Below are 72,089 nucleotides of genomic sequence, written 5' to 3'. Positions count from 1 at the left end.
TTGTGGTTTGGAGAGTCCATTGGAATTCATAACATTCTGAATAAAGAAGAATAACAAGGTGATAGTCCCTCCTAACACCATGCAACTATATCCTGTGATTGTGATTTGGGGGGTTTTAGTCGTTCAGGATTTTAGACCTTAGGGATTTTGATCTCTTGGGATTGTCTGTAGGGGTTATGATTCAAGCCTGGGCACATGCTCCACCTGTCCATTCCATCAGGGTGGTTTTACACGAATTTACAGGAGATGGTGAGGACCACGCCACTCCTGTCCCTCCCTGTGAGGCCTGCAGAGGAGCGTCACCCATCGGTGTGGGTGGGGTTCTGCAGGAGAAGGCACGGAAGCCCATGTGCTCAGGGTCACTTTGCCCTCTCCCCTGCATCATTGAAGAAATGCCCCCAGGCAGCATTAGGTGTTAGGTGCAGTGACACAGCCGTGAGGGCCTGAGTTCCTGCGAGGTGTTCCTAATACAGTTTGCTAAGGAAAATCACAGGGAAGGAGACAGCACAGAGCTTATCAAGTAAGGTGGTAATAGGGGCAGTGTTGGTGGCTAAACACCAGAATATGAGCCAGCCTGGAGGGTCTGGGGAGAAATTCCTAAAGGACTAGAGAAAGAGGGGCAGAGAGAAGGAGAGAGAGGGAGGGACTAAGAGAGAAGGAGTCAGAGAGAGAAGGAGAGAGAGAGGAAGAGAGAGAGAACAGCAGCAGGACAGGCAGGTCTGCGCTTCTGCTGGGAGGTGTCCTTCAGGAGCCAGAGCCTCTACACAGCTGTGTGTGGATGCCCAGGCAGGGGAGCAGTGAGTGAGGTCAGCAGTGACCTACAGTAGTGGTCCCCGTTTGTCCTCTGAAGTTTTTAGGGGTGACTTCAATTATCATGCATGCAAGCGGAGAAAGTTTGTACCAAGCAAGAAACGATTTCCTAGTCTCAGGGTAAAAGTTTGAGATATAAAAAGAATGATATTTATCCTACATATAAGCAGGAGTTCTTTTCCTCCACTTCCCTCCTGATCAGGCTTTGCTGCACAGATCTCTCTGCCGGCCCTTGAATGCCCTTCTCTCTTACTGGGCTTCCCAGAAGATCTCACGCCTCTGTCCTGCCTGAGCAGATGCACGCCCAGCTTCTGCCCTCTCGCTCCAGCACCCACTGGGTTCCGCTGAGTGCAAGTCCAGTGTTATTTGGCAGCAGCCAAAGCCTTTAGTCTCATCCCTCTTTTTGGCCTCATTAAGGAAATAATTTGCCCCACAAGGCAATGCAGTTTAAGAGTCCTAAGGCTGAAATTGCTCCTCTCTGATGAGGATACAATGTAAAGAACTGCCTGCATGCCTGTGACCAATTGTATATGACTTATTAGTTACCATGAATCCCTCTGTGTTAAAATTCTGGTTTTATCCAGTGGAAGTGTTGGTATTCACTTGAATAATGACATCTTCAGTAAAAGTCAGCCATGCTAATTTTATGAAATATTATCTACTGGTAGCTTATGCTGGTTTCACAGTTTTTCCCCTCTTCTACTCAAGAAAGGGATATGATCAACACCTTGAATGATTTTCTCTTTAACATGGAGTAATCTGTCTGCCCCTGTATAAACTGCATTCCATTTTTTTTGGCATAACGGCTTCCTCTTTTGATGAAATGAGCTTTTTGCATTTATGAAGAATGTGTGTAATGTTGGCTGCTGGCTGAGATAACCTAACAACTTTCTGAATTCAGATATTGGTAGAGTGCATGGATAACAGCAACTAGTAATTAAGGGGGTATTGATTGGTTCAGCCTGGTCTAATAATAGACTGTATAATAAATCATAAGGTGTTTTGCAATTAGGAAAATCCATACTAAATAACAAAGTACTGTTATCTTAGTAGCCTTAATAAGTATGGAGTAATGCATTATGGAATAATTGCTACAACAGAGGGCACCTGTTTCGAATCACTCTCCATTAATCACACGCAACAAACCTCTTGTTTTCATGGAAACTGCTGTTCTGGTTAAAAGGCATTGGTGAAATACTCCGCTAATATCCCCCAAATGCTTGTTTCTCCTCCAGGAATTTTCCGTATCTTCAAATGCTAGGAGAGCCTTCTCCCTCTATCCCCACCCAGGTAGTGATTAAAGGCTCCATTATTTCAGCAGTACCCACTAGTACCGCAACATTTATAGTGCTTTCAGCATTTCCATTACAGACCTCTAATAAATGACCAGCTATAAAGCAAAACTGAACCAGCTGGGAACAAAGTTGGCATAAAGAGATTTCAGCCTGAGAGTAGGTATTCTTTTTTACGAAGATTTTTCCATTTAGTTTTAAAATATATAGAAGACTTTTATTTACATTTGCCATCTATTTCACAGAAAAAAATACAAAAGAGAATTGTATTACTTTTAAAATTCTAGCTTATATTGCTTCTAAAAAAAGACACTGTAAACAACTTTTATCTGGATTCCTGTTTAGTTAATAGAGTCCTTTTTTCTTCCATGACATGCTTCAATTTATAGCTATGAAAAGTTGAAAAGCTATGAACTCTGTTGTTATCATCATTTGACGGAATCGTGTTTTGAAAAGACTACATATCTTAGAGCTGCAAGGGATCATGAGATTATTTAATGCAGTAGTCATTTGTGAGAGGAAGGAGCTGAGGACACATGGAACTTCCCAAGGTCATAGGCCATGTGAATTACAGAGTTGAGGTTCTAACGCAAGGCTCAGGAGGTAAACCCAGGACACACGGAACTTCCCAAGGTCATAGGCCATGTGAATTTCAGAGATGAGGTTCTAACGCAAGGCTCAGGAGGTAAACCCAGGACACACGGAACTTCCCAAGGTCATAGGCCATGTGAATTTCAGAGATGAGGTTCTAACGCAAGGCTCAGGAGCTAAACCCAGGACACACGGAACTTCCCAAGGTCATAGGCCATGTGAATTTCAGAGATGAGGTTCTAACGCAAGGCTCAGGAGCTAAACCCAGGACACACGGAACTTCCCAAGGTCATAGGCCATGTGAATTTCAGAGATGAGGTTCTAACGCAAGGCTCAGGAGCTAAACCCCCACACCCAGATCTGCATCCAAAGGGCAGCTGTCATCAAGTGTTATCCCCTGTCCCAGGCACCAGGGCCCACGGCTGGGCTGAGATCTCCGAATTCGAACCTGTCATGGCCCTTCACTGCTCTGCACTCAGCGGAGCCTTCACGCCCACTCGGTTGTGATGAGACCTAAAGTCAGACACGTTCTATGGGACTTCCAAAGGCACATGGCAGCCCCAATGATGGGTCAACCCTACCATCCCCATCACCCTCATTACTAATACTGATGGAGCAGTGCCACTGCTGAGGACCCCTAGAGACACTGTGTGTGCATCGTTTACCCTCATGCCATCAGGAGGGCACTCTGATTGATGCAAGCCACAGGCCAGAGAAGGAACCTGGGTGACTGTCCAGATGGCAGGTGTTCCTAATACAAGCAGTGGGCCTTGTCTGGGAATCCAGCCTGGGGCTCAACCCCTAGACACACTACACCAACCAAGATGAAAGCAGTTTGCTTTGAAAATTATGCATTTTAAAAATGGTAAAGTGTTTGTTTACATTAAATTATACAGTCCTCTTAGTGACCTATGGGCTCCATTTTTTTTTTTTTTTTTTTGAAAATGTGTTCCTTTTGTGATTCTGATTTGTTACAAATGAAGCCACCTTTGCAAGATGATGACAGTGAGAGATGCCTGGCATGGCCAGCTCCATCTTGATTCTAGCCTCACAGGCTGGCTGCCTTCCCTCACTCCTGGGCATAGGCCAAGCTAACCATGGGAAGAATTTAGTTCATAGTTTAACTGTGAAGCAAGAATGATTGTAAGTTCCTCCATAAACTGGTTCCTTCCTTGTTTGGGGCTGAAACTGACTCTGTAAGACTAACACAAGGGCACAAGATTAGGATTTTGTGACGGGCCTGGATTCTGCTATAATATAAGAATAGTTTCTATAATCTCTCACTGCTCGGGAGCCGAGTGGCCAGAGACCACAAGATTTGTGACTTCCTCAATTGCTCCTATAGGTAACATGACTATTGTGGACCCTAAGATTGGTCTTTTGAGATGTTTTTCAAACTCATCCTTTTTTATGGCTGCATAGTATTCCATGGTGTATATGTGCCACATTTCCTTCATCCAGTCTATCATTGATGGACATTTGGGTTGGTTCCAAACTTTTGCATTCTAGCAACTGACTGAGCCCACTCAGACTTGTGACTGATGACTCAACCAGTCCCCTGGACCCCACCAAGAGGTGGACTCAGAACATGAGGACTGCACTCCACACTCCTGTGATTGCATCCCCAGCCAACCAGCAGCACCCATTCCCTAGCTTCCTGCCCACCAAACTATCCTTAAAAAGCCCCAACCTTCAAGCCTTTGAGGAGACTGATCTGAGTAATAACTGTCTTCCACGTGGCCAGCCCCACATTAGTTAAACTCTTTCTTTACTGCAATCCCACAGTCTTGGTGAACTGGTTTGTCTGTGTAGTGGACAGACAGAAACCATCAGGAGATGACATGTAGACCAAGCCTTTGACACTGAGGCCGATGGAAGAGCAGGAAGCCCCACATTGTTCATTTAGTCACAACACACATGTGTATTTTTCCAACTATAGCACACAATATAGTAATTGATTTAAGCCCATCTGTTAAAAATGCTGTACAACACGGTGAGTGTAGTCAATAATAATGTATCATATACTTCAAAATCACTGAGACTAGATTTTCAGTGTTCTCACCACACACAAAAAAATAAGTATATGAGGTAATGCACGTGTTAATTAGATCAAGCTAGCTGTTTTACAATGTATACATATTTCAGAATACTATGTTGCACGCCATAAATATATAGAATTTTTATTTGCCAATTAAAAATAAATTAAAAGAGTATGGAAAGTGAGAAAATGCTATGCCCAAGAGGAATCTAAGGAAATTAGACAACTGAGTATATCAGGATCTCCTGGATGGTTCCTGAAACAAAAAATGGGCATTGTGTAAACACTAAGGAAATGTGAAGAAAGTATGGACTTTAGTCAACAGCAATGTACAATATTGGCTAATCAATTGTGAGAAATGTACTTCACTAATAGAAGATATTAATAATCAGGGAATTGACTGTAGGTTGTAGAGGAACTCTTAGTATTATCACCCCAACTTTTCTATGAATCTAAAACTAAAGTAAAAAGTTGATTAAAAAACAAAAACATTACACTAAATGAAAAAAGCCAATCACAAAAGACCACATCATATGATTCCATTTCTTTGAAATGTCCATAATGGGGAAATCTAAGAGACACAGAAGAGATTGGTGCTTCCTGAGGACTGACAGTGGGGTGGGGTGGGGGCGGGGGGGGCGGCGGTAGTGGAGGGGAGGGTGGTGACAGGTAACAGACACAGGCTTTCTTAGATAATGAGAATATTCATGTTCTAAAAGTTGATTGGTGATGGTTGCACATATCTGTGAATATATTAAAAACCATTACATTGTACGCTTTCATTGGGCAAATTGTACGGTATGAGAATTATATGTCAATAAAGCCTACTAATTTAAAACATGCTATAAACTAAGAAGTCATAGAGAGCTGTTGAAATTTACAGGTTCAGTAATGAGCCCTTTTCAGACGAGTGTTTCAAAGGGCCAATAAAATAAACACTAAATATCAGTCTTTATTAGATATCGATATTCAAAGACATAAATTTTATTAAAAATACGATCATTCAGGACTCTTGAATTAAAACCTGCGTAAATTTAGAAACCTCACCAAAAGCAAATCTATCTTTCTATATATGTATACAGATATATTTTTAAAGTGTAAATGGCTGAATTAAAACACTTTTATTGTGAGGGTTTACAGAAAAATACACTGCAATTAAAAACATATATTATTTATTAAACTAAAGAATAGACCCTCTGACTGTCAAAAACTTTACTTTTTAATATGGAGGGCTTAGCAATAATTGTATTCACAAAGCACAAAGGTTTAACAGTCAGCAGATTCAATCTGTGAATCATGGCTATTGAGCCAACCACTTCTTTTTATTTTTATTTATTTTATTTTTTTTGAGACAGATTTTTGCTCTCGTCACCCAGGCTGGAGTGCAGTGGTGTGATCTCAGCTCACTGCAACCTCCGCCTCCCGGGTTCAAGTGATTCTCCTGCCTCAGCCTCCCAAGTAGATGTGATTACAGGCGCCCGCCACCAAGCCCGGCTAATTTTTCTGTATTTTTAGTAGAGATGGGCTTTCACCATGTTGGGCAGGCTGGTCTTAAACTGCTGACCTCAGGCGATCCACCTACCTTGGCCTCCCAAAGTGCTGGGATTACAGGTGTGAGACACCGCGCCTGGCCTGAGCCAACCATTTCTAAAGGCAGGAGATGTGAGAAGGGACAGAGGCTCTATAGGTGATTCCCCATGAACAAGCTTCCGACTTTGCACCTCGGCTAATCCCAAAGCTCGTGTTTCGTGTTTCCGTAACATTCCAGAGGTTTTGTTGGTTTGCGTCCTGGCTTTTCCTCTCTCCACTTAGAGAGGCTTCCTCACCTCCCCGGCCTCTCCAGGCACCCTTGTCTTCGTCCCTTCCTTGGCTCTATTCACGTCCTTTTCCAACCTCCCAAATGTCTGCTTCTTTTTCCTCCAGCCACTTCCCTGACCCTGGCAAGGCTGTGAAGCTACAGGGCGTTATTTAGCATATATTGTGTTTATTGGTTAAAATGTGTTCCCCATCCCTGGAGTTTAAAACAGCTGAGTTGAGAGTTTCCTGTTTGTTTCTACAAGACAGTGGTTCTGAATGTGGGGCCAGGATGGGCATCACAGGAGAACTTGTGAGAACTGAAAATTCTCAAGCCCCCCAATCCCCCCAGGCCTATGCCTCTGGAAGCTCTGAGATGGGGCCCAGAAGCTGGGCCTTAACAAGCCCTCCCAGTGGTTCCGATGCATGTTCAGGTTTGGGAACCACAGGTCTAAAAGAAAGAAAACCCATTCAAGGACATTTGGGTTCTATTGTTGCCCTGTCTCTCGCTCCCTACCCTCACTGTCTTCTTTGTGGGCACTAAAGGAAAAATGGCGCTGCACTGCGAAATGCCTCCTGAGGCGGTGGGAAGAAGGAGGCCAGATAATTCCACTACCTCAAACACAGCGTTCAAACTTGATGTTGCATCAGAATCCCCTGGAGAACTTCTTCAAAAACTCCAATTTGGTGGATCTGAAATGGACCCAGGGTCTGCATTTCTACCAGGCTCTCATGGGATGGGCCCAGGATCTGCATTTTTGCCAAGCTCCCATGAAAGCTGATGTGACTAATCCAGGAACCACACTGATGTCAAAGGACACATTGATTTACTCCTTGGTTGATCTGGTTAATTGCTGTAAGGGGAAAGAGTCTCAAATAACACACGGAGGTGCCACCGTGATCATAAATAAGGACTAAGAATAAAGTTCCCAGCAAGCTCATGCTGGATTCATTCCACTGTGCTTATCTCTAATAACCAGAAGGGAGAAGACATCAGGCCTGAGAGATCCTTTTCCTCTCCAGCAAGCTGACCACGGCTGCTGTCCCCGCCACTTCCCCAGGCTTCCCTTGCCTCTTCGGATTTAATGAAAGTGTTGATAAGGCCAACACTCAAATTACCTGTAGTCAATTCCACATCTTTCCCACCTTGCAGCACTTTTAGAACTTTTCGGAAAGTCGCTTCTTATTTGTGTAGCAAGACAGAAAAATAAGCCAGTCCTATCAACTAGGAAGGCTGATTGATCAAGAAGCTTTCCAGATCACATTATTAGCTTGTCACTATTGTGTTAATGAGAATGCAACAATGTAACTCCAAATGACATCTTGCGTGATTCAGTGTTGTTTTCATGGTTGAGTGAGATGATACGTGTAAAGACATTTAATAATGTTCTGGATATGTCTTCCTATATGACTCCTATAACTTACCCTGTATCGCTTCACAATAGTCCTCATTATCTTTGCAGTAGAGATTGATTTGCTTTGTTTCCTGTATTGCTGTGCTGATGTGGCATGTTATTATTTAGTGAACTAATATTTGCAAAATTTGTTTGTTTATGAAAAGAAATCTAGGAAAACTATTTGACGTCACTTCCAACCTCTGGATAAGATTTGCTATGTCAGATTTATTTCCTGTAATACAATCAGCAATATAACAGTAACTGTTTATAAAAATAATGATTTTTCGGCTGGGCGCATTGGCTCACGCCTATAATTCCAGCACTTTGGTAGGCTGAGGCAGGTGGATCACCTGAGGTCGGGGTTTGAGAACAGCCTGGCCAACATAGTGAAACCCATCTCTACTAAAAATACAAAAAATTAGTCGGGTGTGATAGCAGGTGCCTGTAACCCCAGCTACTTGGGAGGCTGAGGCAGGAGAATTGCTTGAACCCGGGAGGTGGCGGTTGCAGTAAGCCGAGATGGCACCACTGCACTCCAGCCTGGGCGACAGGGTGAGACTCTGTCTCAAAATAATAATAATAATAATAATAATAATCTTTACAAAAATATGTGGTCTACATTGAATTTTTGAAAACAGTTTCACTCCTATTATTTCATCTTCAGGATACCTCCTGAGATAAATATGTTCCTCTCAATAATAATAATAACTATTATTATTGGGTACTAGGGAATGAGAGAGGAGATAACAGTAGAACCCAATAATAATAAATATATAATAAATAATATAAATATATAATATGTACATAATATATAATAAATATTATTATTGGGTTTTATTGTCTCCTCCAATAGAACTAATAATAAATTGTGATTTATTTATTAAATAAATTAATAAATTATGTATTATTTATAATTATCTGTAATACATAATTTATAATAATAATAAATTATGATCAAGAGAATTTGAGATAACATAAATGTTTGGTGTGAGAACTAGAACTAAAACCTGCCTTCTTGACTCACTGTTTCTTATTCTTTGGTAAGACCATCATCGTTTCTTTTTCCTCCTGAGACCAGAGACCCACTCAACGCCACCATTCGGAAACTCATATATGCATGACTTGCATTTTTTCTAATTAAGAACTTTAGCAAACTTGGTAGATTCTAATCTTAAATATGTTAAATTTGCTACTCAGAAATGAAAAAGTCAATCTACAAATAGAATTAAACAAAAACCAAGTAATTATTTCCCACTTGGTAGATTCTAACCTTAAATATGTTAAATTTGCTACTCAGAAATGAAATAGTCAATCTACAAATAGAATTAAACAAAAACCAAGTAATTATTTCCCACTTAGTAGATTCTAACCTTAAATATGTTAAATTTGCTACTCAGAAATGAAATAGTCAATCTACAAATAGAATTAAACAAAAACCAAGTAATTATTTTCCCACTGCTCATTTTCGTAAGCATGTATCTTGCTAAATCTTACAATCTGCTTCCTACTACGCTAGACACTGTTGAGGACACAAAAATGACCACAGCAGGGTTTCTAACTGGAGATGCTTGTGATCCGGGTGGATGGGATGAGGACAGGAAAGAGGGGACCAAGCTTACCGTCAGGCCATGAATCTACACGCGTTAATGAACGTATCTACAAGCTGCCTTATTCATTTAATTAAGAATAAAGTTTACTCATTTCTCACAGGTTAAAAAGCTTCAAGTTAAATAATATTGCTGATGTGCTATAGGGAGTTGGTATTACAGTTTTATCTCTCTACTCCGGGGTCCATTATACCCTCACACAGTACACATGGCTCCATTTAATGGTAATGGAAGTCACACTTGGGTATTGGAAAGATAATTTTCCCCTCTAGAATTTGCACAAGACAATCCTTGAGGGAATAATATTTTTTACAGCCCAGTCATTGCCCTATCTGGACCAAACAAGTAACTCTGCACAGTAATTAAATAAGCACAACAGGCAAATTCAAATTTCAAGAGTCTGAGTTTTATGGTTACAGATGTTCTTCCCAACATAGTCTATTCAGCAGTTCCTTGGGTCATAAATGTTTAATTTTTAATCTATTTTTATCAGTTTTGTGCAATGCAGGCTGCTAGTATACCAAAAGAATTTTCACTAGTGCATTTTACATGCAGAAAGTTTGCAGTAATAAAAGTTTTAACAAAATAAAATCAGGTATGTTCCCTTAAGGGAGTGAACATTGCTTTAGCTGAAAACACAGGTCAATGTCCTTGTTCTAGAACAGGGACTCTACCGATCTCACTTACAATATTGTTTGTGAGTGGCAGTCTATTTGCAGACTTAATATCATCCAGGGAATCACACGACTTAACTTGCAGATGTACTATTGAAAACACATAGAGTTACATCATCTATTTGCACGGCAAATGTCCTTTGAAATGATTCACAAACTCAAAACAATAGTCATTTCAGGATATATTTATCTTTTATGACTCAAACACCTGCCCCACTTTTCAGGGGACCTTATGGTATAGACAATATGTGCAGATAAAAGGTAAATTGTTGTTAAAATACCACAAAAAGGAACTGACAAAAATCACAGCTGACCTCGCATGTTTGCATATTTATCAGCAGCTATCAACCTGATTTTTAGTTGCCCTGAACACATATTAATTATTACATTATACTGTGGGTGCAGAAGTGAAATCTTCCGTTGAGTTTGTTTGTTTGTTTTTATAACATACAGCACAGCACAGGGCCTGACAATTTACAAATGATCACTGAACTTCCCTTTTACCTTGGCATATCCCGAACTTTATCTCAATCCCTCCTTTGGGTAGACCTGCCCAATACACCAAAAGACAGGGTGAGTTAATCAGCCCATTTTGGCAAAGGAGACTTACTGAAAGTGAAAGAGGCGGCAGGCTCTTCAGTCAAAAGGGGCACTAGCAAAGGAACTAATGGGTACCACTGAGACCAAGACAGAAAGGCCAAGACAGAAAGGAGGCGGGGGCAGAGCTCATGCTCTCCCGCTGCACCTAATTCCATTGTCCTTCCAGCTCAGAACCTACCTGAACAGCAAAGACCCTGCCTGGCTGCCTTCTCTCCTGCACTGGGTCTCCCTGTCAACTCCAGAGTTACCGTTGTTATAACACACAGAATAATCTTGCTTCAGACCAACAACACCCCACTTCCCCACTGTTCCTAACACCAAAACATCATCTGTCCTTCCATGAGGAATGTGAATTTTCGACTGCACTTTGCCCTTTCTGACGGCCAGGTTGCAGCCCCATGGCTCATTTAAGGGAAGGCAAAGCTCCCGTGGCTGTAGGACTCTCTGAGAAGCTCACATGCTTCCGGCAAATTAAACACTGTGATCTGTTCTCTACAGAGTCCTTCCAGGGCTGGCTTTTCCTCCTGCTCAGTGGCTCACAGAGGAGGCTGCTTTTTCACACCAAGTAGCCTATGGAAATATTAAAGACACTATGAATAATGATGCTTGTTCTTCATTATTGTGTTTATTTTAGTTTCTAGAACTTCAGTTAGTTTATAACTTTAGTTAGTTTACAGCACTTGATCAACTTACAATTCACAAATAACCCCTTCAACTCTGGAGGGAGGACTGGGGTTCCAAAGATCTCCACTTGAATTCCGGCGTTCTGTTTGTTGGACAAGAGCATGTTATTTGCTGGGTCTCTGTTTTTCCTTTCTTCTCCCACAGTAAAGTATATATTCATAAAAGTACCTAGCACATAGACCGGGCACGGTGGTTCACACCTGTAATCCCAGCACTTTGGGAGGCCAAGGTGAGCAGATCAGCCTGACCAATATGATGAAACCCCGTCTCTACTAAAAATACAAAAATTAGCCGGGCGTGGTGGCATGCGCCTGTAATCCCAACTACTCAGGAGGCTGAGACAGAATCGCTTAAACCCGGCAGCCTGGGCAACAAGAGCATAAACTCCATCTCAAAGAAAAAAAAAGTACCTAGAACAGAGGTCAATCTCAGGACAAGTGGAATCTGGGGTTTCATCTACTGCCTCAGGTAAGGAAAAGCAGAGATGCCATCACTTGCTTAAAAAGACCACCCAGCTAATAAAGGTGGGGCTTGGATAGGAGCAATGGTTCTGCGGAGTGAGCCCTTGTTCAGGAGGACTGCTGGGTCAAAACTACTTGTTTAATGCTAAACAAATCATTGTTTAGGATTATTGTTACAAAATACTGTTATAGTCATAACACATGACTCTTCGTAGTATTACTCCAAGACTTGTCTGCCTTCACTCTCGTTCTCTCTTGAATGTACAGTGGAGTATTCCAGAGGTTATGTGATGTACACTAGTGCAGTGTATTGAATGTGGAAGCAGAGAAGACCCAGCTGTCTTGCATTAAGCCAGACATGAACAATTTGCAAAAATGTAAAATAATGCCATTCTTTTCTCTAATTTTGTTGGAGATTATAATGACTTTTCATAAAAATATTTATATTAACATGTAGTTGGGTCATTGTTCTTATTTGTAAATAAAGTAATAAACAAATATCTTAAAATGTTCACAGTTTAAAATTTAAATTTGGCAAATAGAGATAAATGTAAGCACATAAGCAATAGCTCTGGAAAGCCACATGATTTTTTCAGACCGTAAAGAGATCCTGAGACCACAAAGTTTTCAGTACCGCTGAATCTGAGAGTGTTTCTCAAACTCTGATGAGTGTATCCATGACCAGGGCCTTGTTGCAATGCAGATTCTGGGACAGCAGGTCCAGGAGAGGCCTGAGAATCTTACCCTTGGTAAATGTGGCTGTTGAGCTCAACATAGTTCACTGTCAGAGCCTGGGAGGAATGGGAGGTTAAGTTGGAGCCATGGCCTGTCTGCTGTGGCGCTGCGTCCCTGGGGGAAAGGGAAGCCTCTCTGTGTCCTACAAACCCTCTCCAGGGTCCAGCAGGGTGAGACCTCATGTGCCCAGCCACTCAGTGGGCATGACACATGGGGAAGACAGTAAACAAAAACAAAAACCATGTCAAGCAAAGCCACGTTGGCTTCAGGGTTAGGGCGTCCTGGTTATCCTAGCAGTTTGAGAGACAGTCTGTCTGCATGGGGTACACAGGGGGGTTTTAATTTGGGATTATATCCCTTTTGTTCTCCTTTACTTTGTTGATTTTTTAATTCTTTTTTCTTGTCCTCCTCATAGTGTTCATTGCAAAGCATTAGTTTTCTTCTCCATGTTTTTCTATTCCTTGACTAAAAATTAATTTAGATTATTAATAGAGATATCATATCTTCAAAGTTCATAATGTTTAACTAGCATTGGCTTATGGTAGGGCAGGCTCCAAGATCTCCCCCACTGCAGGGACAGATGGTGGTGGTCAGGTAAACCTAAGCAGCACCGATAACCTCACCAGGGGCTCTGGGAGGAGGAGAAAAATGAAGGTTTATCATCTACTGGAGAGAAAGGTATGAGAGTTGGAGAAGACAAAGACATTGAATTCAAATTACCTTCACTTTATGAACTAGGACGTTAAGTGTTCAATACCCACAGGTTTCCATGGTAGCTGTCAGTCCTGACTCAGATTTCACAGGAACAGAGTTTAGGGATTAGTCTGAGGGTCCCCATTGTCACAGAGGAAGAGTGCGTGGGCTCTTCAACCTTGTGAGAGTGTACATCTGCCTCTCCAAACAAACACGATTAAAAAATAAAGGGAGGAAAGCTGTCAGTTGAGGGCCTTGAGTGTACTTGGTGAATAAAATACTTTGTTCCTCATGGAATAAATCTCTCCACTGGCAGATTCAGAGCAACACTCTCCTTCATTGCTAATGAAAGTTAAATGCCTATTTCCTATGCTCTGATTGGAATATTTCCTCTGTGTCCTTCTAGAAAGGCTTGTTCTAATAAGATATGTATTTGGGAAAAGGGATACCATTGGAGTTAACTAACTCTTTCGCTGACTTGAATTTTGTAGAGCAATGGCATATCAGTCTACTGGAACAAGGCATTCATCAACACCAGCCCCATACACGGTGTTCTTTGTTGCAAATATGTTTTTGATTTGCCTTGCAATGCAGAGGTGTTCAATGCTAAATTCAGAGTACACCCCTGTATTAGTTCATTCTCACATTGCTAATAAAGACATACCCAAGACTGGGTAATTTATATAAAAAAAAAAAAGGTTTAATGCACTCACAGTTCCACATGGCTGGCAAGGCCTCACAATCATGGCAGAAAGTGAAGGAGGAGCAAAGGCAGCTCAGACTGTACCATGGCTCCTATTAGCCACAGCTGGAGTGGTTGGAAGGCAGGGCACCAAGTCCCTTGGCTACATACAGAAAGGAGCCCCTGGGCCTGGCCCAGGAAACCATTTTCTTCTCCTAGGCCTCTGGGCCTGTGATGGCAGGGAGCTGCCACAAAGTTCTCTGACATGCCCTGGAGACATTTTCCCCATTGTCTTGGTGAATAACATTTGGCTCTTTGTTATGTGTGCAAATTTCTGCAGCAGGCTTGAATTTCTCCCAAGAAAATGGGTTTTTCTTTCCTAACACATTGTCAGGCTGAAAATTTTCCAAATTTTTATGCTCTGCTTTCTCTTGAACACTTTGCTGCTTAGAAATGTCTTCCACCAGATACCCTAAATCATCTCTCTCAAGTTCAAAGTTCTATAGATCTCTAGGGCAAGGTCAAAATGCTGCCAGTCTCTTTGCATAGCAACAGTGACCTTTACTCCAGCTCCCAACAAGCTCCTCATCTCCATCTGTCACCACTTCCGCCTGGATTTTATTGTCCATATCACTAGAATTTTGGTCAAAGCTATTCAACAAGTCTCTAGGAAGTTTCAAACTTTCTTACATCTTTCTGTCTTCTGAGTTCTCCAAGTCTCTAGGAAGTTCCAAACTTTCCCATATTTTCCTGTCATCTTCTGAGCCCTCCAAACTGTTTCAGCCTCTGCTTGTTACCCAGTTTCAAAGTTGCTTCCACATTTTTAGGCATCTTTACAGCAGTACCCCACTACCTGGTACCAATTTACTGTGAGTCTGTTCTCACACTGCTAATAAAGACTTACCCAAAACTGTGTAATTTATAAAGACAAGGAGGTTTAATGGACACACAGTTTGACATGGCTGGGGAGGCCTCACAATCATGGCAGAAAGTGAATGAGGAGCAAAGTCATGTCTTACATGGCGGCAGGCAAGAGAGAGCTTGTGCAGGGGAACTGCCATTTATAAAACCATCAGATCTTGTGAGACTTATTCACTGTCATGAGAACAGCATGGGAAAGACCCACCCCCATGATTCAGTTACCTCCCACCAAGTCCCTTGCACAACACATGGGGATTATGGGAACTACAATTCAAGATGAGATTTGTGTGGGGACACAGCCAAACCATATCAACCCCTAAAACAAACCCGTGAAATAGAAACGTGTATTTCTGTGTGGCCAGCAAAATCAAGGCTCACTCATTTTAAAATCTGTAGTTGCATTTCAGTATAAAGTTTTCTGAAAGCATTTTGTAAAGGTAAAGGAAAGAAGCTAATTTAAGCAGCAACCTTTGAAATAATTCATATTCATTAAACCACAAGTAGAAAGAGGGACCATGAGCTTGGGAGACATTCTCATATTAAACTCCTCACCCCAAAAAGGAACTGTCTCTGAGGTAAGAAAACATATGGAGTCTAAGCTCTTTCTGAATACATCCATAGGTAAAAAGTGGAAAATATTAAAACATTGGGAATCCAGAGAAGTCCATACAAGAATCAGGCCTTTAGGAGTAGGACTCTAGCTGAAGCCTGAATTTGGAAAAGCTTTTGGAAATAAGCTCTCCTAGCACAAATTTCTGGGCCAGGGACCCCACCAAAGCAGTCTTCATGATCCAGCCACCAGCCTTCGAGTCCAGTCAGCTACACTGCAGTACATCAGGGCTGTTGCTCTAGGATTAAACCCCTTAGCAAGTCTACACTGCAGTACATCGGGGCTGCTGCTCTAGGATTAAACCCCTTAGCAAGTCTACACTGCAGCACATCGAGGCTGCTGCTCTAGGATTAAACCCCTTAGCAAGTCTATACTGCAGCACGTCGGGGCTGCTACTCTAGGATTAAACCACTTAGCAAGTCTACACTGCAGTACATCGGGGCTGCTGCTCTAGGATTAAACCCCAGTACATTGGGGCTGCTGCTCTAGGATTAAACCCCTTAGGAAGTCTACACTGCAGTACATTGGGGCTGCTGCTCTAGGATTAAACCCCTTAGGAAGTCTACACTGCAGTACATTGAGGCTGCTACTCTAGGATTAAACCCCTTAGCAGGTGAGGGTTTTCCTCAAGTAACTCACACCATTGGCAGCCTGTAGTGTGCCCTGTTGTTTGAAGGATGACTGGGGATTTTTTAATTAGATAATCAAAGCCCTGGACTAATAGACTATTGCCAATCCCTTCTCTATTCCTACTCATCTCTTCTCTTTCCTTTTCCATCCTCCTTTTTTTATTGGTGTGGTAATTATTTGATAAGAAAAATGTACCCTGATCAGTCTATGTCCAGCAATCTGTCACCATCTAAATAGTTTTTGAGGCCCCAATAATTATTCCAACCAATGGTTTCCCTGATTACCTTCATCCCTAAAATCAGGCAGCATTTAGATAAAAATTACACATAATTTAGTACTTCATCATATTTTGCTATTATTTCTGTTATTTCATGTGTTTTAGCTTTGTCTTTCTAACCTGGATGCAAGATCTGTGAAACTTTGATCATTCTCCTGCATTCCCCAAAGAACCTAGAATAGAACAGAGCACAGGATCCATTGACTGATGGGCTTATTTATTGACATGGCCCAGAGGTGCTCATAACAAGCTATAAACATGAAGTCAAGACATTCACAAAATAAAGAGATTGACCAGGCGTGATGGCTCATGCCTATAATCCCAGCATTTTGGGAGGCCAAGGCAAGACGATTGCTTGACCCCAGGAGTTTCAGACCAGCCTGGGCAACATGGAAAAAACCATCTCTAAAAAAAAAAAAAAAAAAAAAAAAAAATTAAAAATAGCAGAGTGTCATGGCGCATGCCTCTAGTCCCAGCTACTCAGGAGACTGAGGCAGGAGGATGGCTGGAGCCCAGGAGTTCCAGGTTGCAGTGAGCAAGGATTACACCACTGTACTCCAGGCTGGGTGACAGGGTGAGACCCTGCCTCTCAAAACAAAATAAAATAAAATATGAAAAGATCAACATTACAAGGAGAATAAAGTATTTGGCCCAGCACTGAGGAGATTTTACTTAGGCAGATTTTTTTTTTAATCAGTAAATATTACAATCATTGACAAGGAAGTAGGAGACCCAAAGAGAACCCCAGTTTTATAGACTGGTTAGAAAGAAAGGGTGGCCCTAAAGCTTATGGCCAGTAAATATAAATAAATAAATAAATAAATAACAAAAATTCTAATTGCAATGATATGATTAGCACAAGATTCAGACAATAGAATGAATGGTATTTGATGTCTACATTAAGAAATTTCTACAAAATCCAATAATTGGATCTGCTGTGAGTGAACGAAGGTAAAATTGTGTAAAAAGATAACTCAAGAATGTGACATTTCCAAAAAGATAGTACATTTAGAATGTCTGTTGGAATAAAGAGACATAGCTATTTTACAACTTAGGGTATTAAGAGAAAACTTGAACTGTGGCGAGGCCAGCCACCTGGGAGTCAACTACCATGGGAAAGGTGGTTTATTACTCACAGACCCCAAGTGGAAGTGGTGGACACAGCACTTCCCCAGGGCCATGCAGGGAAGCCCAAGGCCAGAGGCAGATGGAGGGGAAAGCTGGCAAGAGCCTTTATTATGGTTTCCATAGCAAGGCAGGCTTAGCTTAGGTCTGGCTAGATCGAATGATTTCTCGGGGCTCTGTGGCATAGGAACTGGCCTCAGTTTTCTGGGATATGGTTGTGGGGTGATGAGGGCAGATGAATAGGATAGAGATCTTGAGTGTGAGAGCACAGTAAAAAGGTGATTGAGCTGTGGCCCCCGGATTGGTCCTAGGGGAAAGCATGCCTCGCAGAACTTCCTCCAAGAAGCGGAGGTAGGGAGGAGGAGGCCAGAACCATTGCAAGGTGATTCAGGCACATGACAGGGTGGTCCAGAAGATTATGCATCCAGCATATCCATGTACAGCAGATGTCAAAGTGTTACCTTTGCAGAGCTTGAAATGTGATTAATACAGTCACATGGACACAGCAACTGTTAGGGATACAGAAAAAAATAACAAGGAACATAACCTATGAATTTAACTATTTCACCTTGAACTGGGTGCTATGGTTTCTGTGTCCCCACCCAAATCTCATGTCAAATTGTACTCCTCAGTGTTGGAGGAGGGACCTGGTGGGAGGTGATTGGATCATGGGGGCAGATTTTTCCCTTGCTGTTCTCGTGATAGTGAGTTCTCACAAGATCTGGTTGTTGAAGAGTGTGTAGTACTTCCCCTTTTGCTCTCTTCCTCCTGCTCTAGCCATGCGGGACACGCCAGCTTCCCCTTTGCCTTCCATCATGACCTTAAGTTTCCTGAGGCCTCCCCAGCCCTGCTTCCTGCACAGCCTGCAGAACCATGAGCCAGTTAAACCTTCTTGCTTTTAAATTACCCAGTCTCTGGTAGTTTTTTATAACAATGCAAGAGTGAACTAATACAATGGGTCTGAGAATCAGGTCACTATTCAGATAGCAGAAAGCTACCTACTATTGAAACACGAAATCAAGCCTACTGGCTGTACCTTGGCCTCTTCTACCTTTGCACCAGAAAAGGAAGCCAACTTACAAACAAGATAGAGAAAGCTAACAAGTGACCAAAATAGATTTTGACTGTAAGTGAAATAAACTTAACTACAACATTGAGCCCATAACCTTGGTAGTAAAATAAAATGAAGTGGAAAAAGCCATGCTGTAATAACAATTTAATATTCACCAGATTGTAAAGCGAATCTAGGAGGAATCATTGTGCATGCAAGAAGAAAATTACCACCCAATATAATCTGTGGTGAGACATATTCATGGCCACCCAGAGAGCCCCAAAATCTAAATGGTGATTTTCTTTAAAATGATGGCTGGGCGCTGCTGGTGCTTAATTTCTTCATGCCCTCCAGAGTAGAATGAGCCATACCTGCTTCAAACGTGCCTGAGGATGAGGCTATACCACAGGAAGTACCTGGATTGCAGGAGAGAGAGGAGTGAGTGGCCTTCACCAATGGCCACTGAGTGATTGCATATCAGAAAGGCATTGGTCTAAAACTCAGAAGGCCTCGGTTCTCACCAGAGCCTTGCCCATAGGCAGCTGTTTGATCCTGAGCAAGGAATTTAGCTCTTTTCATCTGTTGAAATACTGGGGTTTTTCCATGTCTCAGAGAAGTGGGTAGGATTAAAGGATTTTTAAATTTTCTTCTGAGGCAGCCATTACACTGACCCACAACCATCATGCCTGAGCATAAGAATGTGCTGCCATTGCCTAGACCGTTACCCCTTCTCTTGTGTTTGTTGGCCGGAAATGCCCCAGACACTTCATTGTACCTTAAAACTTATTTAGAACATCCACAAGCAACTCTTTAGGGACACCCTTACCATCTTGGAAGGTATATAAATGTAGGCTATTATCAATAGAAAAATCTTAGTATTGGATCACCATGTGCACACAATAGCATCCAAAGCATTGTACAAAGATGTTTCTTATTTTACTCATTAGCCCGTTCAGAATTAACCTCATGTGGACCTCCAGGAGTCCCTCTTCTCTCCCGTCTCAATCACTCAAAGTTATTCCCTGGATCTCAGATGTTCCCCCAGCATCTTGGCTCCATATTGGACAAGTAACACCAAATATTGCATAACACCAGTCTTGTACACCTCTGAAGACTTCAGGTTCTTTAGAATTCCATCCTACTAAAGATTCCCACCCTGAATGGGGCTAGAGAACAAGGAGGAAGGAAGGAACGGAGGGAGGGAGGGAGGGAGGGGGAGGGGAGGGGAGGGGAGGGGAAGGGGAGGGGAAGGGAGGGGAAGGGAGGGGAAGGGGAGGGGAGGGGAAGGAAGGGAAGGGAAGGAAGGAGGGAAGGAGGGAGAGGGAGGGAGAAAGAAGAGGAAGGGAGAAGGGGCCACTGTCTAGGTTATTAAGGCAACTTTGTTGAGAAATTATGCTTGTATTTAAATATGAGATTGTCCTAATACTTGGGTTTTCAGAACTCAGAGCTTCAGTCAGGTATGTCACTGGGCTCAGCCAGGTATAGGTGTAATCTGCCCCTGGGTCTAGTAGGTGATGTACTTGGCCACAATTTTAGTTTTCTCATAAAGAAACTTCATCTTCTAGGCTTCCCCTGAAGATTCTGTAAAATCTGTTTATCCCTGCCCCTAGTAAACATGTGAGCATATTATTCCTTCCCCTTCTGGTGTCTGCATTAGCACAGCTCATTTCAGGAAGGCCATTCTTTAAATACAGCAAATAAAACACCATTTGTTCTTCAGCATTAAACCTCTCTTCTATTATAAGCACATATTACAGAATTCTATACCTTTTGTTTCCTTGGCAAACTACTAGAGAACTTCTCCTGAACGTTGGTTCCCACAGAAAGACAGGGCCTCTTCTCCACATAGCATCACCACCCTCTGCCCCCGGCCAGGCCTTCAGCTATACTGACACCCAGGTCCCCCTACCCCGGGCCTTCAGCAATACCCACACCCAGGTTCCCCAACTCTGGGATTTCAGCTATACCCTTCCCAGCTCCCCCCGACCTTGGGCCTTCAGCTATACCCACACCCGGGTCCCCCCCACCCCACCTGGGCCTTCAGCTATACCCACACCTGGGTCCTGGTAAACACCTCTTCACTCATGTCCCTCAAATTTCTATTCTCATTCTGACCTTGCTGTCACTGAATAATCCTCTTCCTTCTGTCAAAAGTAAGCTTAATTATTTTGAATGGTTTGCTGTTTTTCTCCCAGACAATCCCTGCCACTCCCAATGCCACACGCACCAGGGTTCCCCTGAGCCCACTCTCCAATCCTGAGACAGCAGTTCTGCCCTCTTCCTATTCCCAAGCATTTGCAAGTGTCTATGGTTTTATTTCTGTGACCGTGAATATCTATGAGATGAGATCTTTGTTTATTAATATCTGTATACTCTGACATACCTGACTCCTGGGTGTTTCCAGATAAACATTTATCGAATTGATACAAATTACTCCTGAGACTGTGGCAGCATCCCCGGTGGTGAACCCTCTGTGTTCTCAGTGCAGGAGTCCTCCTTTCCACTCTGACTCTTAGCACTCCCTGCCTGACTCCATCTCTGAAGGCAGGGGGTGGGTGGCATGGAAAATAAAAAAGCTCTAAAGACCTGAGCTATAGTCCTTGCTCTGTCACTCACAGGCCATAGGACCTTAGACACATATCGTGCCCATCTGTAAAATCAGGGCTTGGCCTTGCCCGGCAGTTTCCAGAAGCATTCCCTGAAAGAGACCTGGAGCCCACCTGGAGGCAGAGGGAGCCAGAGGAAGGTGCAGCCAGCTTCCCCTCGCCCCAGGCCCAGCAGCCAGTCCACCACTGTGCTGCTTCTACAAAAATCTCACAAGGCTGAAAAGGGCTGGTGTATTAGTCTATTCTCATGCTGTTATGAAGAAATACCCAAGACTGGGTAATTTATAAAGGAAAGAGATTTAACTGACTCACTGTTCTGCAGGGCTGGGGAAATCTCAGGAAACTTGCAATCGTGGCAGAAGGGGAAGCAAATACCTCCTTCTTCACATGGTGGCAGCAAGGAGAAGTGCAGAGCAAAGGGGGAAAGCCCCTTATAAAACCATCAGATCTCGTGAGAACTCACTCATTACCAAGAGAACAGCATGGAGGTAACCCCCGCTATGATTCAATTACCTACCACCAGCTCCCTCCCACAACGTATGGGGATTATAGGAGTTATAATTCAGGATGAGATTTGGGTGGGGACACAGCCAAACCATATCAGCTGGTCTAGGTGATCCCTCAAGTTTCCCTCAGCTTCCTGGCATGAATATTCCTATTTATGACCACACTTCCTGCTGCAGCAACAGCCATCCAAACCAAAGCAGACACAGAGTTAAAAGCCCTGACGCATGAAAACGTGCTCAGCCCCACTAGTCATTAGGAAAATGCACATCAAAACCACAATGAGATACCACTTCACAGCCACTAGGATGGCTGCTATAAAGACAAAAAGCAGAAGGTAAAGTTTTATAGGATGTAGGGAAATTGGAATTCTTGTGCACTGCTGGTGGGAATGTGATATGCTACAGCCACTGTGTAAAAATAACATAGCAGTTTCTCAACAAAGTAAACATGGAATTAGCTTACAATCCAGCAATTCCACTTCTGGGTATACACCCCAAAAAATTGAAAGCAGGAACTCAGATATCTGCACACGTATGCTTACAGCAACATTATTCACAATAGTCAAAATGTGGGAACCTCCCCAGTGTCCATCAACAGACGAATAAGAAAACATTGTGTATCCATTTACAGTGGAATATTATTCAGCTTGAAAAGGAAACTCAGACACACGCCAGAACGTGGATGAAGCTTGCAGATAGCATGCTAAGCGAAACAAGCCAGACACAAAAGGACAAATACTGTATGATTCCACTCCTAGGATGTCCCTCAAGTCATCACATTTCATGGAGACAGAAAGTGGAAGGGGGGTGGCCAGGGATTGAGGAAGGGATAATGGGGAGTCAGTGTTTGATGGGGACAGAGTTTCAATTAGGGAAAGATGTACACTTTCCAGAGACGGATGGTGGTGTTTTTGTTGCACGACAATGTGAATGTACTTAATGCCCCTGAAATGCACACCTAAGAATGGCTGAAATGGTAAACTTTATGTTATGACTGACTGACCACACCAGAAAACCCTCTGGAGCCCGGTTCCGGGGAAGGATAACCTGTCAGATGACAAAACGCATCCTGGAACAACAGCTGGGACTGTCTAGCTGGTGATATTTACTGACCAGACTTGTGCATGTTTCCTCTTTGGCAGCAGAGCCCCGGCACCACGGTGGCCAGGCTGTGGAGAATAAAAATAGAGCCTCTGCTTTTAGCAGTGTCTTTCATAAGTTGCAAGCACTGACACTTTCATGCAAAAAGCAACACTTCCTTCTTGTGCCCTCTGAAGGGGAGTCACTCCATAAAAAATGGCTCTTGATATATCAGACTACATGCCTAGTTAGTAGCACTGGGTTCCTACCACTTCCCTAGAACCTCTGAACATTTCTTTTCCAAAATGCATTTTAACCACGAAGCTGCCCCAAGAACAAACTCTGTAAGTCTGATGCTGCCGGCTCACCTACCCGCACGCACACAGCTTCAGTGACTTTTCCGATGCTGCCTGGAGTTTTGCCTTTCCAGCTGGATTGAGGATTCAACAGGGTTACCTGGATGTCAACCTACTTTTGCTTTTAGGGGCAAACATGATTTGCTGGTGTTCTAGAAGTATACCCTATTCATTACAAAAACTGCATGTATGCGATGTTTTGCGAGTCTACTCGGTCAATCGCACAACCTAGCTGCACACCTTCAGATAGAAGTTCCCTGAGGGCAGGCCCCTTATCAGTGTTTTCCAGCTCCGTGCCACCAGCACATGGTTCACAAGAGAAGCTCAAGCAATCAGCACAGCGACATGACGTCCATGGCTCCAGGCATGTTTTCTTTGGGGCAGAGTGGGGTGGTTCCTCTACAAAAATACTAAAAGGTATATTTTTAAATGAGTTGATATAAACATGAATATGATCCAAGCTGAATTCATTATTACTATAATCATTTTTCTCTTTTTATTTTCAAAGAAATGAGACCAAGGTGGGCAGATCACAAGGTCAAGTGTTTGAGACCAGCCTGGCCAACATAATGAAACACCGTCTCTACTAAAAATACAAAAATTAGCGGGGCATGGTGGTGGGCACCTGTAGTCCCAGCTACCAGGGAGGCTGAGGCAGGAGAATTGCTTGAACCTGGGAGGTGGAGGTTGCAGTGAGCCGAGGGGTCACGCCACTGCACTCCAGCCTGGGCGAAAGAGCAAGATTCCATCTCAAAAACAAAAACAAAGAAAAAAAAGAAATGAGAGTTGAACGATTTCCAGGGGTTCCTGGCAGTATTGTGGCCTAGGCCCTGTGCCTCCAGTAGCCCAGGGAGGAGCTGCTCTGCACACAGCTGGATGAGCATGAAGCAGGGGGAGACAGCAATGCCCCACCCTACACCCCCTCCTTGGTGGTTTTGAACCTCAAAGAGACAGCCAGCAGCAGATGGTGACCAGCAGAGCCTCGCAGGTGCATGACAGACCCATCCACCCATTTCCATGCATTTTTTACAGGTAAGAAACCTTAAGGCTGCAGTGGCCAAACTTCTCCAAGGTCACACAACTGGTGAGTAGAAGAACAAGGACCAGAACCAACAACTCAGCCCTTCCCACCCCCGGAATCACATCTTGTGTTCCTGAGGTGAGCCTCAGGGTCTTCTGCCTTCAGCCTGCTTTTTGAAACTATTTCCTACCTCGCCAAAATCCTGTAATGGCCAAATTTCCCACCTTTTCAAAATATACCCCTGCACATAGCACCAAATCCTCACAGTTACTGCTGCAGCCAGGCATTGAGATGAGGAAGAGGAGATGAAAACACACAAGACAGAGACTCTGGTTTTAAGGCGCTCACAGCCCTCCATGTCTTTGCTCCTGTCCAGCATTTATTGCCTCTCAGAAGTTTCTGGAATGTTCCTCAAGATTCTTTCCACCTTTTAAATTCTAGTCTTTCAAAAGTGACTCAAATTATGTCTTCTTTATGAAGCCTTTTCTGAGGCAGACATAATTAGTCTTTCTCTTCTGTCAGCTCCCAGATTATTTATGATAGGGTGGCCATTCTGTTTTATATAAGAGAAAATTGCAGAGTTTATCTTCTCTTTTATATTGCAAATTCCTTGAGACAAAGACTGAATTTAATTAATTAATGAGAGTACCTCAACATGGGCCTTGCATTCATTCGTTTATCCATTCATTCATTTTTTTCTCTAATGACATATTTATTAAGGGTCTACAATATTTTAGGTGCACAAAAAAAACAGGAAAAAAATGTAATTAAGTTTTCAACTTCCACATCTGACTGCTGTTCACAAAGCAGTAGCTGAGACTAGAGAGGAGAAGTTGCTGTCTTGTGTCTTTCTTTAGAGTCATTGATTCCTTCAGATTTTTCATATGTGGCACTAAACTGTATATAACATAAATACAAACCGTGTAGAAGAGATGAGAGACAGTGTTTGGACTGGAGTTGTCTAAGATGTCAAAAAGACATGATGAATTGCCCAGGCTGAATGGGGAAGAGGACTGAGAAGAGTGTTCACTTCACGGGGTGGGGGGGCGGAGGAGGGGGTGCGGAACGGCTGATCAAATGCACCAGCAGCAGCTCGCGGGTTGCGAGGAGAGGAAGAGGAAAGCAGGAATACAGGAGGAGGGGCCCCCGTTGGCAAGGTGCCCAAAATGAATTTGTGTAGGAAGAACCGGGACTAGATTGAGAACTTGGAAAGAGGTGGACATGCTGCATTTTAACAAGAGAAACCCTAAGCTGAGGTGTGGACTCTCAAGGTGGTCACTCAGGCCATGGCTTGGTCATCTCACTCTCTGCACTGGGAGTTGAGACTTGGCACCAGAGAATTCAATGGCTGCATCTCAGTTCTTGTTTCTACGCCTCCTTCCAGAGCGCTGCAAGGAAAAGGGCAAAAGGGAAGCACACGGCTTCGCAAGGGATATCCCTGCTGCCCCTCAGACCCTTGCACACTCCTGAGCTCAGCATGTGGGTTCAGCGTGGGGACTGGTTTGAGGGATCAAACAGGCAAAGAGAAGAAAACCTCTGTCATTTAGTGGTTCTATCTTCATCCTTCCTTTCCCAAGCCAGCACAGAACTAAGAGAAAGCGTTCTTATCCCCATCTCTTCCCCTCCTTTGAGAGCCACACAGCCACCAGGAGGCACCTTAGCCTGTCTGGCCTCCTCTGGTAGGAGTGGGTCCCATCCCATGCATTAGGTAGGTGGGGAGCAGAAGGGCAAATGAACTTCAGTGCTGGGCTCACCCGCTGGAGATACAGCTCCAGTCCAAGGGGCTTGGCAGCTCCAGCTCTCCGAAACTATGCACCCCGCACACCTCTCTCCCCATCGCCTGGGCAAAGCCCCCTTGCTTCACAGTTGCAATTTCTTTTGGAGCCTGTTGAGAGTGTTGGAATCAATGATCTCTAAAGTCACTACCAGCCACATGCTTCCTTTTTTTTCTTTCTTCTTCTTTGTTATTCCGAAGTACCAGGGCATGCTAGTATGAGGAGGGATCAGTGTGGTTTTTTTTTTTTTTTTTTGAGACAGTCTCTCTCTGTCATCCAGGCTGGAGAGCTGTGGCGTGATCTCGGCTCACTGAAGCCTCCACCTGCCTCAGCCTCCGCAGTAGCTGGGACTACAGGCTCACACCACTGTGCCCGGCTAAGTTTTCTGTATTTTTAGTAAAGACAGGGTTTTGCCATGTTGGCCAGGCTGGTCTTAAACTACTGAGCTCAGGCGATCCGCCCGCCTCAGCCTCCCAAAGTGCTGGGATTGCAGGTGTGAGCCACCATGCATGGCCCAGAGTGTGGATCCGGAACAAAAAACAGTTATGACCAATGAAGGTTGGCAGAAGGGAAGATTTTGTGGATTTTTTTTTCTCAGATCATTGAAGATAATAAAAGCAGGTAAGAGTTATGGAATTCAAGGAGCACCGCATTCCTTCCAGACAGTTTTTCTTCCAGACAGTTGACTTATAATGAAAATTCTGAGCTTCAGCCCTAAGAGAAATAAAGTTACAAGACATAAGGTTTAAAATGCCGTTCCTTACAGTATGACATAGATATTTTTAAAATAATCATAACATTTTCTTTCTGATTAAAAAAACCCACTAATTTATTCTAGTAATCCAGAATCCTTGTGGGTGGTGATATGAAATTCTATTATTGTTCAGTTAATGTACTACAGTTGTTTCCATAATTTAGAAATTAAATTTCCATGAAACTTGTTCTAAAGAATTTTCATAAAGTAACAGTGTGATTCTTTTACCATAGCTATAAAGAATATATTTATAAATTTTTTTTACTTAGATTATTTTTTGCTTTGGTTTTCTGTGACAATTTTCTTGCCTGGCACTGTCTTGACAAAGCAATTCCCTTCCATTGCTTAAGAGAAAAAAAACTGTTACAGGCAGTGCATAATTATATTTATTTAGATTCTTTACCTAAATCCTATTTTAAAATTTGTATTACTAAAGCAGAACCTACCAGCAAAATGGAAAGCAAAGAGTATAATACTACATTTATAGAATATATTTCTAATTTAAGAAGCATTTTTCTGTGTTCTGAAATCTTAATGTGGATGATTTTATATTTCACTGGGTTCAACTATTAAGAGTAGACTTCCAATATCATATGAAGCTGGGTTCTCCCACTTTAAATAGCAAGCAATCTCCTTTAGCAAAGGCATCAACTGGGACTCTCAAGCAGCGGTACCACAGAAGGAGTATATCACTGGGAGTACAATATAATGAAAAGGTAAACTCAGTTATGGAGTGAAATGCAGGGGGAGCTTTGAGTCACTGATGCACGTGCTGCTGTGGCTCCGACTCTGCTAGTTTTTGTCTTACAGCTTCGTTTGTCTGATGATTGCCACTGTTGCCTGTGAATTGCAAGGTTCCCACTTAATGAGGTTGAACATCCATAGCAGGCCTCCATTCATATACTTCCAGGAACGTGTTATGTCACAAAATGAGCATCCAGCTACATTAGTCAGGATCGTGTATCTTTGTTAATATTCATTCACAGGAACATAGATGTATGTTCTCAATATATAAAATGGACAGGTTTTTTTTCCCCCATTGCTGAATTCACATTTGAACCTCCCAATGGAAAGATTCGAAGACAGGTAAACTTAGACAGGCGGGGGTATTCAGCACTATACTAACCACGGAGACAGGTAAACTTACAAGCCCACAAACAATCATGCAACTTTAAGAAGCAGTAAAAGTCAGAACCGTCTAGGGGAAGGGAAGGGTTGCAGACACATCTGAAGATTATCAATGAATATTTTGTTGTGGGCTTGGGGAATTCTTAAGACGGATTAGTCGGCTAACATCAGGTACAAAGTTGGCCCCAGATTTAATGAACTTTGCTTATGTCGAATATACCAAAATCCATGGAATTAGCCAAATCTCTGCTAATTTGAAGCACCTGGGATCTCTCCTGTCCGCATGTTTTCACTTAAGGGCCAATTTGCTCTAGAAGAGCACAAACAAAAGTTCTAAAACAGATTGCCACAATGTCATGCTTAACCAATTGGCATGCACTTAAGCAGTATGCAGACATTTCCAGTGATATGTGTAAATCCTATATGAACAGTGTCAGCTGTTGACAAATAAGGCGATTCGGTCCAGGCAGAAAGCAGGCGCACATGCCACACTGGCTGCGTCTGGGTTAGTGAGGAGGGAAAATGCACAGCGCTCAGGGGCTCAGAGCAACAAGAGCTGCATGAAAGCACCTTGTTTAAATGGCAGCAGTGATCTGGGCACCAAAGCTGCTCAGATTTGATTCCTCATCTGCAAATAAGTCGTCATACCGATGGAGGATGGCTCCTAGCTGCTTGCAACTTTATCCCTCCTGTCTCTTAGGTGCCCAGATGAGAGGAGGTACTTTCCAGTGTCATTGCTGGCATTCTACCAGCGGCTCGAGGCCCCTTTGGTCTAGAGAACGCTGGCGACAATAGCTGCATTGTGGCAGTCCCGTGCTTACAGTGCAGGGCAGCCTTCACACTTCAAATGAGGGATCAACATGAGCATAACTAATGGAGCCATCAAAGACATGGGTTTAAAGTCCTGATCTGAAAACACCCACACATTGCACATTCCTCCTCAGGGCTTTTCCCAGGGGAAAAAAATGGCCTGGAAAGGCAAATGGGACACAGCCAAGAAGGTGGTGGGTTGCTGTGTGCCAGGTCGCCCTCTCCGAACTTTCATCTCGCTGTGTTGTCCCAGCGGGTCCTGGAGATTCCCAGGAGAAGGAAGGAGGACGCAGAGTTGGGGTTTCTCACATGTCCCGCTGCGCACGGTGACAGGGAGCATCCCAGGGCACTGCGCCCGACGAGAGTGGGCCACGAGACTCACATTGGCATCCCTGTGGTGCCAAGACGGGGCCGTGGAGTTGAACGGGCCGTACAGTGGGAGAATGTGGTCAAGATGAAAAGCAGCTTGCATTCAAAAGAGGAAACCGCGTGCACTGTGCGCTTGGGAGCCGGCTTCCCACCCCATGCTAATGTGTGGAATCGGCTTTGGAAGAAAGGAACAGTAACCATGGTGCTTGCAGGAACTTTAAAAATCTGGGCCAAGAAGCCCAAGCCTGGAGAGAGTTCTAGAAAGCATGGAGGCACATTTATCCAGCAGCATTCACAGAGTCCCTTGTGAGTCCAAGCAAGGGGCAAGAATGGTAAAATCTAATTTTAACAAGAACCCACTGGGTCAGAATGGATCAAGAGACATCTGTCACTTATAGACAAATTGAAATGACATCAAAAGACAGGCATGATGGTTTTATGACATTTTGCAACTTCTTTAAAAAAAAACCCGAGAATTTTGGTAAAAGATCAAATCATTAACGAACTAGAGAATTCCTTAGGGATACCCCGCTTGACTGCAAACCTCCTCCAGTGAATTAAGTTAAATGAATTTAGCAGAGTTTTCTGCATGAGCTGCAAGTCAGGGATGTCATGTGTTTTGCTAGATGGAGATTCCAGATAACTCCACTGTGCTATGATGTCTTATTTGTGGTTTCTCTACATAGGTGCATGCATTTTTTCTTTTTTTATTTTTTGGGACAGAGTTTCACTCTTCTTGCCCAGGCTGGAGTGCAGTGGTGCAATCTCAGCTCACTGCAACCTCCGCCTCCCAGGTACAAGTGATTCTCCTGCCTCAGCCTCCTGGGTAGCTGGAATTACAAGCGCCTGCCACCACACCTGGCTAATTTTTTTGTATTTTTAGTAGAGATGGGTTTCACCATGTTGGCCAGACTTGTCTCAAACTCCTGACCTCAAGTGATCTGCCCACCTCAGCCTCCCAAAGTGCTGGAATTACAGGTGTGAGCCACTGCGCCTGGCCGTGTGCATTTTTTTTAAATGCAAAGTGAGAAGAGTCGATGTTGCATTCTCTGGTTTTCCTCCTACTTTCGCTTTTTTTTTGCCATTCTCTGAACAGCTGGGTCATAAGGTAGGGTGCAGCGCTCAAGATGCTCTCTCCTTCTTCCAGAGAGAGAGAAGCAGTCGTGACCTCCAGGACCTAGGCTGGACCATCAGGTGAGCCCTGATGCTGTCCCCATGGATACAAAGAGTTTCATATAACATCAACCTCAGGCAAGACCACTCTGAGACCAGGATAGATCAAGAAAAAGACAAGACCTTTCTGTAATGATTTCTAAACACAAACAAAATATGCACATTGTATGACCCATGAAAATGACCCACCATCCCATTATCCTGGCTAATGAGAGGGAGCGACTGCTATTTCTTTACCAATTATAGCCTGGTCCTGCTATAGTCTGCTCGACTTTGAGATAAGACAGATGAAGATCCCCCATCCGGGAATGAGCCCAGCTTCCTGACAGCACCCAGTCCACAGAGTCCCCACTTTCTTCAATCACCCCCAAAACACCTAACACAAGCCCAGTTCCCACCGTCCTTCCTAACACCCTCTTCCTGTGAGCTTCACACTCCTCAGGGTGTGCGTTCTCCCTGGCTGCGATTTCATCCACCCCGGGATGTCCTGCAGTCTCTGGAGACATGGACACCACCCTCCCCACAGGCACACTGGATCATGGCTGGAGCTTCAGTTCTTGTCCCTGGGAAGACAGGTTGCCAATCTTTACCTCTAGCACTAATCTCTCATTTGGATTAGACGCCAATTTTCAAATGCCTGCTGAATATTCCCGGATGCTATGCTGCTGTAAACTCAAATTCAATTTGCCCCAAATGAAACTCATCATCTTTCTATTTCCCTGCAGCTCCCATCCACATAATAGCACAATGAATGTTTAATCTTGCAGGCTCCAAACAGAAAAGAGAACCTATAGAAAGTTAAAAGTTGCTAGGTCATATATTAGGAACTCTTTTGATTCTTGACCAGGTGTGAAATGGTACTTGAGTAATATCAAAGAAAAAACTATTCTGACCCTTGTTAAAGACAGGAAGGAAGGCATTTTGAGAACGGACTTCCCAGTGGGGTTTTGCAGTAGGGAGAGAGAGCTGGGGATCAACAACAGGTGAAACAAGGACACGTGGACATTTACAGCCACAGAGCAGGGTGGGGTCAGTGTACATCATGGGGAGGGGGATTCTTGCTAGACCGTCTCAGCAGGATTCACGCGGCAAGCAGCCCAGGGTGGTAAAATATCCAGGATGAGTGATGAGAAATCTGATCAGCTATCAAGAGTCGAGAATTTCTGCTAAACTGACCCAGCGGGATTCTTGCTAAAACTGCACTAAGCCAGTCAAGGACAGAGCCCAAGGTCGGGGCCCAGTCCAAAAGAAAGTGCAGAGACTGCCTTGGGTTTGGTCAAGAAGAGGGTCTCTCTGTCCATATCTGTAGCCTTATTTATGCTTCACTTTATTTTCTTAAGACTTCCAACAAGAATAACACAACAGCCAATGTTAAAAGTTTAAAAATGTAACATGGTAAAATGATGGTGTTCCTTATATGTGAAGATTGGATTTGGGGGAAGAAGTTGCCCAAAGTAGCTATTTTCTTTCAATCTAGCTCTTTTTAAAATCCCGAGAAATCCTAGCTTTGTATAATTTATGCTGGTCTCTCCCCACTACTGGCATTACCCTAACACCAAGGTAAATGGAAGAAAGTTGCAATTTACTAAAACATGAGTCAAAATGCCAGCATGAAAGTTTCCTGCCTGCAGCCAGGGTCCTCTGCCTCCCGGGTCCTCTGCCTCCCGGGTCCTCTGCCTCCCGGGTCCTCTGCCTCCCGAGGTTCTCTGCCTCCCGGGTCCTCTGCCTCCCGAGGTCCTCTGCCTCCCGGGTCCTCTGCCTCCCGGGGTCCTCTGCCTCCCGGGTCCTCTGCCTCCCGAGGTCCTCTGCCTCCCGAGGTCCTCTGCCTCCCGGGGTCCTCTGCCTCCCGGGTCCTCTGCCTCCCGGGGTCCTCTGCCTCCCGAGGTCCTCTGCCTCCCGGGTCCTCTGCCTCCCGGGTCCTCTGCCTCCCGGAGTCAGTGCACTGGCATTGAAGAGGGTCTCTCCTCCCATACTGTCCGCAGCTAACACCCGGGTAACAGCCACATGTGCTGATGGCCTTGTGATCCAAACCAATAGCTTCTGAAACGATTTTCAGCGGACTCCCTTACTGAGTTTCCTTCTCTTTCATTTTTTCCTCCTCGGTTTCTGTTTCCACCTCCTCTGTGACCATTGTTTGCTCCAGCCCCACAATTCTTCTTCAGAGGATCCAGGGCGTGAGGAGCAGGATCCGTCAGCGAAAAACACAAAACAAAACAGAAAGCTCTTCCAGGGGGTGTTGAGGATCAGCAAGACCCAGAAATTCCTTTTTTTTTTTTTTTTTGTTTTTGAGACGGAGTCTCGCTCTGTCACCCAGGCCAGAGTGCAGTGGTGCGATCTCGGCTCACTGCAAGCTCCGCCTCCCAGGTTCACACCATTCTCCTGCCTCAGCCTCCCGAGTAGCTGGGACTACAGGCACCCGCCACCACGCCCAGCTAATTTTTTATATTTTTAGTAGAGACAGGGTATGACCCTGTTAGCCAGGATGGTCTCGATCTCCTGACCTCGTGATCCGCCTGCCTCGGCCTCCCAAAGTGCTGGGATTACAGGCGTGAGCCACTGCGCCCAGCCCAGAAATTACTTATTAACCAAAATTACTTAAGGCCTGGAAATTGCCATTGTGTCAATACAATACATTCTACCTTATTATTTCTCAAAATATTATAATAAAATATTACTTTTTATATAAAAAGTTAAAGGCTAAATAAAGCCATACTTTTTATATGTTTAGGGACAGAGTCTCACTCCATCACTCACGCTGGAGGGCGATGGTGTGATCACAGCTCACTGCCGCCTGAAATTCCCGGTCTTAAGAAATGTTCCCACCTCTGCCTCCTAGTAGCTGGGATTACAGGTGTGCACCACCATGCCTGGCTAATTTTTTATTTTTATTTTTTTGTAGAGACGAGGTCTTGCTATATTGTCTAGGCTAGTCTTGAACTCCTAACTTCAAGCAATCCTCCTACATTGGCCTTCCAACGTGCTGAGATGACAGGACAGGAGCCACTGTGCTTGCCCTAAAGCCAACAATTTTCAAGTGCTCCCCATAAGTGTTATAAGATAAAGTAAAATTAGTAATATTGAACAAAATTTCTTTTAAATATATTTTTTTCTTAATGAATCCTTTAAAAGCCCTTTCCAAATCCTGTTTCTGTTCCTAGGTGTCATGGCAGCCCTTATGAGTAGTATTTGGGGTTTGGGTGTGTGTGTGTGTGTGATTTTGGTTTTTATAAATGGATTAACTCTCTCTGGGCACATTTGCTGTTTTCCTGATGGCAGCTGGCTTGCTTCCTCTTCCAACTCCTATGTTCAAGGAGCAAATTAGAAAGGTAGAATTTACTTTCACCAGATTGTAAGGTTCTTAAGGGCAAAATTACGCCCATCCCTTTCATTACTACATCCCAGCTGCATTTAATAGACAACAACGTATGTGTTGACTGCTTGTTAAATGGATGCATAATGAATGAATGGGCAGATTTACATTCCAGTAAGTGGGTCTGAACTTCATGTCAGGAGCGCAGACCTTGCCTGTCTTTTCCTAACCAGAATGAAGTCCTTTGCCCTTTCAGAATTAAGAAAATGTGCCTAACCCCCTAATAAAAAGCAGGTCTTAATGACATAACTATAATTTGAAAAGCTCATTGATAGCGCTCCATAAATATGAGATCACATATCAATAAGTATTGGGTCACTGGGAACAGGTGTCTGGCCAGCTTGGAAAAAGCCCTGTAACATAAGGAAATTGTCAGTTTCTGAAAACCTGGATCCTAGACACATGTCTGTCACTAATTTAATTGTGTGAACGTTTACTCTGCCTTTTGACTTTATGGGCCTCAGTTTCCCCATGTGCAAAACACTGTAAGGAGTAGGTTACACCACCTTTAGTATCCTTAGCAATCTAGGGAAACTTTATTATTAGAAAATTTAAATCAAATGGCAGAAGTGATAACATAAACCCAGTTATTTTTTATAACAGGAAAAAAATGAGATGTCTATGGTCACCTATTGATTTTACATAAAATGTATTTCTCTTTCTTCTGTCACTTTTTCTATTCTCATCCCTGTGTTTCTCTGTTTTTACCTTTTCAGTATCTTACAAACGCTCCTTCTATGAATTGCACTGGCCGTGTGATCCTGCACTAATCTATTCCTGGGATTATTTTCGTTTCTAGACTCTAGATTGGGAAGATCAGACTGCACTGCGTTTATTTCTGGACCTCACGTCTATTGTAGTATCTGCCGCATGACAGGAGCTCAGGACAGTCTTTATGACCAGAAGAATGAATGAATAAACATGTGAATGAAGAAGGAGGCTGCCAAGGAGAAAACACAAAAGAAGCTTTCCACTACTCAGTATTTTGAAACACGAAAAAACCTCACCATACTTTACATTGTTGTTAAATTGTGGCAAAATACACACAACATAAAAGGTACAGTCTTAACCACAGTTAGATGTACAGTTAAGTGGCATTAAGTGTATTCACACTGTTTTGCAAACATAACCACCATCCGGCTCCATTACTTTTGCATCATCCCAGATTGAAACTCTGTCCCCATTAAAAGCTAACTCCCCATTTCCACCACCACAGCCCCTGGCAACCATGGGAACTTGAGTTGGTTCCAGCTTTTGGCTGTTGTGAATAATGCTGCTATGAACATAGGTGCACAAAAGTCCGTTCCTAACCCTACTTTCTGTGCTGTTGGGTACATACCCAGAAGTGGGATGACTGGATCATCCAGTAATTCTACATTTAGTTTTTTAACTGCCCTTTGACACAGAGGCTGCACCATTTTACATTCCCAACAACGCACCCATTTCTCAACATGATTCCAATTTCTCTGAATCCTCACCACCACTTGTTGTTTTGGTGGTGGTGGTGTTTTTTTTTTTTTTTTTTTTAATAGTAGCCAACCTAATTCTATAGCCTAATACGTGAGAAGTAGTATCTATCTCCCAGTAGTTTCAATGTGTAAGTTTCTAACGATTAGTGATATTGAATGTCTTTTCATTTGCTCACTGGCTATTTGTTATGAGTAATATTTTCGATGAGGCCCTTATGGTAGTCAGCCTATAGGCGCTCGAACTTCTTGCTCATACAATTCAGATTCTGCATTGCTGCTCACCATGGTTTGCAGCTGGCATGCATTTGCATGGTTGACCAGTTGTCAGCCTGGTGCTTGTGGTTTGCATCTATCTCACTGGATTCTTGCCAAATGGAGAGTGGCCATGCTGGTGTCCCCATTGTAGAGATGACGCTGAGACACACTCATAGACTTTGGCTAGATAGCACCACTAGTTACTGACCCAGCTGTAGTTCAACCCTGGGTGTCTAATGCTCACATCATCTCTCAGCGTGAATGTGTGTTCACAGCATTGATAAACCACACAGACACTGACCATGAAGAAAAAGCAAAACCCCTAAATAATTGCAATATTCTTTAATGTTTACACTCATCTTAAGTAAGAAGGAATCCTGAAAAAGAAATACAGATTGCAGGTAAGCCTTTCATCTCAGGGCAATCTGAATGCTCTTTCTACCCTAGACACTTCATTTTATGCCTACACACAGCCCCAAAAAGTTATTTAAGTTTTAATACAGATGGTCCTTCAGTTTGATTTATGCTATTAAGTAAAATGCTGTTATGCATAAAGGAGAAAATAAAAGAACTAGTTAAGCACTTTTTTATTAGCCTTCAGGCATGTTCATTAACTGTGCCGAGACTGTTTTGCGTAATTTATGCATTTGTGCATGTACATATAGTGCCATATAAAATAGATCATTTACCCAATAAATAGGAGCAGTGTCATCCCTCTCACTAGGCTGAGGAAGCTATCAGTTTCTCTTATAAATCTAGGCTGCATTTGCTGTGCATGGGAACGACCTTCCATTAAGATGCATACATCTGGGCTTGGAAAAGGTCGAGGTGCCTTTTTAAGCAGAAAATTACTGAATCAGGATCGTTAGCAGCTCTGAGTAATCTTATTATTCAGCATTCCCCTCCCCGCCTCCCCACACCGTCTTAGAAACTGCATCAGGACTGAAATCAGTTTCCTCGGCGGCTTCATTCCTCACATCTGCTGGTTGCGCAGCCTCCTTGCGTTCAGTCGACCTCAAGGACCGTGTTTTAAAGGAAACCTCAGATGATTTCCAGAGAAGCCCATCACATGCAGCTTTCTTCGGACATTCAGCAGCCAGTTCTCAGATAGTCTGGATTTGTTTGTGAAGTGGGTCCCTCCCTGATGTTTGTGAGTGAGACTGAGTTAATTCCATTTAGACCGGAGACCGTTGTGTTTCGGGTGTCTCGTGAATCTCGAACTGCACAGGGAGCTGAGCGTGACATCTCTCCACCTTCCTCTGCCCAGAGCCCTTGGCTACGGCAAGACCCTGCACCAAGCATCCCAGCTGGGGAAGCAGCAGCTCAATGTGCTCCGCATGTGGATTCCTCGCTTCCTGGTGAGCACATCCTCTTATGGGCTTAGTCATTCCTATCTGAGAAAAATAAATAAAATACTAAATAGCATGAGAACAGCGAGACATTCATCTTGTTGTAGACCGTGATCACACAGCCAGGAACTGGGGTGAGCAGGGAGCTCATTTCCAGACCCTCAGGATGCCTGGAGGTGGCTGGACAGCACCGAGTTTCTTGGCAAAGTAGCCGTTGTTTAAAGAGCAAAAGGGCTACACAGGAAGGCGGCAGGCAGACCGGAAGATCAGTGTCCACTTCACACATATCCCTGACACGCAGAGACCTTCCCAAATATCCCTGACACGCAGTGACCTTCCCAAAAATGGGTTCCGTGTATCATCAGGTCTGGTGAGATGAGGTGTCACCAGGTGTTCCAAATCAAAAATGCGTTTGTGCTGGGAATGGGGGAGCTTTCTAAAGTCAGATGCATCTGTGACATGGTGGAGGTTAATGGTGTTGAACAGAGCTCTTCAAGAAAACTTGTCCCACCCCACATGTAACCCCGGCCACACACAGCCACTGAGCCCGGGTGTCTTGTGAATCATACGGGTCCAAATTAAGATGCTCATAAGGCCGGGGTCAGTGGCTCATGCCTGTAATCTCAGCTGGCCAAGGCCAGCCTAAGCAACAGACTGAAAGCTCATCTCTACAAAAAAAATTGTTTTAAAAAAAGATGCTCATTAAATGCAAAAATGGACACTGGATTTCTTAGTCTTGACATGAAAAAAGGAGTCAAAAATGCCTCATTGATGTGTTCCTACTGGTTACATAGTAAAGTGATAAGATTTTGAATGCACTGGGTTAAATACACCATTAAAATTGAATTTATCTATTCCCTTTTTACTTTTATCAGTGTCGTTATGAGTAGATTTTAGTGGTACTTGTGATTTACCTTGTGTTTCTATTGGCCAGTGCTCAGACAGGACTTCTCACAATCTTTAATATGCCAAATTGCCTTGTGTGTCCCTAACAGATGATGTAGCAGTCAGCATTTTCCAAACTAACTTGACCCCTACACTCTATCTTATAGAACATTTGTCAATCTCCCTGACACAACAACTTTCCACAGTAAATGGTTTCAGAAACCTGTCATAGCAACACTTGCATCTGAGGCTGGGTCCAACTCAGACTCAGCTACCTGCCACTTTCCATCTTCTGACAAATCCACAACAATTTTGTACGCATTTGCCTTATTTGTTAACTGAAATTATCAGATACAGCCAAGAGACCAGCACTATTGGTGATACATTTTTTAATGCTCAATTCATTCATCTTATAAACTGTTAAACAATTAATATTCTTTCAATATTAAACATCAATATTTCTAAATATTTACACATTTTTACAGATATTTGAACACTCAGTACAAATTTGTACCATTCAACTCTCTAAAACATTATTAAAACCCATTGTTATATCTGTCCATTAGACACAATTATTTTAAATGTTTCGATCATCTTTAAAAGTGTACAGAAAAAGGTCAGATGAGGTGGCTCGTGCCTGTAATCCCAGCACTTTGGGAGGCCAAGGTGGGTGGATCACCTGAGGTCAGGAGTTCAAGACCAGCCTGACCAACACTTGGTGAAACCCCATCTCTACTAAAAAGACAAAAAATTAGCTGGGTGTGGTGGCGGGCACTTGTAATCCCAGCTCCTTGGGAGGCTGAGGCAGGAGAATTGCCTGAACCCAGGAGGCAGAGGTTGCAGTGAGCTGAGATCGCACCACTGCACTCTAGCCTGGGCTCCATGCTGAGTGACAGAGACTCTGTCCTTGCCACCACCCCCCACCCGCCGCCCCCCCACCGCCCCCCACTGCCAAAAAAAAATGTTACAGAAAAAATATTCAACTATCAAGTGAATTACAAGAGTCATTGTTAGAAATATGCCGCTCAGCTGGTTTCAAAAGTACTCACATTTCAACTCAACCTCAGTTAGGAGGTGGATTTTTGCATACGTTGGATAGTTAAGTCCTGAGTTTGGTTGAACTTGGAAAGTATATCAGAAAAGTGTGGAATGAGCAAAGACCCAAAAGGAAAGCAGAACCACAGCCACATTTAGGAAGCGCAGCCCCAGGTGGAGGACTAGGGAATGCCATGGCCTCCTATGCAGCCGGAGATGTGGGCAGGTGTCCTGTCTTCAAGGCCACCCTGGAAGACCCGGGGCCCCAAAGCAGCACTTTTGTGGGCTCACACCTGAACACTTCAGCAGAAAGATGCAAAGGAAAGATGTGTATGTAGTTCTCTCAGAAATTTTTTTAAAATGGTACCATAAAATCAATTTTTTAAAAATGTGTGTGTATGTTTTTAGCCAAAAAGCTCTAAGCCAAGCGTGTCCAACCCACAGCCTGTGGGCTGCATGTAAGCCAGGACGGTTTTGAAAGTGTACCAGCAAAAATTGGTACACTTTCTTAAAATATTATAAGATTCTTCGCAATTTTTTTAGCGTTATCAACTATTATTAATGTTTGCATATTTTATGTGTGGCCCGAGACAATTCTTCGGTTTCCAGTGTGGTCCAGGGAAGCCAGAAGATTGGACACTCCTGCTCTAAATATTTACTTGGACATCCACTGACAAACTAACATATTGATGAGTTAAGTTCAAATGACTCTGGAATTTATGGGTTACCTTTCATTTTAAACATACACAGTTTTCAGCCTCAGAAGCAAAAAGGCAAGCCAAATGCTTTGTTTGAATTTTCCTGATCCTGAGGTATTTCGAAAGGAATTTACTTCCACTTTCTGCTACATTCAGTAATCCCCACCTAAGCTCTGCTTGAGTAAACCATTCTGAGAATGACTTTTCCTCAACATGGATATGTTTTCTTCTAAAACACAAGGACATCTTCACAAAGCCAACTGGAGCAATTATAACTGAAAGGTGTCACCTGTCTCTTTAGCTCATTGGGGATCATTAAGTTGGCCCTAGCAGAGGCCTGCAGGACTTATGAGCTGGCTGGGGCTGCTACTGCTTCCGGGTCAGCTTTTATCCAACTCCGACATCTTTACAAAGTCTCTTATCAGTCACTGAGATGAAAAAGCTGGTGTCTCGGCGGGACAGCCAGATTCAAATGTGGTCCCTTCTCTTACTGGTCACAGGGCTTTGACCAAGTCGGCCACCTGAGTGCCTTAGTTTCTTTATCTGAAAAGACATGATGCCCATCTGAATTTGAATTTCAGATAAAGGGTGGATGGTGACTTCAGCAGAAGTATGTTCTGTGCAATGTTTGTATTTTCATTTGCTAACTCTGCCACCCTAAGCTAAAGCCCATGCTTCTCAAAACCAGATTCCAGGGGCCAGGGAGTCCCAGAAGCCACAATCTCATCCCGAGTCAACACAATGTTCTCCCCTGCAAGTACAGCCCACATAATCCGGAAGGCTTAAAGCAAAGTGAAGACAGGAACTCCTTGTTCAAAAAGCATTAAGGATCTCGAGATATGGGAAGCGGAACATTACTCCAAGCCCAGGACTCTGTACCAAGGCCAGGTCCCTGCCTGAAGCCGGCTCTGCTCCACGCTGCCTACTGCTCAGCGGTGGAAAAGTTTGAGAGACTCTGGAGTATTTTATCTCCAGTATCCTTCGAAATCAATGATTATTTAGGGCTTCTTTGATGGCCCAGTGATTTTTCTACTCTGGCTCCACACCTTTGTCCTTAGAATTCAGTGTTATTCCTTTATGTTCCTGAGCTGTGGAAATTAGAATGATAATGAAAACAGCTCTGGTTTATTGAGCACTTACTGTCAACGATGACTCTGCTAGGACTTCCTTGTAAGTGGGTTTAATCCCTACACGATGCCGGTGAAGTGGACATTATTGAGACAGCCCCCAGCACACACATAGACACCTGTGAGACACAAAAGCCAGGAGAGGGAGTCACTGACTCCCTCCATGAGCAGCTGATAGCCCCTCAGCGATAGTTCAGGGGACTTAGAACCAGTTCATCTTAGGTCCAAACCCTGTGTTTTATCTCACTCAGCTGGCTGTCGAGAAAAGCTGATTGAGAAGCAACTGTCTTAGCCTCAATTCCCTGTCCTGTCACTTTTTAAAATAATATAGGAATAAACCTTAGAAAATGTTTTATCAATGAGCAAATTAAGGACTGGCACCATGGCCCCCCTAGGGAAGATGCAGAGTCAACCTCAGTTCAGGCATCTGCAAAGACTGTATGTCCCCCGGGGCCACCCTCCTCAAATCTGGGTCCCCAGCAGTGCAGGCCTGTCTTGCACAATTCTAGAATCTTCCTTCTTCTTCTGACTTAGCATGCGTCTGTTCTTGTGTTTCTACTGCCTTTGTTAAAATACATGCAGCTTTGTTACCTGCATAATTCTTTCCATTTTCTAAGCTGGGAAGATCTCTGATAAGCATTCTTTTTAATTATTCATTAATATTTTCTGCCTTTGCTTATCAAAAAGTGGTGGTAAGCTTAAGAATTCTGATTTTTTTTTTCCTGAAGCAGATCAGTGGCCCTGACTTTCCAACCTCTTCCTGCATGTTAGCTGCCTGCGAAGTCCAGTGACTGGGGCTCTCAAGGGACCTACTCCCGACCCCGGAGTCACACTGGAGGTGAATCTGGGACCTGGCACAGCTTCCCAAACTTTGCATCTATGAAGAGATTTTGGTTGGGCATGGCGGCTCACACCTGTAATCGCAGTGAGACCCCATCCCTGTCATAAAATCAAACAAAAACAGAGGTTCTATAGCTATGTTGGCAAAAGTCTCCATGTTCCGATGGCCAAATAAACTAACGTGGGGCCAATTTGATTTGTATGAAGTAACAAGATCCTTTTAGAAAAGGAAGAATTGAGGAGGGGGAGGGGGGAAAAGAAAAAAAAAACAGAAAAGGAAGAATTTTTAACCCAAATTAGGTTGATTTGAGCTGACGAGTTAACTGGCTTATTTTGCTATAACACATTATTTGTGTAGGATGGGCATTTCCACTACACAGCTCTGTGTGCAAAGAAGGAATTTTGGTAAACAGAGACCATTTCTGATCAGTGCCTAAGTCTATCCTTTATCCAGAGAGCAATGTAGGTCTACCCTCTTCCTTACATAATTAATTTGTATAATAAGTCTTGTTCTTAACCACATTGCCGCACATTACGTCTCCACTGGAGCCGGTGTTTGTACCAAGACACAGTACACACCCACTTCAGTGACAGAATCTCAGGTCTGCTCTGAAGGCCTTCTCATACAGACTGACAGACACACCATGTGCCATTTCCCTACTGACCAAAGTAAGGGTTTGTATTTTTTATTTTTATCTCCAGGACTGTCCGCTAGTAATGTAGTTGCTCCAATGACAGGCACTACCCAAAACGATAACCACATGGCTGAACACCTCATTCAGGACGGCCAAGTCATTAACGTACGGGTTTTGTGGCTGAATTTTTCTCACTTATTAGATATAGATAACATTCTTTCTTATATATGTTGAAAGAGTACCCTGTTATCTTGACAAGAGCTCTACAAAGCAAGAAGTTAGAAGAGAGAGGGGAGGCTGGGCACAGTGGCTCACACCTGTAATCCCAGCACTTTGGGAGGCCGAGGTGGGTGGATCACTTGAGGTCAGGAGTTCAAGACTAGCCTGGCCAACATGGTGAAACCCCATCTCTACTAAAATTACAAAAATTAGCCAGATGTGGTAGCTCACACCTGTAATGCCAGCTACTTGGGAAGCTGAGGCACCAGAATCACTTGAACTCAGGAGGCGGAGGTTACAGTGAGCTGAGATCGTGCCACTGCATGCCAGCCTAAGCAACAGAGTGAAACTCCATCTTTTTTTTTTTTTTTTTTTTTACAGGCATACTTCATTTTATTGTGCTTCACAGATACTACATTTTTTTTACAAATTGAAGGTCTGTGGCAACACTGTGTGAAGCAAGTCTTGTTAATACCATTTTTCTAATAGCATGTGTTCACTTTGTATCTCTGTGTCACATGTTGGTAATTCTCACAATATCTCAAACATTTTCATTATTTTATTATATGTTATGGCAATCTGCGATCAGTGATCTTTGACATTACTATTGTAATTATTTTGGGGTACCACCAACCACGCCCATATAAAATGGCAAATTGAATCCATTAATGTACATGTTCTGACTGTTCCACTGACTGGGGCATTCAACTGTCTCTCTCCCTCTTCTTGGGCCTCCCTATGATTTCCTGCGACAGAACAATATTGAAATTAGGCCAATTAATATCCTACAATGGCCTCTAAGTGTTCAAGTAAAAGAGTCACATGTCTCTAACTGTAAATCAATGGCTAGAAATAATTAAGCTTAGTGAGGAAGGCATGTCGAAAGCCAAGATAGGTCAAAAGCTAGGCCTCTTATGCCAAGAAGTCAGCCAAGATGTGAATGCAAAGAAAAAGTTCATGACGGCAATTAAAAGTACCACTTCAGTGAACACATGAATGATAAGAAAGCAAAACAGCCTTATTACTGATACGAAGAAAGTTTGCTCTGGATAGAAGATCAAACCAGCCATAACATTCCCTTGAACCAAAGCCTAATCCAGAGCAAGGCCCTAACTCTCTTCAATCCTATGAAGGCTGAGAGAGATGAGGAAGCCACACAAGAAAAGTTTGAAGCTAACAGAGGCTGGATCATGAGGCTTAAGTTAAGAAACCATATCCCTAACATATTGTGCTAGATGAAGCAGCAAGTGCTCATGTAGAAGCTGTAGTAAGCTATCCAGAAGATCTAGCTAAAATAACTGATGAAGGTAGCTACACTAAAGATTTTTTCAATGTAGAAAAAACAGCCTTCTATTAAAATAATATGCCATCTAAGACTTTCACAGCCAGAGAAGTTAATGCCTGACTTCAAAGCTTCAAAGGACAGGATGACTCTCTTGTTAGAGGCTAATGCAACTGGTGACTTCAAATTGAAGTCAATGCTCATTTACCATTCCAAAAATCCTAAGGCCCTTGTATGCTCTATCTACTCTGCCTGTGCTCTGTAAATGGAACAACAAAGCCAGTATGGCAGCATATCTCATTACAGCATGATTTACTGAATATTTGAATCCCATTGTTGAGACCTATTGCTCAGAAAAAAAGATTCCTTTCAAAATATTACTGCTCATCAGCAATGCACCTAGTCACCCAAGAGCTCTGATGGAGATGTACAAGGAGATTAATGTTATTCTCATACCTGCCTACACAACATCCCTTCTGCAGCCCATGGATCAAAGAGTGATTTTGACTTTCAAGTTATTATTTAAGAAATACATTTCATAAGGCTATAGCTGCCACAGTGATGCTTCTGGTGGATCTGGGCAAAGTAAACTGAAAACCTTCAAGAAAGGATTCACCATTCTAGATGCCATTAACAACATTTGTGATTCATGGGAGGAGGTGAAAATATCAACATTAACAAGAGTTTGGAAGAAGTAGATTCCAAGCCTCATGCATGATGTTGAGGGGTTCAAGACTTCAGTGGAGTAAGTCACTGCAGATGTAGTGGAAACAGTGAGAGAACTAGAATTAGAAGTGGAACCTGAAGATGTGACTGAATTGTTGCAATCTCATAATAAAATGTAAACAAATAAGGAGTTTCTTCTTTTTTTTTATTTTATTTATGAAGTATTTATTGATCATTCTTGGGTGTTTCTCGGAGAGGGGGATATGGCAGGGTCATAGGATAATAGTGGAGAGAAAGTCAGGAGATAAACACATGAACAAAGGTCTCTGGTTTTCCTAGGCAGAGGTCCCTGCGGCCTTCTGCAGTGTTTGTGCCCCTGGGTACTTGAGATTAGGGAGTGGTGATGACTCTTAAAGAGCATGCTGCCTTCAAGCATCTGTTTAACAAAGCACATCTTGCACCGCCCTTAATCCATTTAACCCTGAGTTGACACAGCACATGTTTCAGAGAGCACGGGGCTGGGGGAAAGGCCATAGATCAACAGCATCCCAAGGCAGAAGAATTTCTCCTAGTCAGAACAAAATGAAACTCCGTCTTAAAAAAAAAAAAAAAAAAAAAAGAGAGGAAACCATGGCCAAGAATGAAATGATGCTGCCTGGGGCTGCTTTTTACCAGAGTTTTCTCACTGTCAACTTAGGAATTAACTTCCAGATTTCAGCAAATAAACAGAGGCCAAAATTAAAACAGACTAAGACCTATTAGGGAAGGAGGGAGACGCTGAAAAGGTGTGGAGCCGGAGCCTCTTGTGTCTACAGAGAAGTGGATGAAGCCACCTGACTCTGCAGCTTCCGGGAAGAAGCTGAACACCAGGCAGGCATGGAGAGATGAGTGTGGGAGTCAGACAGATGGACCCAGCCACCCACCTTGCAGCAGTTAAACAATGGCTGGGGCTCAGAGAACAAAGCCCAAACCTGGTGCTCAGAGAACGAGAACGAAGCCCAAACCGGGTGCTTTGATGTGGGTCTCTCTGCCCTCCCACCAGCTCCTGCCTCTCAGGCCTCTGTCTCTCTATGCACAGGACGAGGCCGTTCTCTGAAGCTTCCTTATCTACCTACATACCAGACCCCCAAAGGGGAACACAATTGCCTTCAGTCCTTTCCCAGAAATTTAATTAACCAGAGAAGATTAACTCTCATGTGACAGAGGAAGAGACTGAAAATTAAACACCACACCTAGAGCTCAGCTCAACTTCCTTCCAAACCATTGTTCATCGTGTGGTCCCATTCAGTCTCCAAAGAGAATCATCCAGTGTCTGAGCACTGTGTCCAGCCATTCCTTCTAAAAACTGCTCACGACCCCTCAAAAATTATCACAGTTTCCCCATCTCCTCTTCCCCTGTACTGTATCCCAAGAGTATAGAAGTGTGTGGACCTGGCTGGATTATTGGGTAATCATTCTCCTGGGATTCGTCTGTGCTTAGGCACATTAAGTAAACTTGTATGCTCTTCCTCCTGTTAATCTGCCTATTGCTAGTTCATTTTCAGTGAACCTTTAGCGCTCAGAGGGGGAGCTTCCCCTTGGCTCCTGGAAAACCCTCAGGACTTTTTCCTCATTTATGAATAGGAACAAAAATAGTCCCCTCTCTTAAAGCCCGGCTGCAAACACTAAATGGGTCATTGTGTGTAGAGCGCACTGCACTGTATGCTTCTCTGCACGGAGAAAGTGCTGAGTAAAGTTCCGGGTCTCCCCACAGCCCCCTCTACTGCTTCCCTTCACCTTAAGCAGCACAGCTGGTGGGTGCTGCGCTTCCGATATTCCAGAAGAAACTCTCTCCAATTAATCAACAGAAACGAATGTCTCTTTTGGACGTAGAGACATATTAAGAATTTAAAAACACACATCTTTGCCTGCCTTCCTGAAGGAAGATTGCAGACTCAAGATCTGAGACAGGACAAGGGAGGAGTCAAGGGTAGGAGGGTTTCATGAAGCGGTGCTAAACACCGAGGGACAAGGTGTATATGAAATAGGACTAAAAATAGTCTATAAAACCAACGTTACAGGAAAGAGAAAACCAGTGAGTGAGAGCGTTGATTGTGCATTGCCAAATTTATAGGAACAAATGGTGCATGGCGATTATCTACTCTGGAACGTGGAATTGACGTCTCCAGGGAGAAGGAATGTATGGGATTGAGGTCCTCTAAGAAGGGCTTCCCTTAGCCGGGCGGGGTGGCGGCCCCTGTAGTCCCAGCTACTCGGGAGGCTGAGGCAGGAGAATGGCGTGAACCCGGGAGCTTGCAGCGAGCCAAGATCGCGCCACTGCACTCCAGCCTGGGCGACAGAGCCAGACTCCTTCTCAATAATAAAAATAAAAATAAAAAATAAAAAATGAAATAAAAGAAAAGAAAAGAAGGGCTTCCCTTGGCGTAGCTGTAGCTTCCAGGCGGGAGCCAGCTGGATAGGGTTTGTCCATGTTTTGCTGTCCGGCCGCGTTAAGATTGCGGGACCCACCTGTGAAGGAGAAGAACTGAGACCAGAAAACGATACCATGGGATGGAGGAGCTGGGTTAGGACGCAAAAAGAAGGTCGACGCCGGCTCCAGAAAGGACCTAACCTGGAGAAAATCGGAGAGCTGGCGCTGAAGGGTCGGGAGAGGCCTGCTGGGCCACGCTGGAGAGGGAGACCTGCTGGCTTCCCGTTGAATTCAGTGACACTCTCACACAGACCGTTCATTCTCCCGACTAGTCCGGTTTCCCAAGAAAGAGCAGGCAAGAGGGAAGTTCAGGGCTGCGTGCTAAACTCTCTCTTATGTCAGGAAGAACTCAAATACGTGGGAAGAGGGACATCATACCCCATACAGAAGTGCAAAAATAGTCATTCGAAATAGAATGATTTTAGTATTTATCAAAATGAAAATGCATCTTTTTTTTTTTTTTGCAAGTACCAGCTATAGCTCCATTTTTTATGTTCTGAAAATGAGAGCCCTCCAGGGGTTAGGCCTCTGATGGGACCCGCCCCTCTGTGTGGTGTGGGGCATGGGGGGCTTCGGTTACCCGTGGCTTCTTCCACAACTTCTGACCCAGGGGTGCTGCGTCGGTTCCTGACGGTCGTGCTGTGTGCTGTCATTATTCTCATCTGTGCCCTTCAGTGCCCTCTCCAGCCACGATGCCCATTTCCCAGCCCTGGCGACGCCAACCGTGCTCTGCAATTGTAGGTGTCATTCGGCTCCATCCACATCGGGGGGATCGCAGTTTCCATAGCAACTAATGTATTTCAACCAGGGGGAAATGGAAGGTTCTCAACTATAAATAGAGTGAAAATTGAAGAAAATGAGGAGCAAAAACCAGATGCAGGTGACGGGCTGTGCCTGTGGGAGAGAGAGGATTCGTATTTAGCACAAAGGCCACTGTTCAGGGCAGCACGCGGCCTTGTCCTGGTGCGGTTATCAAATCCAGGTCAGCCTCATGCAGTCCTATTCCCGTTCATCGAGTGCATGCAAGTGCTCAGCCGCATCCAGAGAACAGCCTTCTCTCCAGATATACAGATATATTATTTTTCACTAGATTAAGACAATAATTACAAAAGACTGCAATACTTTAATAATGGTATATGCAAATTACCAGGGATAATACAACTTAGGGCTGAAATAAATGTCCTGCTAAATGACCCATTGTTGCTTAAGAAAAAGACAAAAAAGGAACAAGAACGGCTGTATGATTAGTAGGCGGTAGGCTGACGTGGGTGTCCCGTAGGATGTGACCTGAAGCAAAGCTGCTTAAGCACAGGAAACTGACCTCACAGAGGAGCAAGCAGAAACAGCCCAGCATCTAAATGACTCACTGGGGCGTCCGCAGCACCGTTTTCTTTACAACTGCCTTTATGTGTACTGTCTGCCCTGGAGAGGGGAGTAACTGCAATTCACATCATCGATTATTCAGACAAATCACAGAATCACAGATGTGGCGGAGGCCTTGAAAGATCACCTAGTTCTCTCTCCTGCTCCAGGCAGAATTGTATTCGAATCTCCAAGACAGACTGGTTTCCGTCATAATCAATTATCTGTCCTAACAAACACTGCCAAAGATTCCACACCCTCCTAGTTCCTCAGAAGCTGTTTAGTACACTCTCGCTTTTAAGGATTTTAATCCAGATATTTGTTGTGTGTTGAACATAATCCCAGCCGCCTCAGTGAATTATTTACCAAAATCTTGTGGTCACCTTTTCTACTATGTTTTAACTCAGCTCTTGTTATTTTATTCTCAGAAATATGGATAGTAGGTGTTCATTGTTTTTTGCCTATCACTTCACATATTTGCAACTATTACTGAATCTCCCAGGGTTCACAGAAACATGATTTTATGACAAATAAAAATATTCACAACAGGAAGTTAACTGAAAAATATAAGCTCATATTTCTGGGGAAAACAGCAATAAAGGAGAAAACAATGCAGTTAAATAATTATATCCTGGCATAGAAAGAGAAGACTGGAAGATTTTACACTCAAACATGAAGAGTTGCTATTTCTGAATGCTTGAAGGAAGGGTTCAGGGTATTCTATTGGTCTTTTCCAATGTTTTAAAAACTGTCAACATACTTTGGAATAATAGCATCATTGTCATAATACTAAAAAGTAGCTTAATAAAACAGAATAGAGAGACGTATTGAGGTCAAAGACTGGGTGAGCATCAGAGCCTGGGTTCAAATGCAGGTGGTCTGATCCCAAATTATGGGGTTCTTGGCCTAGTGAGTCCCGTCAGGCCCCTGTGCTCCAGCCCAGGGAGCCAGGAGGGTGGCTTAACTTCTCTCTGAACAAGGGAGTCTTTCCAGTGAGCCTTTCTCCATTGCCAAACTCCCTACTGCAATAAAAATATACAGCCTAAATTACCACAGAGCTCAACATAGGTTAATATACAAAGATCTCATTTTAGCCAACAGGATCACATCTGGCCATCTGTAGGGCTATGGTTAAGGTTGTATTTGAAGAGGGAGAGGATGGGTAATCATGGCTACAGCTTTACTAGAAACTGATTTGTCCTTTTTCAAATTGTAATCGTTGTTTTATTTTTTCTTTTTTAACAAATTGCCACTTGCAATGCAAATATAAGGCAAATACAAGAAATCCTGACTTAATACTGGCTAAATGCTAGGCAGACTATTTGATTTAAATTAATCCATCATGTGAATCTCACATGATTTTCCACCAAAGGGATATGCCTAAATTCAGTCTCTTACGCATTCCTTGTTTTTTGTTTGTTTGGTTGGTTTGGGACTGTCATTTTATTTTTCCCTCTTTTGCACTCCAAGCCACATTTTTATTCTGACAAATGGGTAGACACATCATTCAGGGCTAGATAAGAAAGTAAATGTGATGACCAGGAAGATGAGTGTTGACAGCGGGAACACCGGCTCCAGAAACAACCAGGGCATAGACACAAGGGATTGTTCTTATTTATCCTTTGCTAATTGTTTATATTGATACATAAGAGATGCACATATTTTCTGGGCACATACATTCATATCACATGGAAAGATCAAATCAGTGTAATTAATATCCAACAGCCTAAATGTTTGTCTTTTATTTATGTTAGAAGCGTTTAAATGATTATCTTCTAACAATTTTGAAATGTACAATAGATGACTGTAAACTATAGTCACCCTACTGATTAGGGAGCACTAGGTGTTAGCCCTTCCTTAGCTGCATATATTTATGCCCATGAATCAAACTCTCTTCATGCTGCCCCTCACCATGGGCTCACTCTTCTTCATAGGAGAGCCATGAATTAGATATAGTCAGGGGTATGCAGGTGGGTGTTTAACAACCCCCTTCAAAGAAAGAGAGGGGAGGGGAGAGAGAAGGGTGAGAGACGGAAGGAAGGAAAGAAGGAAGGAAGGAAGGAAGGAAGTGAGGGAGGGAGGGAGGGACAGACGGAGGGACGGAGGGCAGGGGAGGGGAAGGGGAAGGGCAGGAAGGAAGGAAGACAGCCTGCTTCATGGAATTTGTCCACTTGTATGGTGGGCTTTGGCATTTGTCCACGATTGGTCCACTATTGCCAGTTCCCTCTACCAAGGTGCCATCCCTGAACTCAAGGCGGGGAGGAGATGCACACAGTTGGCCCTCGTGAGTCTGTGTGAGCTGCCATCAACACATCACTGGACACAATTTCATGGTTTTTTTTGTCTCTTGCTGAGGATTTCCTGAATTTCAGCCTATCTTTACAAAAACAGACAAAAAGCTGTACATAATCTTAGGAAGCGCATTATTATAAGTGAAAGAATATCTAAATGAATTTAAAAACCCATGCTGTGTTCAAGGATTGGAAGGTTTAAAGTGGGAAAGATGCCATTTCTCCCCAGATTGATCCCCCCAATTCTTATAAAAATCTCAGCACAAGACTTGGTAGACAATGACAAGTTTATACTAAAGTTTACATGGAAACATGAAAAAACTGGAACAATTCAAATAATTTTTGGAAAAAAAAATGGAACGACTCACTTCGCTTGACCTCAAGACTTACTCTGCAGTAGCCACAATCAAGACTATGATATGGGTGGAGGGACAGACACATGGCCCAAGGGAACAGAGCAGAAACCCCAGAAATAGAACAACACAAATATACCAAATGGATTTTTGCAAAAGAGCAAAAGCAATTTAGCGGAGGGAGGATAGTTTTTCCAAAAATAAAAAGTAATAGCAGACTTTGGGATGGCTTTCACTTCTTGGCTACTGTGAATGACACTGCCATGAACATGGGTGTGCAAACACCTCTTCAAGGTCCTGCTTTCAGTTTTTGTTTCATTTTTTTTTTGCAAAAACACAATGTGGTCTACATGTACAAGGAAATACTATTCAGCCTTAAAAATGAAATAAATTCTGACACATTATACAACATGGGTGAATCTTGAGGACATTATGCTAAATGAAATAAACCAGTCACAAAAGGAACAATATGACATGATTCTATTCATATGAGGCATCTAGATTTGTCAAATTCATAGCAACAGAAAGTAGAAATGTGGTTACCAAAGAACGGGGGGGATGGGAAATTGGGAATTATTGTTTAATGGGTAGCAAGTTTCAGTTTGGAAAGATGAAAAAGTTCTGGAGGTGGACGGTGGTGCTGGTTGCACAACAATGTGAATGTAATTAATGCCCCTGAACTGTACAGTTAAAAATGCTTAATGTGGTAAATTTTATAGTATGTGTCTTTTAACACAAATTTTTTAAATGGTGCTGGAGCTATTACATATATAAGATAAAAGCAAAAAACAACAACAACAAAAAAAAAACCTTGGCCTGAAACTTATACTGTAAAAACATTATTTAAAAATAGTTTACAAATATAAATATAAAATAAAAACTGTAAAACTTTTAGAAGAAAAAATAGAAGGCAATCTTCAGGAACTAAGTCCAGGCAAAGAGTTCAGAGACATGATGCCAAACACATGAACCAAAAGAAAAAAAAGATAGTGGGCTTCATCAAAATGTAAAATTCTGTGCTCTAAAATTCCCTGTTAACAGGATGAAAAGACAAGCTACAGATTGGAAGATATCATTTGCAGACCTCATATCTGACAAAGACGTTGTATCTAGAATCTAAAAAGAACTCACAAATCTCAACATTAAAAAAACAAGCAACCCACTTAGGGAACATTTTGCTGAAAGGGAGACACAGATGGTAAATAGCCCCATGGAAAGATATCCAACAGCATTAGCCATTGGGGTGTGCAAATAAAAAGCACAATGCAGTAGGATGACACTCCTATCAGGACTTGTAAAATAAAAGATGGTCATAACACCCAGTGCTTGTGAGGATGTGGAGAAATGAAATCACTCATGCATGGCTGCTGGGAATGAAAATGGCACAGCTATTCTGGAAAACAGGTTGGCAGTTGCTTGCAACTCTAGGCATGTGCCTGCCATGTAACCCAGCAAGGGTATTCCAAGGCATTGATCCCAGAAAATTAAAACTAACCCACACAGAAAAGCTGTGCATGAATACTTAAGGCAGCTTTCTTTGTAACAGCAAAAAAAAACTGGAACAACATAAATTTCCTGCAGTGAGTGAAAGGTTCTACAAACCACGGTTCATCCACAGAGCAAACCGCTATTTTAGCAATAAAGAGGAACAGACTCGTGACCCACGCTGCAACCCAGATGGATCTCCAGGGCATCAGGCCTGGTGAAAAATGTCAACCTCAGAAGGTTCCATATTGTGTGATTCCATTTATAAACATTCTCAAAATGACAGTAGAGATGGAGAACAGATTCGTAGTTGCCCAGGGACAGGGACTGGGGCTTGGAAGGCAGACATGAAAGGCCAGCTCAAGGGGTTTCTAGTGGGGCTGGAACAGGTGTGCATTTTGATTGTGATGGTGGTTATGGGAATAAGCATGGGATAAGACTCTGCCAGATATTACACACACACACACACACACACACACACGCAGTCGAATGCATGTAAAAACTGGTAAGCACTGAATTAGGTCTGTGTGATCCAGCTAACGTTGATGTACCAATATCCACATCCTGGCTTTGAGCTTGTACTTTGACCTTGAACTTTGACCTTGTGACAGAAGATGACATCACGGGGGAGGTGGGTGAAGGGGCTCTATGAATTATTTTTACAACTTCCTGTTACTCTGTAATTATTCCAAAATACAAAGTATTTTTTCTTTTTATTTTTAGTTGACATATAATAAGGATGTGTATTAATGGGTTACAGAGCAACATACAATGCATAACGATCAAACCAGGGTAATTAGCATATTTATCACCTAGAACATTTACCATTTCTTTGTGATAACATTCAAAATCTTCTCTTCTAGCTTCTCAGAAATATACATTATTGTTGACCATGTTCACCCTACAGTGTTATAGAACACTAGAACTTATTCCTCCCATGTAGCTACAGTTTCAAAATACAAAGTACGTTTTTTAATCACATTAAAAAGAAGTAGATGCAAACAGCCAAATGAATGATAGTGACAGCATCTATCAAAGTTAATTGGACTGAAGATAATTATTCCTCTTCTTCCCCAACCCCTCTCATTTTGCAATCTTAAAGTTTTTTAATGATTAAAAATGTTAAGAAACAAATACGTTTATTTAAAACACATATATCGGGTCCAGGCAAGGTGGCTCCTGCCTATAATGCCAGCACTTTGGGAGGTTGAGGCAGGAGTGTCTCTTGAGCCCAGGAGTTGAAGACCAACCTGGGTAACATAGGGAGACTCCATTTCTTAAAAAAAATTTAAAAATAAAAATAAATTAGGCGGGCGTGATGGCACATGCTCATAGTCCCAGCTACTCTGGAGGCTGAGGTAGCAGGATCCCTTGAGTCTGGGAGGTCGAAGCTGCAGTGAGCTGTGATCGTACCCTGCACTTCAGCCTGGGTGACAGAGTGAGATCCTGTCTCAGAAAAATTAAAATAAAAATTGATAAATAAATAAATGTGTGCATGTGTGTAAATGTAGGGTTTGTAGAGCATGTGCAGGGGCCCCAAAGCCCACCTGCAGATTTAGCTGGATCCCAGGAGCAGGAGATGAGATGAGATTCTCCAGAGAGCAGCTGCTGAGGCATACACACGCCTCCTTTCTATTTCCAGTTAGTTGTTCTTTCCAGCCCCTTCTTTGGCTCTTCTTGGAGGCGGTCTCAGGCTTACACCCTGGGGCCTGGCGCTGCCTTCTCAGCTGTGGGGCTGTCACAGCATCTCCCACCCTCCTTCCCTAGCCATATGACGACCCCTGGTAGCACAGCCCCATCCTGCTGGCAGCCCCGAGCTACAAAATCGAATGAATAATAACCTTCTGATTCAGAGCTGTGACTCTCTTGCAAGAAGCAAGTGGCACATTCTTCACTAAGTGTTAAAATATGGTCAGCGCTACAGATATTTTTTGAGTGGAGACAGGTTGCAGAAAAGGCATTCAAATGACACGAAGAGACCCTCTTATGAAATGTATTCTGCAAGCCAACCCTCTCTTCCTGTTATGTTTGCATGCGGCTTTTAGATGAATAGTATTGTCATGATTGCCATCGCTACTCAAGTCACCTGCAGATAGCCAGGAGGATGTCCCACCTCAGTTAACCTGCCTGGAGAGGCCAAGGGAATGGAAGCTCCTACTCCTATGGAAACACTCTAATTGTGGAAGCAAAAGGTGATACAGAGGCAATGTCTTAGGTCTCAATGTTTATCTTCCAAGCCGTGGCTTTCAGAAGCTATAAATCTAAAATCTTTCAATGGATAATGGAACAGATTTCCTCTGACCTACCGGGAAGATCCACCATGAGCAGCTCACACAGATTCTCCACCCAGCGCTTCCCTGCACAACGTGCAATGATATAATTACCTTCTGTGCCAGTCAGTCCTCGGAGATGCAGTTGGCACCGAGCACAGAGCGCCACTAGACAGCCACATGGCCCTCCCTCTCCCACTGGGATATTTTTATTCAGAAATTTCAGTGCGGGTTCAGTTTTTGGCTGCTGGATTCCTGAATCTGTCTCGCGGGGCCTCCTGCCCACGGTAAATCTTCGGAGCTGCCTTTGGACAAGGGAAAAGGATTCATAATGGAACCAAAGAGATTCTTTTAATGAACTTGCCCCAGGGGGATACCAAGCTCTTTTTATGATCAAATTTAATGAATCATAATGAATTTCATCATATGAAAATGATGTGTCTACACCATAAAGGAGCCGCAAAGCTCACTGGCCCAGACTCAAGTGGGAAGAACAACAGGGAAACTATTTGTAAGGAACGTAGAGGGGCACAAAGTAAAATAGTTTGAGTGGATTTTAAATATTACTAATGAGGTGTATAAATATAGCACACATGATCTCCAAAGTAATTTTCCACAAAAATGCTAATCATATGTACAAGTTACAGTAGCCTTCTATAAGGGCTCTTAAAGCATTTTTTCTCAACTTTGTTTTTTAGAGTAAAGAATTTCTTCCCTTTAAGATGTGACATTCTCACAAGGATACCCAGCATTGGATTAAGAGCCACCCTAATCCAGTGTGACCTCATCTTAATTTAACTAATGGGATCGACAAAGACCCTGTTTCCAAACAAGGTCACACACTCTGAGGTCCCAGGTGGGCATGGATTTGGGAAGAACAGTGTGAAAAAATTACGAGTCTTTCAGATCTTTGCCTGGATTCTCCTTTCTTGACTTTCCTTTTTTTTTTTTTTTTTTTTTTTGAGACAGAGTCTTGCTCTGTCGCCCAGGCTGGAGTGCAGTGGCACGATCTCGGCTCACTGCAAGCTCCGCCTCCTGGGTTCAAGCCATTCTCCTGCCTCAGCCTCAGGAGTAGCTGGAATTACAGGCGCGCACCACCACACCTGGCTAATTTTTTGTATTTTTAGTAGAGATGGGGTTTCACCCTGTTGGCCAGGCTGGTCTACAAACTCCTGACCTCAGGTGATCCACTCGCCTCAGCCTCCCAAAGTGCTGGGATTACAGGCATGAGCCACCACACCTGGCCTCCTTTTTTTTATTCACAGGCAGCTCACTCCTGCTCTTGCTCCCCTGGTTCCTGCGAAGAAATCATGCCCCGGCAGTGCTCAGCAGCACCTCGAGGAGAGCCCCGAGACACTCAAAGGGCGCAGAATCCCGACAAGCACACCCGGGCACTGCTAGAGGCAGCTCACAGGGGCTCCCGGGAGGTCAGCGTGGCACCCCCTCCCAGCACCACTCTCTGCCATCGCGCTGGCAGCCTGAGTTAGCGATGGTGGGCACATTTACACCATGGAGACTGGCAAATGCTGCCACTCAGAACTTTCAAAAATGCTTCTGAGCCAGTGTATCAACTCAGCTCTGGACACATCCTATGTCTCAGCTTGATTATCTGTTGCATATAACAACATACCTGAAACTGGGTAATTTTTTTTTAAATGAATTTATTTCTCACAATTCCGAAGGCCGTGAAGTTCAGGGTCAAGTGGCCGCATCTGGCAAAGGCCCTCTTGCTGATGGGGGCTCTCCACAGAGTCTTGAGGGGGCATCTCATGGTGAGGTGCTGAGCATGCTGGCCCGGCTCTCTCCTCTTCCTGTACAGCCACAGCCCCTCTCCCGTGATTACCCACTAATCCATGAGTGGATTAATCCATTAACCCTTGAAGGCATTAATCCATTCTTCAAGACAGACACCTCATAATCCAATCACCTCTTAAAGGCCCACCTCTCAATACTGCCGTGTTGGGAATTTTGCGTGAATTTGGGAGGGGTGAATATCCAAACCTCAGCTCCCTAACACAGTGCATGGCTTCATCTCCTGACACGAGAAAGCTTGGCTCCTCCCAGCTCTGGTGGCCATTACAGACAAATTCTGGTGGCTGCCTATTCTTCATTCAACCTATGGGTGCCTGAGTTCTAATGACACCAGCACTAGGCCATAGGCAGGTACTAGAGGCCTGCAGAGCCATGGAACACAGCCCCAAGCTCCTGCCCACAGCTGTCCCCAGCACTGCTCCTGCCTCTGGCCACCTCAGCACCTTGAGAGCTATGGGGTTGCCCACATCACTGGATGATTCCACCCAGAGACAGTGTATTAGTACTCTCTAGAGGGACAGGACTCATAGGATAGATGTATGTATGAAGGGAGTTTATTAAGGAGTATTGACTCACATGATCACAAGGTGAAATCGCACAATAGGCCGTCTGCAAGCTGAGGAGTAAGGAAGCCAGTTTGAGTCCCAAGACCTCTAAAGTAGGGAAGCCGATAGTGCAGCCTTCAGTCTGTGGCCGAAGGACCGAGAGCCCCTGGCAAACCACTGGTGTAAGTTCAAGAGCCCAAAGCTGAAGAACTTGGAGTCCAACGTTCAAGGGGAGGAAGCATCCAGCATGGGAGAAAGATGGAGGCCAGAAGACTCAGGCAGTCTAGTCCTTCCACATTCCTCTGCCTGTTTTTATCCTAGCCATGCCGGCAGCTGATTAGATGGTGCCCACCCAGACTGAGGGTGGGTCTGCCTTTCCCAGCCCACTGACTTAAATGTTAATCTCTTTTGGCAACACCCCCACAGACACATCCAGAATCAATACTTTGCATCCTTCAATCCAGTCAAGTTGACACTGAATATTCACCATCACAGACAGCAGAGCAGTGGCACAGGAACCAGGTCTGGCTGGCCGTTGTGTTTTCTTTGGCCCATGCAGTATTTTAATTGAAATATATGCCATTTTTTTTAATTGGGGGAATTTCCATTTTTAAAAACCCAAACTCCTGAGGTCTTGATAATCTGTAGGTGTGGCCCCGCCCTGCCATGTCAGTGCTCATCTTTAGAGCAGAGACGGCTTTCTACTGCAGCGGACCGTGTGGTCCTCAGCCAGCTAGTGCTCCGGACGTTGAGAGTCTGCTATGCACAGCACTCACCCCTCCCGCGTCCACTCACGTGTCCACACCCACCAGCCCTGAGGGATTTAATTTCACATCAACAGGCAAACTCTCTTCCCTGCATCAGTCCCCATCTCCATACCACCAACACCTTCTCCAGAAAGGAAGTTCTTCTCTATCTCACCCAATACAGCCTCCTGAGTTCCAATTAGAGAAAATTAAAGTCTTAGTTCAGTAGGACACTGGTGATGTCTCCCCACACCCAGATGCAAACGGCATCACCTCACTCTCAAACCCGTGACTGATGGAGCTTCCATCTTGTCCAACAAGTAACATGGCCGGTCTCCCTATGTCACCACCGAAAGTTGGTCAACATCCGTTCACTGCATTCTTCCACCCAGAACATGACATTTGTCAACAACCAACATTTCTGTCCCCACAGGTCATATGCATCACCAAGCGCCACTTCGACTGCAGAAGTCAGGGCGTACCTGGGGAATCGCAGCCTGCCGAAGAGATTCATCAGAACATCCTTCCGTGAGAAATGACAGTGCCCTTCATGTACAGCCCACCGCCAACACGGGAAAAGGCATCTCTAACCAGACAGCCCGCCAGCTGTGCGTTGAGTTTAGTACATATTAAATGACCGCGTTGTAATGTAGAAGATTGCTCCTTGGAACCACACAAGGTCGAGTGCACTATTGACCCCACAGATCTTTGACTCCCGTGACTCCACCTTGGGCACCCGATCCTCTTTGCACAGCTTCCTGAAGCCTCCTGAGTCCACCCTAATTCCATAGACAGCTCCTTGGACCCCACAGTCTGGAAGGAGAAGCCTGACCACGTTGCTGCAGGACTCTCCCGCATAACCACCTCCTGCTCCGCTCTGGGTGCTTTGTGCCCTGGAAAGGACGGAGCCTGAGAGAACGTGCGTAGAAGTTCCCCTCCCACCTCAGCAACTGCCTAGTGTTGAGAGGTGACAGCATGCTGGCAGCCCTCGTAGCCCTCGCTTGCTCTCCGTGCCTCCTCGGCCTTGGCGCCCATTCTGGCTGTGCTTGAGGAGCCCTTCAGCCCGCCGCCGCACCGTGGGAGCCCTTCTCTGGGCTGGCCAAGGCCGGAACCGGCTCCCTCTGCTTGCTGGGAGGTGTGGAGAGAGAGGTACCAGCGGGAACCAGGGCTGCACGTGGTGCTTGCGGGCCACCTAGAGTTCCGGGTGGGCGTGGGCTTGGCGGCCCTGCATTTGGAGCAGCCGGCCGGCCCTGCCGCCAGGGGCAGTGAGGGGCTTAGCACCCAGGCCAACAGCTGCAGAGGGTGTGCTGGGTCCCCCAGCAGTGCTAGCCCACCAGCGCTGCGCTCCATTTCTCCCCTGGCCTTAACTGCCTCCCCGTGGGGCAGGGCTCGGGACCTGCAGCCTGCCACGCCCCCCCAACTCCCCTGCGGTGCACTCCTGCGGGGCCCCAGCCTCCCTGACAAGCGCTGCCGGCTGCTCCACGGAGCCCAGTCCCATGAACCGCCCAAGGGCTGAGGAGTGTGGGCGCATGGCGTGGGACTGGCAGGCAGCTCCACCTGCAGCCTGGGTGCGGGATCCACTGGGTGAAGCCAGCTGGGCTCCTCAGTCTAGTGGGGACTTGGAGAACCTTTATGTCTAGCTAAGGGATTGTGAATGCACCAATCGGCACTCTGTATCTAGCTCAAGGTTTGTAAATGCACCAATCAGCACTCTGTGTCTAGCTCAGGGTTTGTAAATACACCAATGGACACTCTGTATCTAGCTAATCTAGTAGGGACCTGGAGAACTTTTGTGTCTAGCTCAGGGATTGTAAACGCACCAATCAGCACCTTGTCAAAACGGACCAATCAGCTCTTTGTAAAATGGACCAATCAGCAGGATGTGGGTGGGGCCAGGTAAGAGAATAAAAGCAGGCTGCCCCAGCCAGCAGTGGCAACCTGGTAGGGTCTCCTTTCACACCGTGGTAGCATTGTTCTTTTGCTCTTTGCAATAAATCTTGCTGCTGCTCACTCTTTGGGTCTACACTGCCTTTATGAGCTGTAACACTCACTGCGAAGGTCTGCAGCTTCACTCCTGAAGCCAGCAAGACCATGAACCCACAGGGAGGAACACCCAACTCCAGACGCGCCACCTTAAGAGCTGTAACGCTCACCCCGAAGCTCTGCAGGTTCACTCCTGAAACCAGTGAGACCACGAACCCACCAGGAAGAACGAGCAACTCCAGATGCGCCACTTTAAAAGCTGTAACACCACGAAGGTCTGCAGGTTCACTCCTGAGCCAGCAAGACCGTGAACCGACCTGGAGGAATGAACAGCTCCAGATCCGCAGCCTTAAGAGCTGTAACACTTGCCACGAAGGGTTGCAGCTTCACTGCTGAAGCTAACGAGACCACGAACGCACCGGGAGGAACGAACAACTCCAGACACGCCGCCTTAAGAGCTGTAACACTCACCGCGGGGGTCCGCAGCTTCACTCCTGAGCCAGTGAGACCACAAACCCACCAGAAGGAAGAAACTCCAAACATATCCGAACATCAGAAAGAACAAATTCTGGACACGCCGCCTTTAAGAACTGTAACACTCACCGTGAGGGTCCGCGGCTTCATTCTTGAAGTCAGTGAGACCAAGCACCCACCAATTCCGGACACAGCCTGGCGGCGATTCTTCTCTGCCTGGGCCTGGGGATGCTGGGCCCTCGCTATTGCAGAGCGTGGCTGTGACAGGTGCGATCTAACCTGTCCCGTCTGGGTCCTGGGAAACTGGGAAACTCGGCCGCCTACGCCGCTGCTGCCCACGCAGAGGCTGCCGGGAAATACAGGTCCGTGGCCCAGGAGACTCCGGCCGCCTACCCCGGTGCTGCCCACGCAGAGGCTGCCGGGAAATACAGGTATGTGGCGTGGGACACTCGGCCACCTACCCCGGTGCTGCCCACGCAGAGGCTGCCGGGAAATACAGGTATGTGGCGTGGGACACTCGGCCACCTACCCCGGTGCTGCCCACGCAGAGGTTGCCGGGAAATACAGGTATGTGGCGGGACACTCGGCCGCCTACCCCGCTGCTGCCCACGCAGAGGCTGCCGGGAAATACAGGTCCGTGGCCCGGGAGATTCCGGCCGCATACCCCGCTGCTGCCCACGCAGAGGCTGCCGGGAAGTACAGGTCCGTGGCCCGGGAGACTCGGCCGCCTACCCTGCTGCTGCCCACGCAGAGGCTGCCGGGAAGTACAGGTCCGTGGCCCGGGAGACTCGGCCGCCTACCTCGCTGCTCCCCACGCAGAGGCTGCCGGGAAATACAGCAGTCCTCCTGAGCAGCTTCTGCCTCTCACCACTTCATATCAACTCGCTCGTTCTTGCTTTCCAGGCTCCTGGCTTCATATTCTGAATTTTGCATCTGCTTCTAATACTCTTTTTTTGAGACTGAGTTTCACTCTGTCACCCAGGCTGGAGAGCAATGGCACAATCCCGGCTCACTGCAACCTCCACCGCTTGAGCTCAAGCGATTCTCATGCCTCAGTCTCTGAGTAGCTGGAATTACAGATGCGCGCCACCACTCCTAGTTAATTTAATTTAATTTTATTTTATTAGTAGACATGGGGTTTCTCCGTGTTGGCCAGGCTGTCCTCGAACTCCTGACCTCAGTTAATCCACCCGCCTTGGCCTCCCAAAGTGCTGGGATTACAGGTGTGAGCCACCGTGTCTAGCCTGCTTCTAATACTTTTAAACTTGTTTGTGGGATCCAAACACGTCAATCTCCAACTTGCTTCTTGTTTCTACCTTCTCTTACTGAAGTGTCTCCTGTGGTTTAAAACAAAAAGGATTCTCTCCCTGGGGCTCACTCCTGTCACTGACACCACTCTGTCCCTACCCCATGTCCAGTTATTCCTGGGGCATGTGACAGGCTCCTTCCAAAGGCCATATCCAACTCTCACGTGAATTTACCACGTATCATCCTTCAATCCTTGACCTTGGAAATAAACTTGGAATTAACTTGGATCTCATTTCCACTTAAAATAGCTCTGGTGCAGTAGCTCGTGCCTGTGATTCCAGCACTTTGGGAGACCGAGGCAGGAGGATTATTTGAGCCCAGGAGTTTGAACCAGGCTGGGCAACATGGTGAAACCCTGTCTCTACGAAAAAATAACAATTAAAAAAATTAGCCAGGCAAGGGGGCACACACCTCTAGTCCCAGCTACTTGAGAGGCTGAGGAGAGAGGATCACCTGAGTCCAGAAAGTCGAAGCTACAGCCTGCTCTGTTCACACCACTGCACTCCAGGCAGGGCAACAGTGAGACCCTGTCTCAAAAACAAACAAACAAAAAAAAAGATCAAAATATGCTAAGCCTTTTGCCATGAAATCCCAGCCGTAAACTTATTCTAAAAAAAAATTAGAAAAAATTAATTAAATGCAAATGAGATTATTATTATATTTTAAAATATAAGACATATAAAGGGAAGACAATGAAGACCAGGTCAAGCCTCCGTAAAATAATCAAAAGTCAACTATGTTTCCTGTGTCATAGAAAAACCTCTCTCAAAAGTTAGTAACTGAAAATTGAAGACATGCAGGATTCTGTCAGTGTGGAAAGAAGTAAATGATTTCAAGAATTGGCCCTAATAATAAACACAGAAAAAGAGATCTTAGAAAGCCATTAGGAACACCTGTAAGTACAATATAGTCATAAGTAAGCCACGTTAAGTCTGTGTTTGCATAAGTCAAACTGATAAGAAAATCAAATTATTTGGAAAATGTTATGTATGAAAAAGCCAATGAGAAAAAAACAGATTGTCGTTTGTATCATCTGGCTGGTCACGTGTATTCACTGTACTAATTGAATATTTTATTTTACTTCACTCGAGTAGATAAACCCTAGATGAACTTAATAAACCAAGTGAAAGAAAAAAGAATGATGTATTTGATATAGATCTTTATCAGAAATTATAGCTTTAAAATTATTTAAATGTCCCTTTCTTCTACCTAGGTTTTCATATCTTTTTTGGCTAATATACCCATATAATTAACTGCATATTTTGGTTTTCATTTAGACACAGAAACAAGGAGATAGAAGAAACTATTCTTGTTATGTACTTAATGCTTTATATATTTTTCTCATTTAATCTTTACAGTAATCTTTAATAAAATTACTTTACATATGAGGTATTTTAGTTTAGAAGTCAAATAACTTGCCCAAATTTCCATTACAAAGAATGATTTTAATACGAATTCAAATCCAACTCTCTCTGACACCTGGCTAGGGTCTTTCAGGTACCCCAGCAAATCATAAACTAGACTTTATTAAATACAGATGTTCTATGAGGACGCAGTAGTTCTACTACTGTTTGCTTCTACATCATTTCTAAATCTTTTTGTTTTGAAATAATTTTAGGTATAGGGAAGAGTTAAAAATAATAGGACAGAGCAGCCGGGTGCGGTGGTGGGCACCTGTAGTCCCAGCTACTCGGGAGGCTGAGGCAGGAGAATGGCGTGAACTCAGGAGGCGGAGCTTCCAGTGAGCCGAGATTGTGACACTGCACTCCAGCCTGGGCAACAGAGCAAGACTCCGTCTGAAAATAATAATAATAATAATAATAAAAATCATAGGACAGAGCTGGTTATGCTGATACCCCAGGGTTCCCTGATATTAACACTGACATAACCAGGGTCCCTTTATCAAACCTGAGAAACTCACATTTCCACATGCCCCAAACTGCAGACTTGAGGATTTTATCCATTTTTTCACTAACGTCCTTCTTATGTCTCAGAGACCAATCAAGGATCCCACATCTAAATCCGTCACCCCGGCTTTTCTGTCCTATTCAATCTTCCCTCCCTCTGTGAAGTCACCGTCCCCTTCCCTCACTCTGTGAAGTCACCCTCCCTTCCCTCCCTCTGTGAGTCACCCTCCCTTCCCTCACTCTGTGAGTCACCCTCCCCTTCCCTCACTCTGTGAGTCACCCTCCCTTCCCTCACTCTGTGAAGTCACCGTCCCTTCCCTCACTCTGTGAAGTCACCGTCCCTTCCCTCACTCTGTGAGTCACCCTCCCTTCCCTCACTCTGTGAAGTCACCGTCCCTTCCCTCACTCTGTGAAGTCACCGTCCCTTCCCTCACTCTGTGAAGTCACCGTCCCTTCCCTCACTCTGTGAAGTCACCTCCCCTTCCCTCACTCTGTGAGTCACCCTCCCCTTCCCTCACTCTGTGAAGTCACCGTCCCTTCCCTCACTCTGTGAAGTCACCGTCCCTTCCCTCACTCTGTGAAGTCACCGTCCCTTCATTCACTCTGTGAAGTCACTGTCCCTTCCCTCCCTCTGTGAAGTCACCGTCCCTTCCCTCACTCTGTGAAGTCACCGTCCCTTCCCTCACTCTGTGAAGTCACCGTCCCTTCATTCACTCTGTGAAGTCACCGTCCCTTCCCTCCCTCTGTGAAGTCACCGTCCCTTCCCTCACTCTGTGAAGTCACCGTCCCTTCCCTCCCTCTGTGAAGTCACCATCCCTTCCCTCACTCTGTGAAGTCACCATCCCTTCCCTCACTCTGTGAGTCACCGTCCCTTCCCTCACTCTGTGAGTCACTGCCCCCTTTCCTCACTCTGTGAAGTCACCGTCCCTTCCCTCACTCTCTGAAGTCACCGTCCCTTCCCTCACTCTCTGAAGTCACCGTCCCCTTCCCTCACTCTGTGAAGTCACCGTCCCCTTCCCTCACTCTGTGAAGTCACCGTCCCTTCCCTCACTCTGTGAGTCACCGTCCCTTCCCTCACTCTGTGAGTCACTGCCCCCTTCCCTCACTCTCTGAAGTCACCGTCCCCTTCCCTCACTCTGTGAAGTCACCGTCCCCTTCCCTCACTCTGTGAAGTCACCGTCCCTTCCCTCACTCTGTGAGTCACCCTCCCCTTCCCTCACTCTGTGAAGTCACCCTCCCCTTCCCTCACTCTGTGAGTCACCGTCCCTTCCCTCACTCTGTGTCACCGTCCCCTTCCCTCACTCTGTGAAGTCACCGTCCCTTCCCTCACTCTGTGAAGTCACTGCCCCCTTCCCTCACTCTGCTGAGTCACCCCCCCTTTCCCTCACTTTGCTGAGTCACCATTCTCCTTTCTTCATTCTGGGAAGTCGCTGTCCACAGAGTCACCCAGTTCAGCTCACACTCAGGTCTCAGTATGGGGAGACTGAGCTCCACTCTCTGATGGAAAGCGTAGCAGGAGTGTGGGGCCCTGTGGAAACCATCCCAGTACTGTTTAAGTATTTGGAGGAGATGCTTGGGGCTATGTAAGTACCCAGCCCCTCCTTAAAGCTTTGCCATGAATTTATTATTCTTCAGGGTTTCTGGCCCATGACATCATTACTGTGCAGGTCTGAAGGTGATTTTCCCATTTCCTTCATTCCTTCCACATTTGTTATTTGGAATTCTTATTTGGAAGAAATTGGAAGTTATTTGGAAGGAAGGCTTGTCTACTCTCCTCATTTATTTATTTCTTCAATCACTTATTTGTGTATTTACAAGATATTTTAACTTCTTAATGGTAAACTAACACACAGCCAGACTTGAGTGGCAAGCTGGAGTGTATTATGTCCTGTGCTCACACATTGGGGAATGCCAAGTGCATTTCTGCTCTCATATCACCATATTAATTTATTTTTGTTTGAACTACAGGTGTTTTCTTTCTACCTCTATCTCCACTCTGAACTCTTGAGACAGAGCATTGATTTGGGATGTTTGCAGCTCTTCTTGGGGGGTACATGGATGTGTGTGCTGTGTGCTGACTTAAGCTGAGGGGACCCACTATATGATTGCGTATGTAAGTAACTACTTACCTATGTGAAGCAGAACTTTTCTTGATATAGTGCAAACAGAATACACTGCAGACAGAATCTGGAGGCTGATATAACACTATGTTCATCTTCCATAAGCCCTGTTATCAGTGGATGGTGAATAACAAGGTAATTTTTGAAGCCTGAGTATATAAAATACCTTATTCTAGAAGGAAAAAAGGGGAAGGAAAGAAAAAGCAAAGACAGACAAAACAAAGAAAAAATGGAAAGAAGAAAGGAAGGGAAGGAAAGGGAGACGAAGCCAGGGAGAGAGGAAGGGAGGGGAGGAGAAATGAAACAATTCTTCACCGTCTCTGCCTCACATGTAGGAATACCAAATCAGAGCCTGCAGAAGGAAAGGGCTCCATGACAAACACAGAGCTGAGTGCCATGGAACCACACCTTCCCATCTCCCCAGCAGGACATTTGTTCGCTTATTTTTGCAGCTCCTTGTTGAGATGCCAACATTTCGTTCTACTTTAATTGCTTCTCAGTATGTTATGCTTCAGAATCGCCCTTCTCAGAGTTTTCTGAATCTCTATTGTTATGCTTGGACCAACCAGTTCCCAAGCTTTGCAGCCCTCTTTAGTTTGCCGACCTGAGCGATTCGGAGGAAGATAATTGAGACTTAAAGCGAAGCGCTGGCTTTAAGTGAGCAACCTTTGGGTTTGCACCTGGTGCTGTCCCTCTGTGCTGCTGAAAAGGTCATCCATGTTTTCAAGAGTATTTTCCAGAGGCTCTAAGCCATTGTAAAACAAACAACCTAGGCGATTCTTAACGATTTACAAGAGTTAAGCTTAGGTGTAAATTGTTTCTTTGAAAAATACAAAATGTAGACATTGTCCAAACAAACTTTACTTTTAGGTAATTTGGTAGAAAATGCGTTTGGTAGGAGCCTTTCAGAAGATGCAGCAATTACTAAAAATAAATCTACCATAAACTATGCAAAGATCTATTTGACATTTGGTAATTAGTTAATTTCCATAAAGGCAGAATTATTTTAAAAAAGACTAAAACTAGTGAATTATTTATAGATTCCCTAAATACAGTGTGAATATTTCTTTTGGCTTAATTTTTGAAAATGGGCCTTCATCTTTCTTTTGTTTGTTGGAGAGAACAGATAATATTCTGAAGAGCAGGTTGACTTCACCAAGTGAGGGAGGGAGCCTCTGGTCTAGAAAATATATAAAAATGCTTTGAATCTGAAATGGAAACATCAGAATTCTAGCAGCAATAGAATTAAAAACTCACTGTAGGCCATAGATTTTTATTAGCTACCAAAACTTGCTTCCTTTTTTCACATTTAAACTCAATAAATCAGACACATTCAAACAAACGAAAATGTCCTAATAACCTGGTTTCAAACTCACTTTTTGAAAATACAAAGATAAAAGTTTAACTCTAAGCCCTACCATTTATATCAACTTGTTTGGGGGCAAGCACTTACATGACCTCAGACTCTGTTCCCTAATCTGAAAAACTGAGCTAATAGCAACCATCCCACAGAGTTGCTGTGAAAATTAAAATCTGTTAAAATAGTTTTCTTATCAATATAGATATAGATGCATTCATTTGTTCATCCATGTATTCAACAGATGTTTATTGGGGCCTACATTGTCCTGGGCACTGTTCTAGATGTGTGAGATACACCAATAAACAGAAGAGGGAAAATCTCCTGTCTTATGGAGCTTGCATTCTGATGGGGGAGATAGTCAATAAATGATAGATATAAAAAGTAAATTATGTCGTATGGTCTAAAATGCTAAATAACACGGAAATGAGACTGGAGGGATGAAGCTGGTGCTGGAGCACAAGTTGTAACTTTAAATGTTAGACAAGGTGACCTTTAAACAAAAGCCTGAAGGAGCAGAGAGAGTGAATCCTAAAGACATCCGGGCAAAGGATGTTTCCAGCAGAAGAATCCGCTCTAGCACAGCTCTAAGGCTGGAGTAAAACAGTGGAAGATAAGATAGAAGGTGTTGGGGACCAAATAACCAACAACGTTGCAGGACATGCACCCTGCCAGGCCAAGCTGCAGGCTCTGCAGGGTCCCAGAGTTTTATGACATGGTCCTTGACCTAAAGATAATCAAAATATAAATGAGGGGTACTTGCAATCATGTGTACGTGATTTCCTCAGATATACTGCACACTCCTTGAAGGCAAAAACTCAGTCTTCTCTATGGAATGGAGTTCCTTCCTAAAGCTCCTCAGGGAAAATGGAGCGAGAGAAATTCAGAAAGACTCGTAAGCCAAACTGCTGTCTTCTCAGGTAAAGATGAGCAATTTACCAGCCACCTGCTGGAGGGAAGGTCTCATTCAAAGCATCCCCAGATCATGGCAGATGGAAAGGGATATTTTTGCAGAAGGCCTTCTTCAGATCCCGACTGCTAATGATGGTTGGCTTCATGTCTGCCTAGGGCTTTCCCTGAGCAGCTGTGGGACATGCCAGTTAAGCTGCTTTAAGTTTTCCCCAAAAATCAGCACAAGCGGTGTTCCAGGGGCAAAGCCCTAGGGAAAGGAGAGAGCAGTCATTTTGAAAGGCTTGGTGCTTTTTCTCTGCCCCCTCCTCAGACAGTGAGAAGAGAGCCTTCAAATGAGTGTCTCACAGGCAGCCCCACAGAGCTCCAGCTATCTGTGCATCTTGCAAAAATAGAACAGCATCTTGTGGCTCAGGGATTTATTTCCAGAGTCTGCCTATTCCATTCTGGAGGTATAAATTGGGTTCTTTTCAGTCATGTTAAGAGAAACTTAATTGCATAATTTATTCCACACAGACTTTTCTACCTTTAACAATTCTGGCCTTGTTGAAAGCAAAAACCAATTTTACCATGATTGAGCTAATATCATTTTTGTGCAAACACAACCCGTTTATCAGAGAAGAGCAAAGTCATTATTTCTAATACACTTTCACAATGACCTGCAATGTAGGTGGGTGGTGAGTATTATTTTTCATAACAGCTGGGAATGGTGCATCACAGTGCACCTGAGACTGGAGCTAGTTATTCTGACTCCACGATAATTATTTTTTCCCTTTCCTCTCCTAATTGCTCTTCTTCCCTCCCTCTTTTCACCTTGCTATTTATAGAACAGAGTTAGTGCAACCAATGAGTATGTAACTTGACAGGTAACTGATGGGCACAGCGCACTCAACATGAATATAACCTAAGAATCCAGGGTTCCCTCCTCCTCCTCAGAGGCCCTATAGCATTATGAAACAACTGAGCTATCAATTAAGATTCCACGAATAATTGTCTTGGAGATGCTGCAATACAAAGCTCATGCATTGTATCAGCCAGATAGAACCATCATAGCAAAATAGCCTAAGTGGCTAAACAACAGGCATAAACTGAGTGACTTCAACAACAGATACTTATTTTCTCAAAGCCATGGAGGCTGGAAGTCCAACATCAATCAAGGTTCCCACCCATTTAGTTAAAGTTCTCTGGTGTCTCCCTTTTTTTTTTTTAAAAAAAAAAAAAAAAAAAAAAAAAAACAGAGTCTCGCTCTGTCACCAGGCTGGAGTGCAGTGGCGTGATCTCAGCTCACGCAACCTCCACCTCCTGGATTCAAGTGATTCTTTTTCTCCAGCCTCCCGAGTAGCTGGGACTACAGGCACACACCACCACACCCAGCTGATTTTTTGTATTTTTAGTAGAGGCAGGGTTTCACCATGTTGGCCAGGATGGTCTCGAACTCCTGACCTCAGGTGATTCACCCCCCTCAGCCTCCCAATGTGCTGGGATTACAGGCATGAGCCACTGCACCCGGCCCTGGTGTCTCTTCTTTTAAGGGCACTAATTCCATCATGGAAGCCCAGCCTCATGGCCTCATGTAAACCTAGCTATCTCCCAAAGGATCCTGGAACCAGAAATACGCTATGCACTGGTATCACGTCCTAGGAGGAACTCACTGTCCACCAGGTATGAATCCCAGGAGAGGACTCAAAACACCTTTCCAGTTTCTGCTAAGGCTTCTAGATCTAGCAGGTCTCTAAACACCTTTTCAGATGATGTTTAGAGTCAGATCCTCAGTTCTGGCAAGACTCTAAATGCCTCACCAGATCTGGGAGACGGCTGTACATAAACTCATTGCCCAGAGTATGAGTCAGGTAGGACAGAATATTCATGCAACTCATCAGGCAAAGCACACTTATCATTCACACACAGGCAGCAAGAATAATAGCAGCCTACCATCCATGGCTAGCTGCGCCCCCAAGCCTCAGGGGAGCCCCCCAGGGTGGATGCAGTAACGCTTGCATGTGGCCCACTTGGACGGCAGCTGGGGGACCTGGCAGCAGATATCCATCTTCTTGTCCTGGGTTTTATACCCTGGGGAATTGGGCTCACTGAGCCAAAGCAATGCAGGACATCCCGTTCTAGGAGAAAGGACAGAGCCCAGGCTGTTTCAGACAGTTCCTCCTCATCTCAGATGCTCATTCCACAGTTATCCTGAGAACTACAAGCAGGGTCGGGGAGAGCTGGATTAGCAAAGGCCAACCAGGAGCCCATCCTTCTGCAGACCCATCTCCAAATACCATCCTATTGGGGGTTAAGGTTTCAATGTATGCATCTGGGGGAGACAATTCAGTCTACAGCACCTGCCTACTTACTTTAGGAAGAAAACATTGAGTTGTCGACTTTATTCGGTAGTGTCACATCTAGACATGGCTTCTCTGCCCTCCTGGGAACACTCTGCTCCTCTGGCAACATGGTGCGTGGCTCAATCCACCTCCTTCTCAACACTGGATCCCTACTGCTCAGTCCCTCCTTTTCATGAGTGGTTTGCCTAGACTTCTCTTTCATAGACACATTCACTACTGCAAGTCCAGCCACAATGTTGAATGAGCTGAATTTCCATTCTGATAACTCCTCCAACAGCTTGACCTCAGTTCCTCGTTCTCTTCACCCCATTTACATTTACTTGCTCTTGAACATGACTTCATCCACTGACTTTCATAGTCAAACACCAGATCAAAATTCACCTTTGCTGAAATGCCATGCTCTGGCCAAACTTACCTGTCCTTCCAGCTTTGTGATGACCACACAGCTATTCATTTTTCCCGGAGGTGCCAGTCCATTTTTTACCCCATCCCTTTCTTTTAGTCCCCTTTTTCTGAGCTCACTTTCCCAATCTAAGCAGGATTATGTGGCTTTTCAATTAAGACACTCTTGCTAATATTCTAAATTCCCTTGGCCTATTATCTTTTCAGTGTATTTATTGGTCTTTTCAATGTATTTATTCAGTGGTCTCTAGCTTCAGCTCTCTTCACTCCTCTTCTTATCGGAGGTTCTACTTCCCTGAGAAAAAGTCAGTCATTGTATGGACAGTCTTTTACCTTCTGTCCTGCCCTCTATCAGCCAGATTTTGTAGTCATAATCATTCTAGTCTATTATCCTATTTATCACAGGAATAATTTTAAGACATTGATATTGGGACTGTTGCAGTGGCTCATGCCTGTAATCCCAGCACTTTGGGAGACCAAGGTGAGTGTATTGCATGAGTCCAGGAGTTCAGGACCAGCCCAGGCAACATGGCAAAACCCCATCTCTACAAAAAAAATACAAAAAACAAAAAAAAAATAGTTGGATGTGGTGGGTGTGCCTGTGTTCCCAACTACTCAGAAGGCTGAGTGGAAGGATCACCTGAACCCAAGAGGCGGAGTTTGCAGTGAGCTATGATTGTTCCACTGCACTCCAGCCTGGGCAACAGAGTGAGATCCTGTCTCAGAAAAAAAAAGAAAAATCAACATTACCCACACATCTTTAAATCCATGCCTCACTCTACCCTAAATCTCTGCATTTTATCAAGTTTCCTGTTGCATAGGAAACATAGAAATAGGAGGTAAAATCTACACATGTGCACTGTTTCATTTCCAACAGAGTTTAAATAAGTTCTAATTTCTCCCACTTCGTAATAAATAAAAACCCCTCCTGACTTCATGCTTTCTATAGCCACTACCCAAGCTCCCTTCTTCTGCTCTTATCCAAATGCATTCTGAGCATCTTGCAAACTCACCTTCTCCATTTACTCACCGTGTGCTCACATGTCCATGCAGACAATTTGTGTGTCGTGGCTATTGTCTTGACCACAAGATGCAAACTGCTCTTGCCAGAGTCAGCACCAAAGACCTCTCCATTGCCTTGGTGCCAGGTTCTAGTATTTTGTCTGGTGCTTAGTAAGTGTTTAATAAACATTTGCTGAATGAATGCACATATATTGCGGAAAAGGTCCAAGTATTAAGAACAGGATATCTTTTGTGAGTAAATTCAAATATTTTTCCGTAGAAAAAGATAGATTCATACACTTGTTCAGCAGGCATTTTTTGAATCACGTATTCAACACAGACTGACTGCATGCTACGTGTCAATCTCTGGTTAGATACTAGAATCATAAAATTAATAAAAACAGCCCCTGCTTACAAAGACTATGTGCTGGGAGAGAGAAGCATGACAGTGGATAATATAGCAACTGTGTACTTAATGCAGTAATGGATAGACACAGAAAGTGTCATGTATAACAGACACACACACAAAGATGCCAGGGGTTAGATAAAGAGACTGTAAGTGATGAGACGGGCTTCTAAAACAGGGAACTTCTAAAGAACCAAGTTTCTTGAGATAGTTATTCTACCTCCCCCCCAAAATATAGATGATTTGGGGGTCCCTGGTCATATCCCAAATTGCTTGAGGGATTAGAGAACAAGCCCTCACAGACATCAAACTCTATCATGCCTTGTGTGTTCTGAACTAGTCAAATCAAATCTAATTTTTTTTATTTATTCTTTAGGTAAAACATGATAAAGGGGCCATTAACATTGGCCATTGAAAATCGAACCTATCCTCAAAGCACAGGTGCAGAGCGGTGTAGACCCCAAA

At 44.2% G+C, this 72,089-nt stretch overlaps 1 long non-coding RNA gene across 1 annotated transcript; it reads right to left on the bottom strand.

Moving 5' to 3' along the window:
- Positions 1 to 26,029: 26,029 nt before the first annotated feature.
- LOC129048146 (uncharacterized) lies at positions 26,030 to 48,095 on the bottom strand. Its single transcript, XR_008510245.1, has 4 exons — positions 47,872 to 48,095; positions 47,131 to 47,379; positions 40,452 to 40,557; positions 26,030 to 26,730 (listed from the first exon to the last, which is right to left on the bottom strand). It is a non-coding gene; the product is annotated as an uncharacterized LOC129048146 (long non-coding RNA).
- Positions 48,096 to 72,089: the final 23,994 nt, after the last annotated feature.

Source organism: Pongo abelii, chromosome 8 (assembly GCF_028885655.2).
Source record: "Pongo abelii isolate AG06213 chromosome 8, NHGRI_mPonAbe1-v2.0_pri, whole genome shotgun sequence".
In the NCBI taxonomy this organism is placed as follows: Eukaryota; Metazoa; Chordata; class Mammalia; order Primates; family Hominidae; genus Pongo; species Pongo abelii.
Note: the sequence above shows the minus strand (reverse complement) of the source record. Positions and strands in the feature narration are given on the sequence as shown.